The 63,570-nt window shown below is 45.3% G+C and overlaps 1 protein-coding gene across 1 annotated transcript; it reads left to right on the top strand.

The window, feature by feature from the left end:
* Positions 1-2,848: 2,848 nt before the first annotated feature.
* Positions 2,849-27,572, top strand: LOC311248503 (uncharacterized protein; the record flags this gene model as incomplete). Its single annotated transcript, XM_084339374.1, has 6 exons — positions 2,849-3,014; positions 6,370-6,554; positions 19,422-19,678; positions 22,543-22,663; positions 24,703-24,838; positions 27,385-27,572. 6 exons carry the CDS (start codon positions 2,849-2,851, stop codon positions 27,570-27,572), a joined length of 1,053 nt encoding a protein of 350 aa, XP_084195500.1.
* Between the last annotated feature and the right edge of the window lie 35,998 nt (positions 27,573-63,570).

Below are 63,570 nucleotides of genomic sequence, written 5' to 3'. Positions count from 1 at the left end.
GGGGGGATTATAATATTTCTGGATGATTTGACTAAGGTTACTCAACTGGTAACGGACGGTTTAGTCATACATGGTACTTTTGTATCTGTGTTGCCGCTCACAACTCCGGCAAAAAAGGTGTCATTGGCAAACGTTCCTCCGTTGGTGAGCGATGATCTGATATTGAGGGAACTCGCAAGGTTTGGAAAGGTGGTGGCCCCGTTGAAAAAAATTTCTTCAGGTTTCAGAGCACCGGAACTGAAGCATGTGGTTTCTCACCGGAGGCAGACGTTCATTGTAATGAACAGATGTGATGATGAGTTAGATCTTAATTTTAAAGTAGTAATAGACGGGTTTGAGTACATTATCTTTGCGACAACACAAAACATGCGCTGTTTTGGGTGTGGAAAAGAGGGGCATCAGAGACAAGCGTGCCCTGGGGAGGGGCCGAGCAGGGGGGGAAATGATGGGGAAAGTGCGAGGCCGAAAGGAGGAGCAGCTTGGGGTGGGAATCGAGGGGTTGAGGGGGGGAGGGGGCAGGGGATGAGGGGTGGTGGGGAGGTTTCTGAGAAGGTTTTGGTACCAGATGGAGGTGATAAGGGAATGGAGGGGGTGTTTTCGGCGGGGATTGTAACACGGGGAAAGACTGGTGGAGATGGTACGGTGGGGGGGGGGGGGGGGTGGTAGTAGTAGGAGCTTGTGTAAACCAGGATGTGTTGGATAGCCAGGTGAGGGGTGGAATTGTTGACGTTAGTGGGACTGATGGACCGGTTGAAGAACAGAGGCCAGATGCTGGGGATAAAAATGAGGGGGGGGGGGGGGGGGGGTCGTGGAAGGAGGGATTGCAGAGGTGGCAAGGGGACCTGTTGTAATATATGGGCAAGTGGTCCTGTTGATGTACTGCGGAAAGTTGCTGGGGATGGAAATGAGGGGGGGGGGGGTCGTGGCAGGAAGGATTGCGGAGGTGGAGGGTGGTTCTGTGAGACGCAAGGGACAGGAAAAGGGGATGAAGATGAGGGGGGGGGGTGGTGGCAGGGAGTTTTTCGGATGAGGGGAGTGTGCCTGGGGGGGCTGTAGCTATTGAGGGAGCAGGGTCAGAGGACTCAGTTGTGGGGGTCAGGGTGGAGGGAGTGGAGGATATTGATATGGAAGAGGGGGACGGGGGGTAGAGCTGTTTAGGCAGAAGAGAAAGGGTGGAGTAATTGGGTTGTCAAGATCACGAGCTAAGAAGCCAGGTGTGTCGGAAGAAATCGGCAGCACACAGGGTACACAAGGGATGTATTTTGATGACAGTGAGGAATATGGGAGCGATGATTCTTCAGAGGGTGCTGCCTATTCTTTGGGTGCGATGAAACTGTTTTTACAGGTGACAAAGAACAGGAAGGGGGTGGAGGTGGAAATTTTTTTTTAGATATGGATTTGTTTGTTTTGAATGCAAAGAAACATATGAGGTTTAAAGGAGAAGGTCGTTTTGTTGACACAGATTTATACAGGTTGAGGAAGGTTGTGCAAAAAGTACTGAAGGGCCCCGGTATGGTGGGGGACGGAGTGGAATCAGTGTAGTGTTTTTTTTTTGTGTTTGTTTGGTTTTCTTGTTTCACTTTTTGTTTTCTTCCATATGAGAGTTTTTGTATTGACGGGACTGGTGTGTTGTCACTTAGGACTGGACGTTTCATGGTGTCCTGATGCTGAGGCCTGGAGGCTGAGACTTTGGTTGATCATCTCATGTACTCGTATGCATTTGTGGAACTGTGTGAAAACTGGGTGTATGGTGGATTCAGAAACAGGAGCGGAGCGTATCGTTTTCATGCCCAATGGGACGGCCACGTCAGACTCCTTCGGCAAGCCGTTCTTCAGAGTTGTCATGGGGGATGTTGTCTCTGCCGTCCTTTTATGTTACCGGCACCGTTACCTTGTTCAAGGGTTGGAAGGTATGACTGTGGGGCTCGACACGTTCTACGGCGGTATAGACATTTTACTGGCTCGGTCTCGGAGGGTGATGGAAAAGCGGACTTTGCTGGCTTTTTTCTACCTTATGGTTGGAATGGGCTTCATCAGGGTTGTGAGCTCGCGACTCGGACTGCTCGGTTGGAAGTCACTGGGGGCTGCCAGTCTCCGCACGGGGGTGTGGGAGGTGAGGTTGGAGCGGCTTCTGGACCGGGACGGAAAAGGCGGCCTCGGACGGGGAGGCGAGGGTTACAAGCTGTCTACTGAGGATGTCGGTCCAGAGTGCATCTCGGTCCCCCTGCTCTGGTTTCGGCCCCTGACATCATCAAGGCCATATGATATACGACGGGTGGACGGTAGGAGCTTACGTGATAAGGATGGAGGAGGAGGGTCGGCTGTCGAAGCGGCCCGTTTTATCCACGAGATGGGTGTTGACTGGAGTCTGTCAGACACGCACAAAGGCCTGTTGTGTTGTACCAAAAGGGGAAAGGTGAAGACAGAGACGCTCTTCTCAGGACTAATGTTTCTGCAGTGCCTCTCCGGTGTGTCTCTCGTTGATACACCCAGACTTTTGGATCGATTAGAGTTTTTTTTTCCCCCTCCATATGGGGGAAAAGTTCTAAGTGACAATTTGGTTCAGTTTAAGCAGTGTTGTCCCTAATTGATTTGTTTGTTGTGATTTTTTTTTTTTTTTTTTTGTTGTTTCTTTGTTTTGTTTGTTTGTTTGTTTTTTGTGTTTTGAGTTGTCGAGTATTTTAATGTTGAAAGTTTATGTTGCATCTTGAGTGTTTTTAGTAAAGAATAAAGTTTTTTTTATAAAATCAAAAAAAAATCTCTCTCTCTCTCTCTCTCTCTCTCTCTCTCTCTCTCCCTCTCTCTCTCTCCAGTTGACATGCAGTGTGTAGTGTGGTTGGTGCTAGTCATGCTGTGGCAGGTGGAGGGGGTGGTGGTGGTGGTAGAGGGGTGTCCCGATGTCTGCAAATGCACCCAGAACAGCAGCCCGGAGAGGTCAGAGGTCAACTGCCATAAGAGGGGCATCAGCGCCTTCCCCTCCAAACTGCCCCCTAACTCCTGGATCATCAAGCTGGGTGAGTTCAATGGTAGATCAGACTATGGTCCTTCACTATGATCACCATGTCAGATCACAGCATCACAAGATCTCGCTGTGTCGTGGCTGGGAGACTAAGTGCACTATGTGTTCGTCTTGGCAGGAAGTTCTCCAGGGACTGGAGAGGAAGGGGTTTGGTTTGGACTTTACATTTAGATGATAAATGATAGACATTTGGTTGTGGAGTCATGATATACATTTGGTTGTGGAGTCATGATATACATTTGGTTGTGGAGTCATGATATACATTTGGTTATGGAGTCATGATATACATTTGGTTGTGGGGTCATGATATACATTTGGTTGTAGAGTCATGATATACATTTGGTTGTGGGGTCATGATATACATTTGGTTGTGGAGTCATGATATACATTTGGTTGTGGGGTCATGATATACATTTGGTTGTGGGGTCATGATATACATTTGGTTGTAGAGTCATGATAGACATTTGGTTGTGGGGTCATGATATACATTTGGTTGTGGGGTCATGATATACATTTGGTTGTGGGGTCATGATATACATTTGGTTGGGGGGTCATGATAGACATTTGGTTGGAAAGTCATGATAGACATTTGGTTGTGGAGTCATGATATACATTTGGTTGGGGGGTCATGATATACATTTGGTTGGGGGGTCATGATATACATTTGGTTGTGGAGTCATGATATACATTTGGTTGTGGAGTCATGATATACATTTGGTTGTGGAGTCATGATATACATTTGGTTATGGAGTCATGATATACATTTGGTTGGGGGGTCATGATAGACATTTGGTTGGAAAGTCATGATAGACATTTGGTTGTGGAGTCATGATATACATTTGGTTGGGGGGTCATGATATACATTTGGTTGGGGGGTCATGATATACATTTGGTTGTGGAGTCATGATATACATTTGGTTGTGGGGTCATGATATACATTTGGTTGTGGGGTCATGATATACATTTGGTTGTAGAGTCATGATATACATTTGGTTGTGGGGTCATGATATACATTTGGTTGTGGGGTCATGATATACATTTGGTTGTGGAGTCATGATATACATTTGGTTGTAGAGTCATGATAGACATTTGGTTGTGGGGTCATGATATACATTTGGTTGTGGAGTCATGATATACATTTGGTTGGAAAGTCATGATAGACATTTGGTTGTGGAGTCATGATATACATTTGGTTGGAAAGTCATGATAGACATTTGGTTGTGGAGTCATGATATACATTTGGTTGGGGGGTCATGATATACATTTGGTTGGGGGGTCATGATATACATTTGGTTGGGGGGTCATGATAGACATTTGGTTGTAGAGTCATGATATACATTTGGTTGTGGAGTCATGATATACATTTGGTTGTGGAGTCATGATATACATTTGGTTGTGGAGTCATGATATACATTTGGTTGTGGAGTCATGATAGACATTTGGTTGTGGAGTCATGATATACATTTGGTTGGGGGGTCATGATATACATTTGGTTGTGGAGTCATGATATACATTTGGTTGTGGGGTCATGATAGACATTTGGTTGTGGAGTCATGATATACATTTGGTTGGGGGGTCATGATATACATTTGGTTGTGGAGTCATGATATACATTTGGTTGTGGAGTCATGATATACATTTGGTTGTGGGGTCATGATATACATTTGGTTGTGGAGTCATGATATACATTTGGTTGTGGAGTCATGATATACATTTGGTTGTGGGGTCATGATATACATTTGGTTGTGGAGTCATGATATACATTTGGTTGTGGGGTCATGATATACATTTGGTTGGGGGGTCATGATATACATTTGGTTGGGGGGTCATGATATACATTTGGTTGTGGGGTCATGATATACATTTGGTTGTGGAGTCATGATATACATTTGGTTGTGGAGTCATGATATACATTTGGTTGTGGAGTCATGATATACATTTGGTTGTGGAGTCATGATATACATTTGGTTGTGGAGTCATGATATACATTTGGTTGTGGAGTCATGATATACATTTGGTTGTGGAGTCATGATATACATTTGGTTGTGGAGTCATGATATACATTTGGTTGTGGAGTCATGATATACATTTGGTTGTGGAGTCATGATATACATTTGGTTGTGGAGTCATGATATACATTTGGTTGTGGGGTCATGATATACATTTGGTTGTGGAGTCATGATATACATTTGGTTGTGGGGTCATGATATACATTTGGTTGGAAAGTCATGATAGACATTTGGTTGTGGGGTCATGGTAGACATTTGGTTGGAAAGTCATGATAGACATTTGGTTGTGGGGTCATGGTAGACATTTGGTTGGGGGGTCATGATAGACATTTGGTTGTGGAGTCATGGTAGACATTTGGTTGGAAAGTCATGATAGACATTTGGTTGTGGGGTCATGGTAGACATTTGGTTGGAAAGTCATGATAGACATTTGGTTGTGGGGTCATGGTAGACATTTGGTTGGGGGGTCATGGGGTTGGGGGGTCAGATGCCACATGGCTGTTCTTTGATCATGTCACACTATAAGGGGTAAAGATGTCCATTCATTGTTTTTGTCGCAGGCAATGTCATAGACAAAATCATGTCAAGATCTGGCTGAATTTGTGTAGTCTGATCCTGATAACAATTGAAGAGTTCAGGTTTTTAAGATGAATTTGAAAATATGTTATCATCCTAGTAATTTCAGTAAAAAATCCCCCATTGACTTGCATTGCTAAAAATACAAACACTTCGGCTTTCAACAATGGTGCTTTTTGGATGGCTTGAAATGACTCCCAACCCACATACAGTAGGCTGAAAAATCACTTTCATTTTGGATTTAAACATCATCATCATCATCATCATCAACCTTTATTTATTCTCAAAATTACAATTGAGGGCACCCTCATTTTCAATGTAGTCGAGACTTTACAGACATTTCAATGCACACATTTCTACAACATAACAATAATAAATATTAATAACTATCTACATAGTACTCTCAGTCCAGAGTGCACCACAGCAACTAGTATAAAAAAAGAAGAATAGGTATACAAGACAATAAAAGTAGTGCAATGTAGACGTGCAGATTTAAGAATAGGCATAACATAAGTACAATAGTACAATGTCGCTCGAAGGCATGTGAACCCCCCCCGGAGCAGTCAGTCCCCCGAACACCCCACACATCAATCCCTACCACATCCCCATCCAAGACACACACCCTGATGAAGCACACCATGACCGAAGGAAAACACAAAACATCATTGGCATATAAATCGTTTGTACAATAAAGTACACAAATGTGGATTATTGCCATCTTCTTTTGCCTGTACAGTGCTCTTATGTCTTTCCTGCTGCGTACAGGTGAAAATGGCATCACAGACCTGAATGCCAACACTCTGAAGCCGGTCCCCAAGATCGAGAGCCTCAACCTGGAGCGGAACGCCATCAGGTCCATCCACCCCCAGGCCTTCTCTGGCGCCAGGCGTCTGATGCTGCTAAATCTCTATGGCAACCACATCACCAAGCTTCCACCCAAAGGGTTTAAGGTATAGAATCTTATGGCATCATAACTTATCAGACATCAACTTTACATTTGTACATTGCAGAATTACATTGTAATTATAATTCTGTAATACAAATTACAATGTTTTTACATTGTAATTCTGTCAAAACACACTCTAGTCTAGTGGTATCATCATTCTAGAATATGCCTCAAATATGCATACTGTTTTAACCTGATACATGGCTGGATGAGAAGAACACTGTTTTAACCTGAGACGTTACTGGATGAGAAGAACACTGTTTTAACCTGAGGCGTCCCTGGATGAGCAGAATGCATCTCTGAGTTGTATTGAAATTACCTTTGTAAGTATATATTTCAGCTGTAGTAAGGGTGTTACGCCCCCCTGTGGTCACTCAGTGGAAGGGCGCAACATAAGGCAACATACATGGTGGGACACAATGCAGTGACACAAACGGATTATAAAAACATGTTTATTTATATAAAAAGGCAACACAGGGATCAAGGAGGACTATCAGTGGCACCAAATTAAATACAAAAATAAATGATAACCCACCCCCCTTGACCATACAGTGGGTGGTGCTCACTCTAACCTGGGGTTGTAACAGGTAAACCTACGTGATGCTAGATGTAGACCCCAGGGTATATTCCTGTCCTGCAAAAACACATGTGAATACACATACATATAACTACAGTAGGCTAGGTAAAATGAAGGACAAACAAATATACAAATGTTACCTTCAAACAATAATTGGTAAATGGATAATAAAAAGACACAAGCTTCACCTAAATAACACAGTACAAATAATAACAACCAGGAAAAACCAGAGCTCTGCCACGAGGGCCCTATTCCCCGTACCTGGTTCAACTAAGTCGATCAAAAGTCCCATTATCCAGATTCAATTAACCTGATGTTTGTATCCAGGCTTTCCCTGTTCCTCGAACGCTGATTCAGTCTTGTTAATTCGAACCAGACTTGATACTCAGGATAATTGCGCACGGCCGCCTCACCTGAAAAGACAGCAGGTGTCGATCGCAGAAATCAGGCAGGAAAAATCTGCCGCTGAAGTGCCCTTGAGCAAGGCACTTAACCCCCAACTGCTCCAGTGGAGTTGCTCAGTGGCCAATGGTGTCAGACTGTGGTTGTACTGGACAGCTCCCAGGTATGAATGGAACTGTGTGAATGTGAAGCAGGGCGTAGCTGAAAAAGAGCATCTGTGCTCAGCGAACCTACCCTGGGTAAATAAAGGTTAAAATTAACAGATTGCACAATGGGTACAATACAGTACGGCTCAATAGCCTCACCGACAAGTTAAATGCATATCTATAGGCTAATTTTAAGTCCCTCATTACCCCAATCAATCAGATGATATTTATTTAAATGTGCCTGCTGGCAGTAGGCTTAATGGAATGAATAATCGAATGAGATCTTGCTAGCGAAAATAATTAGTTAAACTCTTTCAGAATAAGTAGATACAAACAAGCCCAAAGAGTATCTAATTGATACGAAATAATAGATACTTATGAGGATCACAGTCGAGAATGCAGCTGTGACCGTGTCCCTGACCGCCAAGAACCTTTATGTTGTCCTCGACGACCAGTTGAACTTCTCTGCTCACATTGCAGCGACAACCAGAACCTGCAGATTCCTCCTGAGCAACGTCAGAAGGATCCGCCCCTTCCTGACAAAAGAAGCCACCCAACTCCTCGTCCAATCAACAGTCATCTCCCGCCTCGACTACTGCAACGCACTGCTCGCTGGCCTCCCGGCCACTGCCACCAAGCCTCTTCAACTCATTCAGAACGCAGCGGCCCGCCTGATCTCAAACCTACCGAAGTCGGCCCATGTCACCCCACTTCTTAGGGACCTGCACTGGCTCCCCATTGCTGCATGAATCCGCTTCAAGGCCCTCGACCTGGCATACTGTGCGGCAAAGGGAACCGCTCCCGCCTACCTCCGGTCAATGGTCTCTAACTACACACCCTCAAGACCCCTACGCTCTGCATCTTCTGGCCGCCTCAGACCTACTCCTATCCGAGCCCCGGGAGGGTCATCAAAGAGAAGCCGCCTATTCTCAGTCCTTGCCCCACAATGGTGGAATTAACTACCCACCCCAGTTAGGACAGCCGAAACCCGTCCAATCTTCCGCCATCGACTAAAGAAGCACTTCTTCAACCATTATCTGAAATAATAATATATATAAATAAAAAATAAAAATAAATGCATTTTCTCAAATGAATTCATCAAAACGTCAAAGGCTCATTCAATTTCTCAAATCCGTCAAACAGCGCATCTCATCAGACATTTGAATCCCAGTTACAATATCACAATAACGTGTGAGTGACAGTGATACAATTCAACAATCCACAGATTCAGATTCCTCGTAATTAATATCCACAGTCCACGCATAAAGACGCTTCAATTTATGCTTGAATGAAACACAATCCGGGCGCTCCGTTAAGCAAATGTGTCTGGGGAAGCATGCAGATGACTTCAGGGTTCCCTTGTACCGACCAGTAGGAGGAACATCCGCACAACAACCAGGTAGGGGAGGGGGGGAATTGGCATAATGACTAAAATTGTGATGGGGAGAAAGAGGATAAAAAAAAAGAAAAATAAATATATATCCCAGCGGGAATCACATTTGCAATGTTCCGTTATTAACAGGGATGTCCTGATCCGATCACGTGATCGGGATAAGAAAAAAAATCTAATAAAAACTGCATCAATTTTATTTATAATTTTTTATTATTCAACAAACATGACCATGTTCACATCTTAAACTCATACTGAGGCCTTAGTTTTGGTTTTAAATGACATATAATATCATCATTAATTTATTTATTGTCACACAGAGCAGAAGAATTTGCCCGAACAGATGCATTTCCTTTCATTTACACCATTGCACGACAGTGACGTATGCCGAATCCCTCAAGAGGCCAGTCACCTGATTTTTACAGACAATGGCGCCATTGCTCTATGTATGTTATTACCATCTCATGAAGCAGCAGGCTGGAGGTGTCATTGTGCTTGGGGAGGTAAGGAGGCAGAGTTTTTAGATTAGGTTGCAATGCCTCGCTTGAATGAAATTAACTTTTCACCTGGATAACGTCGTCAATATTTGCTTTGTGACTAACTGGGATTATTGTCGGCGTTTCAGACCAAAATGGAGCAAATCATAGTCAAGTCAAGTCAAGTCAAGTTTTAATTGTCACGGCATACAGGTATACAATGAAATGCGGCTGGTCTTGCCCGCGACGATGTGCAATACAGTGGTACAACATATAATAGAATCCAAAAAAAATACAGTGGTACAACATATTAATAGAATCCAATAAAACAGTGCAATAAACAGGTACATGGTGTGCCATCTCGGTATCTGTACATTAGTATTTACAGAGCATATAGGACATGCTAGGTAGCTTTAGTAGTGCAATACACTGTTCCTGATGTTATACTACTTTAAAGTGGCCTTTCCTCTGGCCATAAGTGTGCGTGTGTGCGGCATGAGTGTTAAAGTGGCTGCTAGTGTGTGAGCGTGCTCAGCGTGCGTGTCGTGTATGTGCTTGTGTGTGCTTGTGTGTGGATAGTTCAGTTTCTGTGTCTCTCAATGTTCATTGTTCAAGGCTCTGATGGCCTGGGGGAAGAAGCTTAGCCTAAGCCTCTCCGTCCTAGTAGCTGGGGTTCGCAGGCGTCTGCCTGACCTCAGCAGCTGGAACAGGCTGTTATTGGGGTGGTGGGGGTCTTTCATTATCCTGCAGGCTCTGGATTTGCACCTCTTGTTGTATAGAGCCTGCAGGGGAGGTAGCGCAATACCCGTGGTACGCTCGGCTGAGCGCACCACTCTCTGTAGGGCCTTCTTGTCCTGTGCCGTGCTGTTCCCATACCAGGCAGTGATGTTTCCGGTCAAGATGCTCTCTACAGCTCCTGAGTAGAAGGACTGGAGTATCTTCCCCGATACTCTGAACTTCCTTAACTGTCTCAGGTGGTAGAGGCGCTGCTTCGCTTTCTTTACTACTGTGTCTATGTGTGTTGACCATGTCAGGTCCTCTGAGATGTGGACCCCCAGGTACTTGAAGCTGCTCACCCTGTCCACGGTAGCCCCGTTAATCCTCAGTGGTGTGTGTGTCTCCTGCTGTCCTCTCCTATAATCCACGATCAGCTCCTTGGTTTTACCAATGTTCAGGAGCAGGCTGTTGTCCTGGCACCAACGTTCCAGTACCTCAACCTCCTCTCGGTAGGCCTTCTCGTCGTTGTCCGAGATCAGCCCCACCACCACCGTGTCGTCGGCGAACTTCACTATGGAGTTGGAGCTGAACTTGGCCACACAATCGTGTGTGTAGAGTGAGTACAGCAGGGGGCTTAGAACACAGCCCTGGGGGGACCCGATGCTCAGGGTGATGGTGTTGGAGGTCTGACCCCCCACCCTGACCGCCTGGGGTCTTTCACTCAGAAAGTCCAGTACCCAGGCGCTCAGGGCGGAGCTCAGGCCTAGCTCGATCAGCTTGTCCACCAGTCTGGTGGGGACTATGGTGTTGAACGCTGAGCTGTAGTCAATGAACAACAGTCTCACATAGCCCCCCTTCTGCCAGTCAAGGTGGGAGAGAGTGCTGTGCAGTACCTGGGAGACCGCGTCATCAGTGGACCTGTTTGTCCTGTATGCAAATTGCATAGGGTCCATATCACTGGGAGGCACAAATGTGGTCCTTGACCAGCCTCTCGAAACATTTCATGACCACAGAGGTGAGTGCCACCGGTCTGTAATCATTTGGACATGTTGGGGAGGGTTTCTTCGGTACAGGGATGATGGTAGACATCTTGAAGCAGGCAGGGACTACTGACTCCGCCAGGGATTGATTAAATATGGCGGTGAACACCGGGGCAAGCTGGTTTGCACAGGACTTAAGTATGCGTCCTGTTATACCATCTGGGCCTGCAGCCTTCCTGGTGTTCACCTGCATAAATGCTCTTCTCACACTGTGTTCCGACAACGAGAGAGCGCCCCCGCCCCCCCGCGGTTGCCCTCCCCCCTCCACAACAGCCGGTGCGCCAGTGACGTCACTAGCCAGAGGGCTAGCGGCGACACTGTCTACACCGAACCGAGCGTAGAAGGAGTTGAGTTTGTCCGCGAGAGAGGCGTCGTCGCTCCCCATTGAGGGGGCGCTGACTTTGTAGTCAGTTATTGTCTTCAGTCCCCTCCACAAGCCTCTTGTGTCGTTTTGTGCCATTTGTGTCTCCAGTTTCTCAGCATATGTCCTCTTAGCAAGTTTAACAGCCTTGCGCAGAGTGTAGACTGAAGCCTTGTACTCTTCCATATTTCCTGACTCTCTGCCCAGGTTATAAGCCGTGGTGCGTGAGTTTAGGGCTGTTCTTATAGTGCTGTCCACCCAAGGTTTCTGGTTTGGGAAAACCCGCGCCTTCTTTGTGAGGACAATGCCGTCTACCACTGTTGTTATGTAACAAACAACGGTATCAGCGTACTCGCTGACGTCACTGGCGCTTCCTTTAAACATGTCCCAGTCTGTATCCTCGAACGCGTCATGGAGCGCGGCCTCTGATTCGTCAGACCACTTTTTTGTCTCATGTGACACGACGACGTCACGCAATCTTTGTTTGTATGCTGAGATTAAAAAAATGGAGTCGTGATCGCTCGCGCTTGCAGAGCCCATCAGTGGCGGAGCCGCTACAGCCTTGTAGGCAGCTCTGAACGGGGTGTAACAGTGGTCGAGTGTGTTCCCCCCTCTTGTGGAGCAGGCGATGTGCTGAAAAAAGGTCGGCATCACTTTTTTCAGATTTGCCTGGTTGAAGTCACCAGTCACTATCGTCGCGGCTTCCGGGTGCTTGATCTGCTGCTTGTTGATGTGGTCGTGTAATTCCACCAGTGCTTTGCCAGTATTTGCCTGTGGGTGGATATACACGACGGATATAATGACCGCGGTAAACTCACAGGGTAGGTGGTAAGGACGGCACAGTAAGTCGAACACTGTGAATGTATACTAATGTGCAAACAGATTGAAACTTTGAATATTTCTCGTATGAAGCACATTTCTCAGGGTGAATGTAATGAGAGACACCGTGCCCGAGCCCCTCGAGTGACTATTAGGCAACAGAGGGGCTTGTCTTGCTTCGCCGGGTTCTGACAAAAATGCGTCAAATTCAGGGACGTGCACAGGACTTTAGAGGGGCAGGTGCTCAAAGGCTGAAAAGGGCACTATACCTGTGTGTAGAAACCGAGCGTGCGTAGCGCTAGCCTGATTTTTAAGGGCCCTTTTCGGGCGGGGGGGGGGGCCCCCTTTTTATGTTTTTTGGGGGGTTTTGGTGATCAAATATTGAACTATAATAATCAGTGCAGGAGCTCACTTATCCTTGAAAGACACTTTTATCACTGACTTAAAAGGCCCATACATCTCCATAAATGTTCAGGGGGGAGGGAATAAGTGCTTACCCTACAGACCCCAAGAAGTGCTGTATATTCTGTATTGTTTAATATAAATGCGTTTTTTATTCCAATCCCGATTTGTATTTGAGATTCCCAAATCCCATCGGACTTGACTTCTTCGTGTCCCTCAATGAGTGTAATACCAGCATTCAACTGTATGCGCCACAGCGGTTTCTATCATCATCATCATTACCACCCACGCTATGCATAAAATATAGGTCCGCGGAGAGGCCGTGCAAACTGCAATGGAATATGGGGCATCTCTCTCTCTTTACCTAATATTTTAATTCTATCCTGACATTTTTCAGTTGGAAGGGCAGTCTATATGCGTAACGACAACATTTTTAATTTTTTTTGAATGGCACTTTTTTTATGAGGCTCAAAAAGGCAGGTGCTCAAGCACCCCTTGGGCTCTATGTGTGCACGTACCTGGTCAAATTGGTTACTAATGTGAAAGATCGGCTCGGGAAAGATCGGTATCGGTAGATACTCAAAATCACATGATCAGGATGGGATCGGGAGCAAAAAAAGGCGATCGGAACATCCCCAGTTATTAAAATAACCACATAGTGTGTCGCGATGCGCGAGCGCCGTATCCATATAACTATGATGTGCATTATTTAGGAAAAAGCAAATCTATAGGCTGAATATGATTTATTATCAGCATTTTAGGTATATTATTTTACATTTCAAAAGCCCCCTCTAGAAAAACGAAGCACAAAAACATAATTCAGAATGGTATAATGGGATCTTGACTGTGAGAAATATTTCAGGAAGGGAGCTGGCATTTCTTTGCGAGGGCGTGGCCATGCAGTTTATCCAGCTAACTGAACTTAACCCTGCGCTGGAGCAGGTTCAAACTTTCTGAACGGCTGCCATAGCGAGTCAAGTTAGTCAAGTTATCCTGAAAATTATCCGGCTAACTCAGGTATGAGGAACAGGGCCCAGCTCTTCACACAACATACCCAAAAGGAAGAGACAGAACTGAACACAAAGGGGACTATATATATATAAGGTGTGGGAATGCTTGATTGCTGATTGGGAACAGGTGGTGGTGGATGATGATGACTGAAACCAGGGGTGCATCTGAGAAAAGGACATGTAGAAACAGAAGAGGGAGACAAAAACTTCACAAAACAGAACCAAACAAGATATGCCTACATACACACAGCATACAATAACCCCATACGTAACAAAGGGATACACTGATACCAGTTTCACACTGATACCACTTCACCAAAATTATAACTACTACAAAGTACAGAGCCATTGCTTTTACTGAGCAGTGTAGACATAGACTTAGATCATCAGTTTGAAGTAATTTGACAAAAATGATTGATATATGTGACCAGGCACAGACAATAGGGTCTTGTAAGCCTTAAGGTCCCCCTATAGAGGGACCCTGCTTTTCTTTATCATAAATCGATCAATAGAGACCGTATTAAATCCCCAATTATCATATCATGGGAACGCCACAATCATTGGCTACAACCCTGTGCAAAGATTTTCGAGATCGCCAAATGATTGACGGAGCTAGAGCCCCGGGAGTCGGGGGTGGTAATGTGTACTTTTGCGTACTTTGGGGCACGCCTCAAATATCGGCATGTAACTCGAGAACCGCTGAACAGATTTTGTCACCTGAAAGGGCAATCGACTAACCCTAACCCAAATAGGGCTTTAATTCAATCTATATATTGTATTCAAATAAATGCACACCCGAGCCACTAGAGGTCGGCAAATAATCGTCCACATGTGGGCCCTTGGATGTTAAGAGGTCAATGTTTAAATATGTAATCTTTTTGGCGGTCAGGTGGCGTAGCAGAGATTGTGCTCGTCACCAATGCAAGAGGCTGCGGTCTCGACTCCCAGAGAGTCAGCATTGCCTTGGCTCGGGCTGATCGCTATACTAACTCGTTTGGCTGAGTTAGGGGGAGGGGAGCCGTGGGTGAGTCCTGGGTGTTGTGGACAGCGACCCCTACAGTTCGGTCGGGGCGCCGGCTGGCTGCACATGCGTCGGAGGAAAGCATGTGACAGTCTCCAGCCTCTTGGACCAACAGTAGGGGAAAGTGCGCAACAACCAGGAAGGGGGTTGGGAATTGGCATAACGACTAACAGTGGGATGGGAGAAAAATCGGAAAAAGAAGGAGGGGGAAAAAGATAATCAAAAGAAAAAAGAAAAAAAATTAAAGAGTAAAGATCATAACCCTATTAAAAATAGTAGTCAAAGTGTATATTTTAATTTTTACCAATGTTTTATACGATTTATCGGAAATACAAATTTATCAGAAAATGCTAATTATCGTAAAAACGCAAGAAATGACTAAATCCAGATTCAACCCTGCCATTGGAAAGAGGAGCATTTGTTATGGTTTGTAAACAAGCCCAACAGCACGACACAGACAGGTAGTTCAGAGTTAGCCAAACACGATGGGCGTATTTATTTCACAAAAGAAATGGGCAACAATAAAGTAAATCCATCGGAGGAGAATCCTTTAGCCGAGTAGGGCTCTGCGGCTCTGCAGCTTGATAATTATTTTAGCCGAGTAGGGCTCTGCGGCTCTGCAGCTGGATAATAATCCAATCGTGGAGAGAAAAGAAAACGGAGAATGTCAGTAATAGAAACGTAGAAATCTACGAGGCAGAGTCCAGTAATAAGACAGAGTCTGGTAACAAACAAAAAAAGTGTTAAGGAACACACAAAAACAGATGGAGGTATTGTCTTCAGTGTTAAGGAACACACAAAAACAGATGGAGGTATTGTCTTCAGTGTTAAGGAACACACAAAAACAGATGGAGGTATTGTCTTCAGTGTTAAGGAACACACAAAAACAGATGGAGGTATTGTCTTCAGTGTTAAGGAACACACAAAAACAGATGGAGGTATTGAGTCCAGGATAAAACGAGGATATTAGTTCATCAAAAATAGATATCCAAACACTCACCAAGGGCAAAGTGTAAATACGAGGCACGGGTCCACGGAGGCAGAGAGAGGAAACAACAGCAATGTCCAAGGGCGTACTGGAGAAACACACAAGAGGCACAAGCAGCAGCTGGTGGTGACCAAAACAACCCGACACTGAATGTTCAGCAAACCGTGTATAAGAGGGCTCCCGTCGAGCTGATTGGTAACTCCTCTCAGGTGCGTGATGGTAATTGGCACCTGGAAGCGTGCAGTACTGGGCCAGCCCTCACAGAATTTTCCCTATCCATAGATGTATGATTTGGCCATAATAAGGTCAAGGTCAAGTTCAAGGTCAAATATGAATTTATAATTAAAGTCGATTATCATTAATTACTGTATCTACAAATCCTTCTGTTTAATCATCTTCCCGCGGTTCATTTGCTTAGATTTTTTGTACACATGATCTCAATAAGGTGGTGAATGAGCTCAGTGAACATTTTGCAGATTTTTTTTCAATTTTTGATTATCATCATCAAAATCATAAATCATAATTAATCATAATGAATGTATTCATTACAATTTAATCAGCCTAGTAACAGACACAATATTTCGGACACTGGGAATACATACCCCCAGGTCCCTAGATGTTCCTAGATACCAAGAACATGCAAATTGACCTTGCAGAAGTGGAGCAATCTTCCATTTACTTAGGCATGTACCTTAATTCGAAAACGGTCTACAGATTAACAAGCTTACATTTTTTTGTATCGCTGTTGATAGATGTAGCGTTATGTGAGATGTCCAGATCAGGGATCACAGCTAGTGACGTCACCGCCATCGATACTGCGCCCCGCCCTAAACGTACTCAGCCCCTCCTCTCGACATTGTAGTTCTTTGAATAGAGTGTGGGGAAAAACAGCTGTATAATCTAACAATAATTTACATATTTACAAGTCGTATTATGTTTTGCAAATAAGGAGACATATGGAGAAAATTTCAAAGCACTCAAAATGGCCAATATCTCCATTTCAAACTATTTCTGAATTGCGCAACATTTTGGGGTTTTCTGGAGAATCGTGAGGTCCTTAACAAGACGGGTTGGACCGTGCCGGGTCACAGATATAATCAACATTTCTGCATTACAGAGATCTCACATTCCATGTGTGAAAAATGCAGTAGATCAAGTCACTTTGCTTTGATTTCTAGCATGTTATACATTTCCTGGTATTGGAGTTTAGTAGTGGGGGAAATCCTCAGATATTGATACCCTACTGGCCTACTGTACCGAACTCATCTCTCCATTTAAGCCTCATCTCTTCAGTTGCAGAACAGCCATTGCGGGAGCTAGAAATTCCCCCATACATTTTGACTAGCTTACTTACTGTTTACAAGGCTGCTTCATGGTGAAACAGGACAATCCGACTGACAGTTTGGGGAAATGGCCCAAATCCAATAGTGAGCAGCAGTCACTCCACAGCTGTGTGCAGCAGCTACACAAGCAAAGTAGTTCAGACTAAACACGGAAATCAATTAAAGAATCATGCAAAGCACACTGTGAGATAACAGATGTCAACTTTATCCCAATTTTCTACTTTGTAGTGCAAAATAATTGTGTCCCAGTGCAGACTGCGGGAAGCTTTTATTATGCAAAACAAAAAGTGGCTCCTTGTGCAAGACTCTTAACCCCTGAACGCTCCTGATGAGCAGGTTGGCACCTTAGTTGGCACCATGGTCGTCTCTGCCGTCGGTGTGTGAGTGTGTGAGGAACATGGTGTGAAATGTGAGGAACAAATTGTAAAGCACTTTGGATAAAAGTGCTATATAAATGCACCATTTACCATTTACCATTTACCATACCATTCATGGGATATACATTGCTGTTTATGGCCAGTGAGATTCACATTCACATATCATCCCAAAACCATCTTCCCCTGCCAGTCTTCCAAAACAGTGTAGAAGGGGGGAGGAAATTCAATATAGCCCAGAGTAAATAATGGAAATCTCAAACACTCAACTGACTCTGTTGCAAATACACATCACACTAGAAGCATGTCCATCAACTTAAAGAAGCGTACCGACTGTGCTCCAATATCAAGATGTACCTCAGGTTTTCACACCAGTCTCCTTGTCTGTCGTTTGAATGAACACCGAGGACGGGAGACACAGCACTAGACTATACTGTTTCAAGTGAAGTTCTGAAACACTGTACCGTTCCACTGGGGCTGTCAGCTGTCCATATGAATATCTCTTTACCAATAAATATAAAGTGTGTTAAAGTGTCTAAAGTGGGTAAAGTGGGTGCTGCAGTGAGTGGTTTATTTAAAGTGAGTGTGTGCATGTGGATGTGTGTGCTGTGAGTGTATTTGATGGTTTGTTACATAGTGTAATTGTCATTCCACTGGGGCAGCTGTCCATAGGAATACTGTACCGTTCCACTATGAATAGGTTGAAATGAGGCACATTCCAAATTAAATTTGAATGTTAATAATACAATTTACCACATCCGAGCAGGCATACAATTGTTACAATTGACAAGTTCATTGTGTGTTGCATTTGCTATTATGGGTGGTACCAATAGGAAACAAGCAGGGCTGTGCTTTGTACCAATAGGACACAAGCAGGGCTGTGCTTTGTACCAATAGGAAACAAGGAGGCTGTGCTTTGTACCAATAGGAAACAAGGAGGCTGTGCTTTGTACCAATAGGAAACAAGGAGGCTGTGCTTTGTACCAATAGGAAACAAGGAGGGCTGTGCTTTGTACCAATAGGAAACAAGGAGGCTGTGCTTTGTACCAATAGGAAACAAGGAGGCTGTGCTTTGTACCAATAGGAAACAAGCAGGGCTGTGCTTTGTACCAATAGGAAACAAGCAGGGCTGTGCTTTGTACCAATAGGAAACAAGGAGGGCTGTGCTTTGTACCAATAGGAAACAAGGAGGGCTGTGCTTTGTACCAATAGGAAACAAGGAGGGCTGTGCTTTGTACCAATAGGAAACAAGCAGGGCTGTGCTTTGGAACATGTATTGGTTTGCATTGCAGGCAATTTTTTCCCAAATTCCAAAAATGCATTAATTGTTATTATTATTATTATTATTATTATTATTATTATTATTATTATTATTATTATTATTATTATTATTATTATTATTATTATTATTATTATTATTATTATTATTATTATTATTATTATTATTATTATTATTATTATTATTATTATTATTATTATTATTATTATTATTATTATTATTATTATTATTATTATTATTATTATTATTATTATTATTATTATTATTATTATTATTATTATTATTATTATTATTATTATTATTATTATTATTATTATTATTATTATTATTATTATTATTATTATTATTATTATTATTATTATTATTATTGTTATTATTATTGTTATTGTTATTGTTATTGTTATTGTTATTGTTATTATTATTATTATTTAAATAAAATGAATATACAGTATATATACATTTCTTTGAATGAGTGTTGGTTCTGACAGCCCTAATATCAACACTAAACACAGACTCTGCCTCCCAGGACCTGCTCAGCCTCCGCTTCCTCATGCTGGGCCAGAACCAGCTCAGCGGCCTGAAGGCCGACATGTTCTTCGGCATGAGGAACCTCTCGGACCTGGACCTCCCGCTGAACGCCCTGACGGCCCTCTCCACCAACACCTTCAAGCCCCTGGTGGCCCTCAAGGTGCTGGACCTGTCCCTCAACCGCCTGCAGAAGATCTCTGCCAAGGCCTTCAACGGCCTGAGGGAGCTGATCTTCCTCAACATGGACAACAACAGGTGAGAGTGGATCTCATCTTCCTCAACATGGACAACAACAGGTGAGAGTGGATCTCATCTTGCTCAACATGGACAACAACAGGTGAGAGTGGATCTCATCTTCCTCAACATGGACAACAACAGGTGAGAGTGGATCTCATCTTCCTCAACATGGACAACAACAGGTGAGAGTGGATCTCATCTTCCTCAACATGGACAACAACAGGTGAGAGTGGATCTCATCTTGCTCAACATGGACAACAACAGGTGAGAGTGGATCTCATCTTCCTCAACATGGACAACAACAGGTGAGAGTGGATCTCATCTTGCTCAACATGGACAACAACAGGTGAGAGTGGATCTCATCTTCCTCAACATGGACAACAACAGGTGAGAGTGGATCTCATCTTGCTCAACATGGACAACAACAGGTGAGAGTGGATCTCATCTTCCTCAACATGGACAACAACAGGTGAGAGTGGATCTCATCTTCCTCAACATGGACAACAACAGGTGAGAGTGGATCTCATCTTCCTCAACATGGACAACAACAGGTGAGAGTGGATCTCATCTTCCTCAACATGGACAACAACAGGTGAGAGTGGATCTCATCTTCCTCAACATGGACAACAACAGGTGAGAGTGGATCTCATCTTCCTCAACATGGACAACAACAGGTGAGAGTGGATCTCATCTTCCTCAACATGGACAACAACAGGTGAGAGTGGATCTCATCTTCCTCAACATGGACAACAACAGGTGAGAGTGGATCCATCACATGAAGGACTGTCAGGAGGTGTCCTTGACCCTCTGAGGTCTGAGCCCCCGTGAGCGGGAGAACAAAAGGTTTGAAAAGGTGTGAAAACGGCCTCATCTCGGCAGAGAGGATTCTTCATAAATGCAGAAAATGTTGGGATTCAGACTTAGGTCAAAAAATTTGATATTCGCAATTTCTAGTGCTTTGCAATGTTCTCTATCTGTTTCCGTATTTGCTAAATGTAAGATGACTTGTAAATGGGTTAATTCTTGGTAGATTGTATGGCTGTACTTCTCTGCAGTCTTCTCAGAGAACTACAATGTCGAAGGGACACACACTCGCCCAACTTACGCAATAATATTCACGGGGGTATGTCTCCTCGTGGGAGACAAGTTCCCAATGCATTGTCCCGTGGGATAATGCCCCCCGCGGTGATATTAATTGAGGTGATGGAGAAATTAATCAGAATCAGATTCAGAAAGGTCTTTATTGCCATACCTTGGCTTTTACTCAAGCGTGACCCCCACTGTTATAGGAGGTGGTTGAAACATGCAAACGTTCACACGCAAACTCACTAATAAGCATTGGAGGCTTCTAACACGCACTCTAACTTCAAAAAATAAGATGATTCTGATACATTTCTCCATCACCGCAAGTCCGCCACTCAATTAATAACGGTAATAATATAATAATCCCACAGAACTTGTGTCCCATGAGGAGACCTACCCCCGTGAATAATATTGCGCAAATCGGATCGATCACCCATATCTTTCCACGTCTCATGCAGCACTTTGCTCTCGTCTGCCACCTAACACCAGATTACAACCGCCTCTGGGAATAGCAAAAAAAATAGCACTCCCTCATTGATGGAACACAGCGTGAGGAGAGCGTTTATGGGGTTGAACACTAGGAAAGCTGCAGGCCCAGATGGGATAACAGGACGAATACTTAAGTCCTGTGCCAATCAGCTAGCCCCTGTGTTCACCACTATATTCAACCTATCCCTGTCCGAGTCCGTGGTCCCTGCCTGCTTCAAGGTGTCCACTATAATCCCTGTACCAAAAAACTCCTCCCCAGCAGGCCTGAATGACTACAGACTGGTGGCACTCACCTCTGTGGTCATGAAATGCTTTGAGAGGCTGGTCAAGGATTACTGTGCCTTCCTCCCTAGCAGGGGTGTAGCTCCAGATTCTGGGCCCCATGAAAGAATGTATTTGTAGGCCCCCAGTGAATGCGAGCGCGCGTAAGCGAATTTTTTTTGCCATTTTTTTATTGATGAAAACGCATAATATGGTTTTTACCTATACATTTGGATCAGCAGTTCAGCACTGTTGGTGGGTGAGCCTAGTAAAGGATGTCGCATTGCGTTCATCTTCAATGAATGGACCAATGCAATAGTCTACCAAAGCCCCCCCTCTCTCTCTATATATCACACACACACACACACACACACACACACACACACACACACACACACACACACACACACACACACACACACACACACACACACACACACACACACACACACACACACACACACACACACACACACACACACACACACACACACACACACACACTTCAGAAACAAACATAGTATCAATGAGAGCATCAATAATACACCTGAGTGAAGTCTAGTAAAAATAAAAAAATGTGGGCCCCCCCCCCCCCCCCCCCCCCCCAGTGCTGGGCCCTTGGAATCATCCTAAGCTACCCCCCCCAGCTACGCCCCTGCACTATGGCGCTCCCTAGTACCATGGACCCACCGTATGGTAAACAGCACTGTATGGTAAGCAGCACTGTATGGTAAACAGCACTGTATGGTAAACAGCGAGAGAGAGAGAGAGAGAGAGAGAGAGAGAGAGAGAGAGAGAGAGAGAGAAGAGAGGGAGAGAGGGAGAGGGAGAGGGGAGAGAGAGAGAGAGAGAGAGAGAGAGAGAGAGAGAGAGAGAGAGAGAGAGAGAGAGAGAGAGAGAGAGAGGGTAATCTTTTCCATATGGGAGTGCTCATGCGTCTACAATACATTTGCGGTATTGAATCAATAGATGAATATTTAAAACTCCTTGTGTTGGGATAAAGGTGATACACTGCTGCTGAACTCTGACCCTTCGTCTCGTCCCTCCAGCCTGAAGAAGGTCCCAGCCGGCGTCTTCAGACCGCTGTCCTCTCTGGAGATGCTGGTTCTGGACAACAACTTCCTGTCCACGCTGACCGCCTCCTCCCTCGACGGCCTGACCAGCCTTCAGGTCAGCACGTTGATCCGTCTGTATGGCTGGCTCTGCTCAGGAACAGAACATCAGATGTTTAAAGGGTCACTTGGACGGTCGACATAACCTGAAGAATCAACATTCACTTAACATTTAACCTGACTGACCAACATTCACTTAACATAACCTGATGAATCAACATTCACTTAACATTTAACCTGACAGACCAACATTCACTTGACATAACCTGAAGAATCAACATTCACTTAACATTTAACCTGACAGACCAACATTCACTTGACATAACCTGACAGACCAACATTCACTTGACATAACCTGACTGACCAACATTCACTTGACATAACCTGACAGACCAACATTCACTTGACATAACCTGACAGACCAACATTCACTTGACATAACCTGACAGACCAACATTCACTTGACATAACCTGACAGACCAACATTCACTTGACATAACCTGACTGACCAACATTCACTTAACATTTAACCTGACTGACCAACATTCACTTAACCTCTTAAGCCTGATGGGTCCGGTACGCGTGTATGCTTTCTACAACGCAGTTGCTTTTCCAGGTTGCTCTGATTGGCCGCTGACCCCACGTGACCCTACGCTATTACGCCCCCTTATCTGACGCTCTACAGCTCTCCGTAACTTCTTCGCAGAACAGCTGCTTCCGTATTTATAATATTGGAAACGCCGCGCTGTGATAACAACATTAACGAGCACATTAACGAGCACTGTGATAACAACATTAACGAGACTCTCGTTGTGTCTATTCTGCTAACGCATTAGGTAATAACCGGTTTAAAATGGATGGTGATTACCTCACGTTGTGTCTATTCTGCTAGCATTAACGTTACTAGTACAAACAATCAAACCAAAACATTGACATCTAACTTATATTTAGATATTTACTCAACCTCTAATGTCTAACTATGAATGAACACAACACTAACTTACCATCTTTAGATAATAAAGTACTCAACCTCCACTGTCTTTAACTATGAATGAACACAACACTCTAACTCACCATCTTTAGATAATAAAGTACTCAACCTCTACTGTCTTTAACTATGAATGAACACAACACTCTAACTTACCATCTTTAGATAATAAAGTACTCAACCTCTACTGTCTTTAACTATGAATGAACACAACACTCTAACTCACCATCTTTAGATAATAAAGTACTCAACCTCTACTGTCTTTAACTATGAATGAACACAACACTCTAACTTACCATCTTTAGATAATAAAGTACTCAACCTCTACTGTCTTTAACTATGAATGAACACAACACTCTAACTCACCATCTTTAGATAATAAAGTACTCAACCTCTACTGTCTTTAACTATGAATGAACACAACACTCTAACTCACCATCTTTAGATAATAAAGTACTCAACCTCTACTGTCTTTAACTATGAATGAACACAACACTCTAACTTACCATCTTTAGATAATAAAGTACTCAACCTCTACTGTCTTTAACTATGAATGAACACAACACTCTAACTCACCATCTTTAGATAATAAAGTACTCAACCTCTACTGTCTTTAACTATGAATGAACACAACACTAACTTACCATCTTTAGATAATAAAGTACTCAACCTCTACTGTCTTTAACTATGAATGAACACAACACTCTAACTCACCATCTTTAGATAATAAAGTACTCAACCTCTACTGTCTTTAACTATGAATGAACACAACACTCTAACTTACCATCTTTAGATAATAAAGTACTCAACCTCTACTGTCTTTAACTATGTATGAACACAACACTCTAACTCACCATCTTTAGATAATAAATAACACATTGAATCTTTCACCAGGAACTTGAGGAACAATGAAATGACACATTGCATCTTTCACCAGGAACTTGAGGATAAATGAAATAACACATTGAATCTTTCACCAGGAACTTGAGGAACAATGAAATAACACATTGAATCTTTCACCAGGAACTTGAGGAACAATGAAATAACACATTGCATCTTTCACCAGGAATTTGAGGAACAATGAAATAACACATTGCATCTTTCACCAGGAACTGTACCTGAGGAACAACGAGATCGAGCGCCTGCCACTGGACCTGTTCAGGAACATGCCTAAACTCACTCAGCTGGCTCTCAGCGGGAACCGCCTCAAGACTGTAGACGGGAACCTCTTCGCCCAAATCTCTGGTGAGTCCAGCATTTAGAATGGAAGACGTTATCAAGAACCACTTAACTGTCGCCGCCATAGAGAGGAAGCTGCCTATAGGCATGAGAGAGAAGTGGATCTCCTATGAGCGTGACCCCGCAAATGGCGTCACGCCCAGAAGCTACTTCGACAGGCTCTTGGCATTCCTGAAAGGACAGGAAAGGATCCTCGAGAGGCTAGCACAGCTGGAGATCGAAACCACCCACGCTGGCGATAGACCAACCCAGCGTGAGAGGCTGAGCGACAGAGGTAGTGAAAGACAGTAATTTACCAGAACAACAGTGAGTGATGTCAGGAGGGAGTCCCAGAGGGACCCGTGCACCATGTGTGGAGACAAAGCACATGGAGGGAGACTTTATTTCTGCCCGGCCTTCAAGAAGGCTTCATTGACGGAGAAGAGAGCCCAGGTGAAAAAGGCAGGGATGTGTGCCAAATGTCTTGATTATCACGGGGTTGACGGCGGGTGCATGGAGAGATTCTTCTGCCATGAGGAAGAGTGTGTGGAAGAGGACGGCACTGTCGAGCATAATTTCCTCCTCTGCCCCAAGACGCAAGTTGCATCTATAGGTTGTTTTTATTATAGAATAACAGTCACAGTATGAACTTGTTTTGTACCTGTCCTTGGAGCACTTTAGGCGTCCTTGCTCCTTGCAGCAGTATTGGGCACTATGGCTCTGTCTCCCCCTCTGCCCTGAAGCACTGTGCTGACCAGCTCGCACCGGTGTTTACCACCATTTGTAATGCATCGCTGGAGCTGTGTCACGTCCCAGCATGCTTCAAGGCCTCAACCATCATCCCCGTCCCCAAAAAGGCCAAGGTCACGGGCCTTAATGACTACAGACCTGTCGCCCTGACCTCTGTGGTCATGAAGGTCCTGGAGCGCTTTGTCCTGGCCCACCTGAAGCTCATTACTGATCCTGTGCTGTACCCGCTGCAGTTCATGTACAGAGCCAACAGATCCACAGAGGATGCTGTGAACATGGCTCTGCACTACACGCTGGAACATCTGGACTACGCGGGCAACTATGTCAGGATATTGTATGTGGACTTCAGCTCGGCCTTTAACACCATCCTTCCACCCATCCTGGAGCACCAGCTATCCCTGCTGCAGGTGCCGGCCTCCACTCGCAGGTGGATTACGGACTTCCTGTCCAACAGGTCTCAGCGGGTGAGGCTGGGGAAGAGCATTTCCAGCTCTAGGTCCACCAGCACCGGTTCCCCGCAGGGCTGCGTCCTGTCCCCACTACTGTTCTCCCTGTACACCAACAGCTGTGCCTCTCTACACCCCTCGGTCAAACTCCTGAAATTCGCTGACGACACCACCCTGGTGGGTCTCATCTCCAGGGGGGACGAGTCGGCCTATAGGAGGGAGATCGAAAGGCTGCAGAGCTGGTGCAGCTGCAACAACCTGGAGCTCAATGCTCTAAATACAGTGGAGATGGTAGTGGTACTTCAGGAAGAAAGCAGCCCCCTCCCATCATACTGGCAGGCACTCAGGTGGCCTCCGTGGAGTCATGCCGATTCCTCGGCATGACCATCTCCCGGGATTTGAAGTGGGAGCTCAACATCACAGGCCTGCTCAAGAAGGCCCAGGGGAGGATGTTCTTCCTCCGGCAGTTAAACAAATATAAACTGCCAAGGACCATGATGGCCCAATTCTACACGGCCATCATTGAGTCCATCCTTACCCACTCCATCATCTCCTGGTTCCCCGCTGCAGCGGCAAAATATCTCGCCAAGCTGCAGCGGGTGATTCGCTACGCTGAGAGGGTGATCGGCTGTCCCCTGCCCTCCCTCAGGTCCCTGCACGACTCCAGGGCGCTGAAGAGGGCGAGGAAGATCATGGCCGACCCATCCCACCCCGGTCACAGCCTCTTCACCCTGCTCCCCTCTGGGAGAAGGCTGAGGATCCCAAAGGCTGTGAAAGCTCATCACAGACTGAGCTTCTTCCCCTCAGCCGCCAGGCTGATCAATGCCTCAGGTCCCCCCCCCCCTCTGCCCCTAAGTGACACTGGCACAATGACACTGACTGCACTGCACTAGTCCGTACGGGAACTCTGCACTCTTCACTTTATATATATATATGTATTTTATTGATTAATCCTCCACTGCACTGTTTCGTTTCTTGTCATGTGTCTGTGTTGGTGTTGTTTACTGTGAAAAAAGAAAAGAAAATGCATACACTGTATTGCTGCAACAATTACCAATGTGTTTTTACACAAATGGCTCAATAAAGGAATCTGAATCTGAATCTGAATCTCATTCTGCCCTGAGAATACTATTCCACTATGAATAGTCTGAAACAAGGCAGATTCAGATTTAGATTCAGATTATTTTATTGTCACAGCTTTTTTAAATGAGATGCTTGTTTTTCCCGGCTCCTCCAAAATTGTGAAACATTTACTGGTGATGCATTTTCAGTTCAGGTCATATGAATAACGTTTGATGTATTTCCTGTACCAGGGATCAACATTTCAACCATGATGATATTAAATGATGATCTCTCTTCCCCTCGTCTTGATCTCAGACCTGAAGAAGCTCTACCTCCATGACAACCCCTGGTCCTGTGACTGCAGCATCGGCTCCTTGGTGCGCTGGATGGGCCAGACCACGGCCAACCTGTCCCCCCTGGAGGCTCTGCGGTGTGTGAGCCCGGCCCAGCTCCGGGACAAGGCCCTCAACAGCCTCCCCGCAGAGACCCTGCACTGCGCCTAAAGCCAGCACCTCCTTGGAAGTGGATTCAGATTTTGAACTTTAATTTTGTATTATCATTATTATTATTATTATTATTGTTGTTGTTGTTGTTGTTGTTGTTGTTGTTGTTGTTGTTGTTGTTGTTGCTGTTGTTGTTGTTGTTGTTGTTGCTGTTGTTGTTGTTGTTGTTGTTGTTGTTATTAATATTATTATTTTATTTTATTTTCACTATAAAAAGTGGGGTATATTAACAGATAAGAGTTTGTAGACAAAAAATATGCTTTCTGAAACCTTAACCCTGTAAATCAAAGAATTTAGATTTTACTCCAGTATTTGCTTGACCAATATTACCAGCATAAAGAAACCTTTTACAGCCACACAATACAACAAATACAATTAAAAACTCATCTTTACACATTGTCTGGTGTCAGTCATTGTCAAGAGAATCAGTCAATATCAATCTCCCAACTAGAGAGTGAAAACATTCCTCCATTCCTTCTTGGCGGTGCAGGCCATTTGTTAACATTTGGATTATAGATTGAGAGCCCCTCTTGTTATTGCACTTTGAATACATCTTTTGTTTTGGATGTGTGGGTTGGAGTTTAGTACAGATGCATCTCTCAGGACTCTGAGCTCTGCTCTGCTACTGCTACTGCGGTAATCATGCACCATTAACCTGGCAGTGCTGTTAGCGAGGCGTTAACGATACTGCACCATTAACCTGGCAGTGCTGTTAACGAGGTGTTAACGATACTGCACCATTAACATGGCAGTGCTGCTAACGAGGTGTTAATGATACTGCACCCTTAACCTGGCAGTGCTGTTAACGAGGTGTTAACGATATTGCACCATTAACATGGCAGTGCTGCTAACGAGGTGTTAATGATACTGCACCCTTAACCTGGCAGTGCTGTTAACGAGGTGTTAATGATACTGCACCATTAACCATTGGAGAGATATGGGATCAGGGGGTAGTATTGGACTGGGTGAGAAGCTATCTAAATAAAAGACAACAATTTGTGACAATGAGAGATTATAAATCTGAATGTTTGGACATTGCTTGTGGTGTCCCCCAGGGGTCAGTGTTGGGTCCAAAACTGTTCATCTTGTACATTAACGAGATTTGTAAAGTATCCAATATATTTAAATGTATTTTATTTGCGGATGACACTAATCTTTTTTTTCTGGTGAGAATGTCCAGCAGCTTTTAGAGGTCATCACATCTGAAATGAAGAAATTGAAGGAATGGTTTGATAGAAACAAATTATCATTGAACTTGAGCAAAACTAAAATTATGTTGTTTGGAAACTGTAGATTGGATACTCAGGTACAAGTTAAAATAAATTATGTGATTATTGAAAGAGTTTATGAAAATAAATTCCTAGGTGTAATAATAGACCATAAAATCTGTTGGAAACCTCACATAAAACATGTCCAATCTAAACTCTCATGAAGCATTTCAGTCATGAGTAAAGTAAAGCACATTCTGGATAGAAAATCACTCTACATTCTCTACTGTTCACTAGTTTTACCATATTTAAATTACTGTGCTGAAGTCTGGGGAAACAATTATAAGTCTACACTACAACCACTTTTTATACTCCAAAAAAGGGCCATAAGGATAGTTCACATTGCAGGTTATCGTGATCACACTAACATATTGTTTTTGGAGTCAAAGACATTGAAGTTAAATGATCTTGTGGAATTTAAAACGGCACAATTAATGTATAAAGCAAAAAGTCATGCACTTCCAAGAAACATTCAAGAATTGTTCTTTGATAGGGAGGGGGGTTATAATCTGAGGGGAGAACACAATTTAAAGGTGCTAAACGTACGCACTACCATGAGAAAACACTGCATCTCGATATGTGGAGTGAAACTGTGGAACAGTCTAAATGTGGTGCTAAAGCAATGTCCAAACATGAGACAATTCAAACTGATGTATAAGGAAATTATGTTCACAAGGTACAGGGATGAGGAAGGGACTTGATATTCACGGGTGTTTACATTTTTATTTTGTTTTCTATTTTATTTCTTTTATACATATATAGTTTTTGTTTTGCATATATATATATTTTTTTTCTTTTCTTTCTTTTCTTTTTTATGTTTAAAATAGTACACTCATTTGAGTAATGGAAAAGGGGTAGGATTAAATAAGTGTATACTTCTTCCTACTCCTTTTCGAACATGCAGATTGAGTTGTTTTGCTTTTTGTTATTGTTTGTTTGTATTCATTGCATGTTCGAAATAAAGATTCAAATCAAATCAAATCAAACCTGGCAGTGCTGTTAACGAGGCGTTAACGATACTGCACCATTAACCTGGCAGTGCTGCTAACGAGGTGTTAATGATACTGCACCATTAACCTGGCAGTGCTGTTAACGAGGCCTGGTGGATGATCGGCGAGTTACAACCAGAAATGGATCTCTGGTGATCTCCGTGTATCTGGAAAATGCGTCCGGCACTCACATATTGTTGCGGGACTCTAGACACACATCCAGTATATGGATCGCTGTCATAACTCAATAATCGATATGATTTGGGTGTTTATTATTATTATACAAACCGGAAATGGATCTAGTAGATCGCCGTCAAATAAGTGGGATCTTTTTCCTCCAGTCTCATCGGCGAACGGTAAGAGGACAGTAACGATACTTTCAGCGTGTTTTTTTATTATTATTAATGCAAACTGCTCTGATCAATATATCACCCATACTACATAAAGCATTTACTAATGATCACGGAATTATAAACGACCCCCGCGCATGATCAGTCATAACGTTTAGGATCATGTACAGTTTACATTTTTAATATAGAGTGTATCGGCAACAAACGGCAGTTGATAATTGTTGGAGCCATATTGACCCAATTTGAGTTTAATGGGAAACATGTAACATAACATATATTTTGATTTATGGATTATATTAATAATTGATATGAAATTGTATTTACCTGTATGATTTGAATTAATCTTGAAATAGATATTACCTGGACACTTATCTGTTGATGACTGTGGGGGCGCGGCATAGATCCACTCATAGATGCACCCCCCCCCCACCCTTGGGGAGGCTTCAAATCAGTGAATGAACTGTCTGACAGCTGATAGTTTTTCGACCGCATCAAGCCAGACCAATTATATCATTTACTTTGTCAAGATCCTGTTCGATATTATTTTATTTAGTTTAGCAAAGTCAACCGGAGTTTATGTTTAATAAATGTCAATCTACTTACATCATCTCTGAGTGCTTTATGATGAATGCGCGTCGGCCAAATCTGCAACTAACTCCAGTGGCTAAATGGAAATTTATGAAGGATTAGCCACTTCAATAATCTATATATGCGTTTATGCCTATAACTCACGTTCTAGGAATTACTGCAGAAAACGTTAAAAACATATTTATATTCTAGACGGTATTTTCGTATGAATCTATGAATGAAAAAGTATAACGTTCCTACATCCTGAACGATAGATAATCGATGTTTAATGGGCCATAGTAATGTCAATTTAGCAATACAATTTAAAAAGTTATAGCCCTGCAAAGAAGGTAAACATCTCCATAGGCTTAGAGTGGTGGCAGAGAGTGGTATGAGACGGGCAAACTCCGTGGCAGTTACTTTTTCTGTATTTTTCTCCCATCCCAATTGAGTCGTTATGCCAATTACCTTCCTGGTCGTTGCACGCATTGCCCCACTGTCGGCCTTGGGAGGGTGTAGAACTACCACATGCCTCCTCCGATACATGTGGAGACAGCCAGACGCTTCTTTTCACCTGACAGCGAGGACTCTCACTGGGGGAGCGTAACGCGTGGGAGGCTCACACTATCTCCACCAGATCCCCTCCCTGCTGAACAGGCGCCCCGACCGACCTGTAGGAGTCTCTGTTTACAACGACCAGGACACATACCCAACCGGCTTCCCACCCGCTAACACTGCCAATTGAGTTAGTAGGGACGACTGACCAAGCCGGAGGTACCGCTGACAACTGGATTCGATCCCAGAGTCTCTGCGGTGGTAGGCGAGTGCATTCTCCACTGCGCTACCCAGCCACACCCCTAAGAGCTGGATCTGTATAGGTCCAGAGGACAGAGCGCCCCCTGCTGGACAACAACACCACCAGGTCCAGAGGACAGAGAGCTCCCTGCTGGACAACAACACCACCAGGTCCAGAGGACAGAGAGCTCCCTGCTGGACAACAACACCACCAGGTCCAGAGGATAGAGTGCTCCCTGCTGGACAACAACACCACCAGGTCCAGAGGACAGAGAGCTCCCTGCTGGACAACAACACCACCAGGTCCAGAGGACAGAGAGCTCCCTGCTGGACAACAACACCACCAGGTCCAGAGGACAGAGTGTCTCCCTGCTGGACAACAACACCACCAGGTCCAGAGGATAGAGTGCTCCCTGCTGGACAACAACACCACCAGGTCCAGAGGACATAGCTCCCTGCTTGACAACAACACCACCAGGTCCAGAGGACAGAGAGCTCCCTGCTGGACAACAACACCACCAGGTCCAGAGGACAGAGTGTCTCCCTGCAGGACAACAACACCACCAGGTCCAGAGGACAGAGTGTCTCCCTGACAACGACACCACTTTCCGACAACGGCCTTGACCGAGGCTATCCTATTGCAGAACAAAGAGGATAACGTACGCATTGATCTGCCAATGTCACAGACGGAAATAGAAAAGATGCAAGGATGTGCAATACATTACATTACATTGGGAGTTCAACAGTAGTGGGGAAGCATATCGGATGCCAGGTCGGGGATTCCAGCTTGGTGAGGCACAGTCCCACTGCGATGGCATAACCCTGGTCAAACATGGAATCTCTCTGTTTGTATTGGGCTTTACTGTACTGTACTGTACTGTACTGACCCTGTTTACCAAGGTAACCCTAACCCCACATACTGGGGTCTAACTGCTGCACTGGGGTCTAACTGCTGCAGAACATACTGGGGTCTAACTGCTGCAGAACATACTGGGGTCTAACTAGCCTGGCTCTCTGTCCCCTAGCCTGGCTCTCTGTCCCCTAGCCTGGCTCTGTGTCCCCTAGCCTGGCTCTCTGTCCCCTAGCCTGGCTCTGTGTCCCCTGGCCTGGCTCTGTGTCCCCTGGCCTGGCTCTCTGTCCCCTAGCCCGGCTCTGTGTCCCCTAGCCTGGCTCTGTGTCCCCTGGCCTGGCTCTCTGTCCCCTAGCCTGGCTCTGTGTCCCCTAGCCTGGCTCTCTGTCCCCTAGCCTGGCTCTGTGTCCCCTAGCCTGGCTCTCTGTCCCCTAGCCTGGCTCTGTGTCCCCTAGCCTGGCTCTGTGTCCCCTAGCCTGGCTCTGTGTCCTCTAGCCTGGCTCTGTGTCCCCTAGCCTGGCTCTGTGTCCCCTGGCCTGGCTCTCTGTCTCCTAGCCTGGCTCTGTGTCCCCTGGCCTGGCTCTGTGTCCCCTAGCCTGGCTCTGTGTCCCCTAGCCTGGCTCTCTGTCCCCTAGCCTGGCTCTCTGTCCCCTAGCCTGGCTCTGTGTCCCCTAGCCTGGCTCTGTGTCCCCTAGCCTGGCTCTGTGTCCCCTAGCCTGGCTCTGTGTCCCCTAGCCTGGCTCTCTGTCCCCTAGCCTGGCTCTGTGTCCCCTAGCCTGGCTCTGTCCCCTAGCCTGGCTCTGTGTCCCCTAGCCTGGCTCTCTGTCCCCTAGCCTGGCTCTGTGTCCCCTAGCCTGGCTCTGTGTCCCCTAGCCTGGCTCTCTGTCTCCTAGCCTGGCTCTGTGTCCCCTGGCCTGGCTCTGTGTCCCCTAGCCTGGCTCTGTGTCCCCTAGCCTGGCTCTCTGTCCCCTAGCCTGGCTCTGTGTCCCCTAGCCTGGCTCTGTGTCCCCTAGCCTGGCTCTGTGTCCCCTAGCCTGGCTCTGTGTCCCCTAGCCTGGCTCTGTGTCCCCTAGCCTGGCTCTGTGTCCCCTAGCCTGGCTCTGTGTCCCCTGGCCTGGCTCTGTGTCCCCTAGCCTGGCTCTCTGTCCCCTAGCCTGGCTCTCTGTCCCCTAGCCTGGCTCTGTGTCCCCTGGCCTGGCTCTCTGTCCCCTAGCCTGGCTCTGTGTCCCCTTGCCTGGCTCTGTGTCCCCTAGCCTGGCTCTGTGTCCCCTGGCCTGGCTCTCTGTCTCCTAGCCTGGCTCTGTGTCCCCTGGCCTGGCTCTGTGTCCCCTAGCCTGGCTCTGTGTCCCCTAGCCTGGCTCTCTGTCCCCTAGCCTGGCTCTCTGTCCCCTAGCCTGGCTCTGTGTCCCCTAGCCTGGCTCTGTGTCCCCTAGCCTGGCTCTGTGTCCCCTAGCCTGGCTCTGTGTCCCCTAGCCTGGCTCTCTGTCCCCTAGCCTGGCTCTGTGTACCCTAGCCTGGCTCTGTGTCCCCTAGCCTGGCTCTGTGTCCCCTAGCCTGGCTCTCTGTCCCCTAGCCTGGCTCTGTGTCCCCTAGCCTGGCTCTGTGTCCCCTAGCCTGGCTCTCTGTCCCCTAGCCTGGCTCTGTGTCCCCTAGCCTGGCTCTGTGTCCCCTAGCCTGGCTCTCTGTCCCCTAGCCTGGCTCTGTGTCCCCTAGCCTGGCTCTCTGTCCCCTAGCCTGCCTCTCTGTCCCCTAGCCTGGCTCTGTGTCCCCTAGCCTGGCTCTCTGTCCCCTAGCCTGGCTCTGTGTCCCCTAGCCTGGCTCTGTGTCCCCTAGCCTGGCTCTGTGTCCCCTAGCCTGGCTCTGTGTCCCCTAGCCTGGCTCTGTGTCCCCTAGCCTGGCTCTCTGTCCCCTAGCCTGGCTCTGTGTCCCCTAGCCTGGCTCTCTGTCCCCTAGCCTGGCTCTGTGTCCCCTGGCCTGGCTCTGTGTCCCCTAGCCTGGCTCTCTGTCCCCTAGCCTGGCTCTCTGTCCCCTAGCCTGGCTCTCTCTCCCCTAGCCTGGCTCTCTGTCCCCTAGCCTGGCTCTGTGTCCCCTGGCCTGGCTCTCTGTCCCCTAGCCTGGCTCTGTGTCCCCTAGCCTGGCTCTGTGTCCCCTAGCCTGGCTCTCTGTCCCCTAGCCTGGCTCTGTGTCCCCTAGCCTGGCTCTGTGTCCCCTAGCCTGGCTCTGTGTCCCCTAGCCTGGCTCTGTGTCCCCTAGCCTGGCTCTGTGTCCCCTAGCCTGGCTCTGTGTCCCCTAGCCTGGCTCTGTGTCCCCTGGCCTGGCTCTCTGTCCCCTAGCCTGGCTCTCTGTCCCCTAGCCTGGCTCTGTGTCCCCTAGCCTGGCTCTGTGACCCCTGGCCTGGCTCTCTGTCCCCTAGCCTGGCTCTGTGTCCCCTAGCCTGGCTCTGTGTCCCCTAGCCTGGCTCTGTGTCCCCTAGCCTGGCTCTGTGTCCCCTAGCCTGGCTCTGTGTCCCCTAGCCTGGCTCTGTGTCCCCTAGCCTGGCTCTGTGTCCCCTAGCCTGGCTCTCTGTCCCCTAGCCTGGCTCTGTGTCCCCTGGCCTGGCTCTGTGTCCCCTAGCCTGGCTCTGTGTCCCCTAGCCTGGCTCTCTGTCCCCTGGCCTGGCTCTGTGTCCCCTAGCCTGGCTCTCTGTCCCCTAGCCTGGCTCTGTGTCCCCTAGCCTGGCTCTGTGTCCCCTAGCCTGGCTCTATGTCCCCTAGCCTGGCTATCTGTCCCCTATCCTGGCTCTGTGTCCCCTGGCCTGGCTCTGTGTCCCCTAGCCTGGCTCTGTGTCCCCTAGCCTGGCTCTCTGTCCCCTGGCCTGGCTCTGTGTCCCCTAGCCTGGCTCTCTGTCCCCTAGCCTGGCTCTGTGTCCCCTAGCCTGGCTCTCTGTCCCCTAGCCTGGCTCTCTGTCCCCTGGCCTGGCTCTGTGTCCCCTAGCCTGGCTCTCTGTCCCCTAGCCTGGCTCTGTGTCCCCTAGCCTGGCTCTGTGTCCCCTGGCCTGGCTCTGTGTCCCCTGGCCTGGCACTGTGTCCCCTAGCCTGGCTCTGTGTCCCCTGGCCTGGCTCTCTGTCCCCTAGCCTGGCTCTGTGTCCCCTGGCCTGGCTCTCTGTCCCCTGGCCTGGCTCTGTGTCCCCTAGCCTGGCTCTCTGTCCCCTAGCCTGGCTCTCTGTCCCCTAGCCTGGCTCTCTGTCCCCTGGCCTGGCTCTGTGTCCCCTAGCCTGGCTCTCTGTCCCCTAGCCTGGCTCTGTGTCCCCTAGCCTGGCTCTGTGTCCCCTGGCCTGGCTCTGTGTCCCCTGGCCTGGCACTGTGTCCCCTAGCCTGGCTCTGTGTCCCCTGGCCTGGCTCTCTGTCCCCTAGCCTGGCTCTGTGTCCCCTGGCCTGGCTCTCTGTCCCCTAGCCTGGCTCTCTGTCCTGAGGGCCAGTTACAAGTTAGTTATCACACAGTAAGGACTGGGTGTGCTGGTTATGAGGTTATACTACTGTGAATGAATGAGAGTGAGAGTGAATATAAAGGTAGACATTTGTTTGTCATGGATCCTTGCAGCAATATTAAGTAATATATAAGTAAAATAAAATAGATAATTTTGAATGAAATAGGACCATGACAAAAATACGACATCATATCACATTGTACTGGGAAGCTGTCAGAACTCGTGAGATATGGTGACAGGATATGTTGGGTATAACGCTCAGCCGAAGGACTGAAGACGCAACTGAGGGTTAGGGTTAGTAATATTATACGGTGAGATCCTCTTACATGTTTCTCATCTTGCCCTTCTGCAAAGTCAAAGTAGATCTCATATCTGCTGCACGCACACACACACACACACACACACACACACACACACACACACACACACACACACACACACACACACACACACACACACACACACACACACACACACACACACACACACACACACGCACACACACACACCATCGTTCCCAAGGGAACACACACACACACACACACACACCACCATTCCCAAGGTAACACGCACACACACACACACCATTCCCAAGGGAACACACACACACACACACACACACACACACACACACACACACACACACACACACACACACACACACACACACACACACACACACACACACACCATTCCCAAGGGAACACACACACACACACACACACACACACACACCATTCCCAAGGGAACACACACACACACACACACACACACACACACACACACACTCACACACACACACACACACACACACCATTGTTCTCATGGCAACTCTTACTTCTAGCTGTGACTCCTGTGGTTCTGTATTGGCTGCCTGTCTCACCCTCCTGACCTCTGACCTGTCTCACCCTCCTGACCTCTGACATATCTCACCCTCCTGACCTCTGACCTGTCTCACCCTCCTGACCTGTCTCACCCTCCTGACCTCTGACATGTCTCACCATCCTGACCTCTGACCTTTCTCACCCTCCTGACCTCTGACCTGTCTCACCCTCCTGACCTGTCTCACCATCCTGACCTCTGACATGTCTGACCCTCCTGACCTCTGACCTGTCTCACCCTCCTGACCGCTGACCTGTATCACCTCCTGACCTCTGACATGTCTCACCCTCCTGACCTGTCTCACCCTCCTGACCTCTGACCTGTCTCACCCTCCTGACCTATGACCTGTCTCACCATCCTGACCTCTGACCTGTCTCACCCTCCTGACCTCTGACCTGCCTCACCCTCCTGACCTCTGACCTGTCTCACCCTCCTGACCTCTGACCTGTATCACCATCCTGACCTCTGACCTGTCTCACCCTCCTGACCTCTGACCTGTCTCACCCTCCTGACATCTGACATGTCTCACCTCCTGACCTCTGACCTGTCTCACCCTCCTGACCTCTGACCTGTCTCACCCTCCTGACCTCTGACCTGTCTCACCCTCCTGACCTCTGACCTGTCTCACCTCCTGACATCTGACCTGTCTCACCATCCTGACCTGTCTCACCCTCCTGACCTCTGACCTGTCTCACCCTCCTGACCTCTGACCTGTCTCACCTCCTGACCTCTGACCTGTCTCACCCTCCTGACCTCTGACCTGTCTCACCCTCCTGACATCTGACCTGTCTCACCCTCCTGACCTGTCTCACCCTCCTGACATCTGACCTGTCTCACCATCCTGACCTCTGACCTGTCTCACCCTCCTGACCTCTGACCTGTCTCACCCTCCTGACATCTGACCTGTCTCACCCTCCTGACCTCTCACCTGTCTCACCCTCCTGACCTCTGACCTGTCTCACCCTCCTGACATCTGACCTGTCTCACCCTCCTGACCTCTGACCTGTCTCACCCTCCTGACCTCTGACCTGTCTCACCCTCCTGACCTCTGACCTGTCTCACCCTCCTGACCGTCCAGTGTGTCTGACTCCTAACCAGCAAAACCTGCATCTACAACATATGACATATATCACTGTACCTAGTGTGTACTGCACCTAGTGTGTACCGTACCTAGTGTATACTGCACCTAGTGTATACTGCACCTAGTGTGTACCGTACCTAGTGTATACTGCACCTAGTGTATACTGCACCTAGTGTATACTGCACCTTGTGTATACTGCACCTAGTGTATACTGCACCTTGTGTATACTGCACCTAGTGTATACTGCACCTTGTGTATACTGCACCTTGTGTATACTGCACCTAGTGTATACTGCACCTTGTGTATACTGTACCTAGTGTGTACTGCACCTAGTGTATACCGCACCTTGTGTATACTGCACCTAGTGTATACTGCACCTAGTGTATACTGCACCTAGTGTATACTGCACCTAGTGTATGCTGTACCTAGTGTGTACTGCACCTAGTGTATACTGCACCTTGTGTATACTGCACCTTGTGTATACTGCACCTAGTGTATACTCCACCTTGTGTATACTGCACCTTGTGTATACTGCACCTTCTGTATACTGTACCTTGTGTATACTGCACCTTGTGTATACTGCACCTAGTGTATAATGCACCTTGTGTATACTGCACCTAGTGTATACTGTACCTAGTGTGTACTGCACCTTGTGTATACTGCACCTTGTGTATACTGCACCTAGTGTATACTGCACCTAGTGTATACTGCACCTAGTGTATACTGTACCTAGTGTGTACTGCACCTAGTGTATACTGCACCTTGTGTATACTGCACCTAGTGTATACTGCACCTAGTGTGTACTGCACCTAGTGTAAACTCCACCTTGTGTATACTGCACCTTGTGTATACTGCACCTTGTGTATACTGTACCTTGTGTATACTGCACCTTGTGTATACTGCACCTTGTGTATACTGTACCTTGTGTATACTGCACCTTGTGTATACTGCACCTTGTGTATACTGCACCTAGTGTATACTGCACCTTGTGTATACTGCACCTAGTGTATACTGCACCTTGTGTATACTGCACCTAGTGTATACTGCACCTTGTGTATACTGCACCTAGTGTATACTGCACCTAGTGTATACTGCACCTTGTGTATACTGCACCTAGTGTATACTGCACCTTGTGTATACTGCACCTTGTGTATACTGCACCTTGTGTATACTGCACCTAGTGTGTAGTGCACCTAGTGTGTACTGCACCTAGTGTGTACTGTACCTAGTGTGTAGTGCACCTAGTGTGTACTGCACCTAGTGTAGACTGCACCTAGTGTATACTGTACCTAGTGTATACTGTACCTTGTGTATACTGCACCTTGTGTATACTGCACCTTGTGTATACTGCACCTAGTGTATACTGCACCTTGTGTATACTGCACCTAGTGTATACTGCACCTTGTGTATACTGCACCTAGTGTATACTGCACCTTGTGTATACTGCACCTTGTGTATACTGCACCTAGTGTATACTGCACCTTGTGTATACTGCACCTAGTGTATACTGCACCTAGTGTATACTGTACCTTGTGTATACTGTACCTAGTGTGTACTGCACCTTGTGTATACTGCACCTAGTGTATACTGCACCTAGTATGTACTGCACCTAGTGTATACTGCACCTTGTGTATACTGTACCTTGTGTATACTGCACCTAGTGTATACTGTACCTAGTGTGTACTGCACCTAGTGTATACTGCACCTAGTGTATACTGTACCTTGTGTATACTGTACCTAGTGTATACTGCACCTAGTGTATACTGTACCTTTTGTATACTGCACCTAGTGTATACTGCACCTAGTGTATACTGCACCTTGTGTATACTGCACCTAGTGTATACTGTACCTAGTGTGTACTGCACCTAGTGTATACTGCACCTAGTGTGTACTGCACCTAGTGTGTACTGCACCTAATGTATACTGCACCTTGTCTATACTGCACCTTGTGTATACTGCACCTTGTGTATACTGCACCTAGTGTATACTGCACCTAGTGTATACTGCACCTTGTGTATACTGCACCTTGTGTATACTGCACCTAGTGTATACTGCACCTTGTGTATACTGCACCTTGTGTATACTGCACCTAGTGTATACTGCACATTGTGTATACTGCACCTAGTGTATACTGTACCTAGTGTGTACTGCACCTAGTGTATACTGCACCTTGTGTATACTGCACCTTGTGTATACTGCACCTAGTGTATACTGCACCTTGTGTATACTGCACCTTGTGTATACTGCACCTAGTGTATACTGCACCTAGTGTATACTGCACCTTGTGTATACTGCACCTTGTGTATACTGCACCTTGTGTATACTGCACCTAGTGTGTACCGTACCTAGTGTATACTGCACCTAGTGTATACTGCACCTAGTGTGTACCGTACCTAGTGTATACTGCACCTAGTGTATACTGCACCTTGTGTATACTGCACCTTGTGTATACTGCACCTTGTGTATACTGTACCTTGTGTATACTGCACCTTGTGTATACTGCACCTAGTGTGTACTGCACCTTGTGTATACTGCACCTAGTGTATACTGCACCTAGTGTATACTGCACCTTGTGTATACTGCACCTAGTGTATACTGCACCTAGTGTATACTGCACCTTGTGTATACTGCACCTAGTGTATACTGCACCTTGTGTATACTGCACCTTGTGTATACTGCACCTAGTGTGTAGTGCACCTAGTGTGTACTGCACCTAGTGTGTACTGTACCTAGTGTGTAGTGCACCTAGTGTGTACTGCACCTAGTGTATACTGCACCTAGTGTATACTGCACCTTGTGTATACTGCACCTAGTGTATACTGCACCTTGTGTATACTGCACCTAGTGTATACTGCACCTAGTGTATACTGCACCTTGTGTATACTGCACCTTGTGTATACTGCACCTAGTGTATACTGCACCTTGTGTATACTGCACCTTGTGTATACTGCACCTAGTGTATACTGCACCTAGTGTATACTGCACCTTGTGTATACTGCACCTAGTGTATACTGCACATTGTGTATACTGCACCTAGTGTGTAGTGCACCTAGTGTGTACTGCACCTAGTGTGTACTGTACCTAGTGTGTAGTGCACCTAGTGTGTACTGCACCTAGTGTATACTGTACCTAGTGTGTAGTGCACCTAGTGTGTACTGTACCTAGTGTAGACTGCACTTAGTGTATACTGTACCTAGTGTATACTGTACCTTGTGTATACTGTACCTTGTGTATACTGCACCTTGTGTATACTGCACCTTGTGTATACTGCACCTAGTGTATACTGTACCTAGTGTGTACCGTACCTAGTGTATACCGCACCTTGTGTATACTGCACCTAGTGTATACTGTACCTAGTGTATACTGTACCTAGTGTATACTGCACCTTGTGTATACTGCACCTTGTGTATACTGCACCTAGTGTATACTGCACCTAGTGTATACTGCACCTAGTGTATACTGCACCTTGTGTATACTGCACCTAGTGTATACTGCACCTTGTGTATACTGCACCTAGTGTATACTGCACCTTGTGTATACTGCACCTTGTGTATACTGCACCTTGTGTATACTGCACCTAGTGTATACTGCACCTTGTGTATACTGCACCTAGTGTATACTGCACCTAGTGTGTACTGCACCTAGTGTATACTGCACCTTGTGTATACTGCACCTTGTGTATACTGCACCTAGTGTATACTGCACCTTGTGTATACTGTACCTAGTGTATACTGCACCTTGTGTATACTGCACCTTGTGTATACTGCACCTAGTGTATACTGCACCTTGTGTATACTGCACCGTGTGTATACTGCACCTTGTGTATACTGCACCTAGTGTATACTGCACCTAGTGTGTACTGCACCTAGTGTATACTGTACCTTGTGTATACTGTACCTAGTGTATACTGTACCTAGTGTATACTGCACCTAGTGTATACTGTACCTTGTGTATACTGTACCTAGTGTGTACTGCACCTTGTGTATACTGCACCTAGTGTATACTGCACCTAGTGTGTACTGCACCTAGTGTATACTGTACCTAGTGTATACTGCACCTTGTGTATACTGCACCTTGTGTATACTGCACCTAGTGTATACTGCACCTTGTGTATACTGCACCTTGTGTATACTGCACCTAGTGTATACTGTACCTAGTGTGTACTGCACCTAGTGTATACTGCACCTTGTGTATACTGCACCTAGTGTATACTGCACCTTGTGTATACTGCACCTAGTGTATACTGCACCTAGTGTATACTGCACCTAGTGTATACTGCACCTAGTGTATACTGTACCTAGTGTGTACTGCACCTAGTGTATACTGCACCTTGTGTATACTGCACCTTGTGTATACTGCACCTAGTGTATACTGCACCTAGTGTATACTCCACCTTGTGTATACTGCACCTTGTGTATACTGCACCTTGTGTATACTGTACCTTGTGTATACTGCACATTGTGTATACTGCACCTAGTGTGTACTGCACCTTGTGTATACTGCACCTAGTGTATACTGCACCTAGTGTATACTGCACCTTGTGTATACTGCACCTAGTGTATACTGCACCTTGTGTATATTGCACCTAGTGTATACTGCACCTTGTGTATACTGCACCTTGTGTATACTGCACCTAGTGTGTAGTGCACCTAGTGTGTACTGCACCTAGTGTGTACTGTACCTAGTGTGTAGTGCACCTAGTGTGTACTGCACCTAGTGTATACTGTACCTAGTGTGTAGTGCACCTAGTGTGTACTGTACCTAGTGTAGACTGCACCTAGTGTATACTGTACCTAGTGTATACTGTACCTTGTGTATACTGCACCTTGTGTATACTGCACCTTGTGTATACTGCACCTAGTGTATACTGCACCTAGTGTATACTGCACCTTGTGTATACTGCACCTAGTGTATACTGCACCTTGTGTATACTGCACCTAGTGTATACTGCACCTTGTGTATACTGCACCTTGTGTATACTGCACCTTGTGTATACTGCACCTAGTGTATACTGCACCTTGTGTATACTGCACCTAGTGTATACTGCACCTAGTGTGTACTGCACCTAGTGTATACTGCACCTTGTGTATACTGCACCTTGTGTATACTGCACCTAGTGTATACTGCACCTTGTGTATACTGTACCTAGTGTATACTGCACCTTGTGTATACTGCACCTTGTGTATACTGCACCTAGTGTATACTGCACCTTGTGTATACTGCACCTTGTGTATACTGCACCTTGTGTATACTGCACCTAGTGTATACTGCACCTAGTGTGTACTGCACCTAGTGTATACTGTACCTTGTGTATACTGTACCTAGTGTATACTGTACCTAGTGTATACTGCACCTAGTGTATACTGTACCTTGTGTATACTGTACCTAGTGTGTACTGCACCTTGTGTATACTGCACCTAGTGTATACTGCACCTAGTGTGTACTGCACCTAGTGTATACTGTACCTAGTGTATACTGCACCTTGTGTATACTGCACCTTGTGTATACTGCACCTAGTGTATACTGCACCTAGTGTATACTGCACCTTGTGTATACTGCACCTTGTGTATACTGCACCTAGTGTATACTGCACCTTGTGTATACTGCACCTTGTGTATACTGCACCAAGTGTATACTGCACATTGTGTATACTGCACCTAGTGTATACTGTACCTAGTGTGTACTGCACCTAGTGTATACTGCACCTTGTGTATACTGCACCTTGTGTATACTGCACCTAGTGTATACTGCACCTTGTGTATACTGCACCTAGTGTATACTGCACCTTGTGTATACTGCACCTTGTGTATACTGCACCTAGTGTATACTGCACCTTGTGTATACTGCACCTTGTGTATACTGCACCTTGTGTATACTGCACCTAGTGTATACTGCACCTTGTGCATACTGCACCTTGTGTATACTACACCTAGTGTATACTGCACCTTGTGTATACTGCACCTTGTGTATACTGCACCTAGTGTGTACCGTACCTAGTATATACTGCACCTAGTGTATACTGCACCTAGTGTATACTGTACCTTGTGTATACTGCACCTTGTGTATACTGCACCTAGTGTGTACTGCACCTAGTGTATACTGTACCTAGTGTGTACTGCACCTAGTGTGTACCGTACCTAGTGTATACTGCACCTAGTGTATACTGCACCTTGTGTATACTGCACCTTGTGTATACTGCACCTAGTGTATACTGCACCTTGTGTATACTGCACCTTGTGTATACTGCACCTAGTGTATACTGCACCTTGTGTATACTGCACCTTGTGTATACTGCACCTAGTGTGTACCGTACCTAGTGTATACTGCACCTAGTGTATACTGCACCTAGTGTGTACCGTACCTAGTGTATACTGCACCTAGTGTATACTGCACCTTGTGTATACTGCACCTAGTGTATACTGCACCTAGTGTATACTGCACCTTGTGTATACTGCACCTTGTGTATACTGCACCTAGTGTATACTGCACCTTGTGTATACTGCACCTTGTGTATACTGCACCTAGTGTATACTGCACCTTGTGTATACTGCACCTTGTGTATACTGCACCAAGTGTATACTGCACATTGTGTATACTGCACCTAGTGTATACTGTACCTAGTGTGTACTGCACCTAGTGTATACTGCACCTTGTGTATACTGCACCTTGTGTATACTGCACCTAGTGTATACTGCACCTTGTGTATACTGCACCTAGTGTATACTGCACCTTGTGTATACTGCACCTTGTGTATACTGCACCTAGTGTATACTGCACCTTGTGTATACTGCACCTTGTGTATACTGCACCTTGTGTATACTGCACCTAGTGTATACTGCACCTTGTGCATACTGCACCTTGTGTATACTGCACCTAGTGTATACTGCACCTTGTGTATACTGCACCTTGTGTATACTGCACCTAGTGTGTACCGTACCTAGTATATACTGCACCTAGTGTATACTGCACCTAGTGTATACTGTACCTTGTGTATACTGCACCTTGTGTATACTGCACCTAGTGTGTACTGCACCTAGTGTATACTGTACCTAGTGTGTACTGCACCTAGTGTGTACCGTACCTAGTGTATACTGCACCTAGTGTATACTGCACCTTGTGTATACTGCACCTTGTGTATACTGCACCTAGTGTATACTGCACCTTGTGTATACTGCACCTTGTGTATACTGCACCTAGTGTATACTGCACCTTGTGTATACTGCACCTTGTGTATACTGCACCTAGTGTGTACCGTACCTAGTGTATACTGCACCTAGTGTATACTGCACCTAGTGTGTACCGTACCTAGTGTATACTGCACCTAGTGTATACTGCACCTTGTGTATACTGCACCTTGTGTATACTGCACCTTGTGTATACTGTACCTTGTGTATACTGCACCTTGTGTATACTGCACCTAGTGTGTACTGCACCTTGTGTATACTGCACCTAGTGTATACTGCACCTAGTGTATACTGCACCTTGTGTATACTGCACCTAGTGTATACTGCACCTAGTGTATACTGCACCTTGTGTATACTGCACCTAGTGTATACTGCACCTTGTGTATACTGCACCTTGTGTATACTGCACCTAGTGTGTAGTGCACCTAGTGTGTACTGCACCTAGTGTGTACTGTACCTAGTGTGTAGTGCACCTAGTGTGTACTGCACCTAGTGTATACTGTACCTAGTGTGTAGTGCACCTAGTGTGTACTGTACCTAGTGTAGACTGCACCTAGTGTATACTGTACCTAGTGTATACTGTACCTTGTGTATACTGTACCTTGTGTATACTGCACCTTGTGTATACTGCACCTTGTGTATACTGCACCTAGTGTATACTGTACCTAGTGTGTACCGTACCTAGTGTATACTGCACCTTGTGTATACTGCACCTAGTGTATACTGTACCTAGTGTATACAGTACCTAGTGTATACTGCACCTTGTGTATACTGTACCTTGTGTATACTGCACCTTGTGTATACTGCACCTAGTGTGTACTGCACCTTATGTATACTGCACCTAGTGTATACTGCACCTTGTGTATACTGCACCTTGTGTATACTGCACCGAGTGTATACTGCACCTTGTGTATACTGCACCTAGTGTATACTGCACCTAGTGTATACTGTATCTTGTGTATACTGTACCTAGTGTGTACTGCACCTTGTGTATACTGCACCTAGTGTATACTGCACCTAGTATGTACTGCACCTAGTGTATACTGCACCTTGTGTATACTGTACCTTGTGTATACTGCACCTAGTGTATACTGTACCTAGTGTGTACTGCACCTAGTGTATACTGCACCTAGTGTATACTGTACCTTGTGTATACTGTACCTAGTGTATACTGCACCTAGTGTATACTGTACCTTGTGTATACTGTACCTAGTGTATACTGCACCTAGTGTATACTGCACCTTGTGTATACTGCACCTAGTGTATACTGTACCTAGTGTGTACTGCACCTAGTATATACTGCACCTAGTGTGTACTGCACCTAATGTATACTGCACCTTGTGTATACTGCACCTTGTGTATACTGCACCTTGTGTATACTGTACCTTGTGTATACTGCACCTTATGTATACTGCACCTAGTGTGTACTGCACCTTGTGTATACTGCACCTAGTGTATACTGCACCTAGTGTATACTGCACCTTGTGTATACTGCACCTAGTGTATACTGCACCTAGTGTATACTGCACCTAGTGTATACTGCACCTTGTGTATACTGCACCTAGTGTATACTGCACCTTGTGTATACTGCACCTTGTGTTTACTGCACCTAGTGTGTAGTGCACCTAGTGTGTACTGCACCTAGTGTGTACTGTACCTAGTGTGTAGTGCACCTAGTGTGTACTGCACCTAGTGTATAATGTACCTAGTGTGTAGTGCACCTAGTGTGTACTGTACCTAGTGTAGACTGCACCTAGTGTATACTGTACCTAGTGTATACTGTACCTTGTGTATACTGTACCTTGTGTATACTGCACCTTGTGTATACTGCACCTTGTGTATACTGCACCTTGTGTATAGTGCACCTAGTGTATACTGTACCTAGTGTGTACTGTACCTAGTGTATACTGCACCTTGTGTATACTGCACCTAGTGTATACTGTACCTAGTGTATACTGTACCTATTGTATACTGCACCTTGTGTATACTGCACCTTGTGTATACTGCACCTTGTGTATACTGTACCTTGTGTATACTGCAACTTGTGTATACTGCACCTAGTGTGTACTGCACCTTGTGTATACTGCACCTAGTGTATACTGCACCTAGTGTATACTGCACCTTGTGTATACTGCACCTTGTGTATACTGCACCTAGTGTATACTGCACCTAGTGTATACTGCACCTTGTGTATACTGCACCTAGTGTATACTGCACCTAGTGTATACTGCACCTTGTGTATACTGCACCTTGTGTATACTGCACCTAGTGTATACTGCACCTAGTGTATACTGCACCTTGTGTATACTGCACCTAGTGTATACTGCACCTTGTGTATACTGCACCTAGTGTGTAGTGCACCTAGTGTGTACTGCACCTAGTGTGTACTGTACCTAGTGTGTAGTGCACCTAGTGTGTACTGCACCTAGTGTATACTGTACCTAGTGTGTAGTGCACCTAGTGTGTACTGTACCTAGTGTAGACTGCACCTAGTGTATACTGTACCTAGTGTATACTGTACCTTGTGTATACTGTACCTTGTGTATACTGCACCTTGTGTATACTGCACCTTGTGTATACTGCACCTTGTGTATACTGCACCTAGTGTATACTCTACCTAGTGTGTACCGTACCTAGTGTATACTGCACCTTGTGTATACTGCACCTAGTGTATACTGTACCTAGTGTATACTGTACCTAGTGTATACTGCACCTTGTGTATACTGCACCTTGTGTATACTGCACCTAGTGTATACTGCACCTTGTGTATACTGCACCTAGTGTATACTGCACCTTGTGTATACTGCACCTTGTGTATACTGCACCTAGTGTATACTGCACCTAGTGTGTACCGCACCTAGTGTATACTGCACCTTGTGTATACTGCACCTAGTGTATACTGTACCTACAGTAGTGTATACTGTACCTAGTGTATACTGTACCTAGTGTATACTGCACCTAGTGTATACTGTACCTAGTGTATACTGCACCTTGTGTATACTGCACCTAGTGTATACTGCACCTAGTGTATACTGCACCTTGTGTATACTGCACCTTGTGTATACTGCACCTAGTGTATACTGCACCTAGTGTGTACCGTACCTAGTGTATACTGCACCTTGTGTATACTGCACCTAGTGTATACTGCACCTTGTGTATACTGCACCTTGTGTATACTGCACCTAGTGTGTAGTGCACCTAGTGTATACTGCACCTTGTGTATACTGCACCTAGTGTATACTGTACCTACAGTAGTGTATACTGTACCTAGTGTATACTGTACCTAGTGTATACTGCACCTAGTGTATACTGTACCTAGTGTATACTGCACCTTGTGTATACTGCACCTAGTGTATACTGCACCTAGTGTGTACTGCACCTTGTGTATACTGCACCTTGTGTATACTGCACCTAGTGTATACTGCACCTAGTGTGTACCGTACCTAGTGTATACTGCACCTTGTGTATACTGCACCTAGTGTATACTGCACCTTGTGTATACTGCACCTAGTGTGTAGTGCACCTAGTGTGTACTGCACCTAGTGTGTACTGTACCTAGTGTGTAGTGCACCTAGTGTGTACTGCACCTAGTGTATACTGTACCTAGTGTGTAGTGCACCTAGTGTGTACTGTACCTAGTGTAGACTGCACCTAGTGTATACTGTACCTAGTGTATACTGTACCTTGTGTATACTGTACCTTGTGTATACTGCACGTTGTGTATACTGCACCTTGTGTATACTGCACCTAGTGTATACTGTACCTAGTGTATACTGCACCTTGTGTATACTGCACCTAGTGTATACTGTACCTAGTGTGTACTGCACCTAGTGTATACTGCACCTTGTGTATACTGCACCTAGTGTATACTGCACCTTGTGTATACTGCACCTAGTGTATACTGCACCTTGTGTATACTGCACCTAGTGTATACTACACCTTGTGTATACTGCACCTAGTGTATACTGCACCTTGTGTTTACTGCACCTTGTGTATACTGCACCTAGTGTATACTGCACCTTGTGTATACTGCACCTAGTGTATACTGCACCTAGTGTGTACTGCACCTAGTGTATACTGTACCTTGTGTATACTGTACCTAGTGTATACTGTACCTAGTGTATACTGCACCTAGTGTATACTGTACCTTGTGTATACTGTACCTAGTGTGTACTGCACCTTGTGTATACTGCACCTAGTGTATACTGCACCTAGTGTGTACTGCACCTAGTGTATACTGTACCTAGTGTATACTGCACCTTGTGTATACTGCACCTTGTGTATACTGCACCTAGTGTATACTGCACCTTGTGTATACTGCACCTAGTGTATACTGTACCTAGTGTGTACTGCACCTAGTGTATACTGCACCTTGTGTATACTGCACCTAGTGTATACTGCACCTTGTGTATACTGCACCTAGTGTATACTGCACCTAGTGTATACTGCACCTAGTGTATACTGCGCCTAGTGTATACTGTACCTAGTGTGTACTGCACCTAGTGTATACTGCACCTTGTGTATACTGCACCTTGTGTATACTGCACCTAGTGTATACTGCACCTAGTGTGTACTGCACCTAGTGTATACTCCACCTTGTGTATACTGCACCTTGTGTATACTGCACCTTGTGTATACTGTACCTTGTGTATACTGCACATTGTGTATACTGCACCTAGTGTATACTGCACCTTGTGTATACTGCACCTTGTGTATACTGCACCTAGTGTATACTGTACCTAGTGTGTACTGCACCTAGTGTATACTGCACCTTGTGTATACTGCACCTAGTGTATACTGCACCTTGTGTATACTGCACCTAGTGTATACTGCACCTAGTGTATACTGCACCTAGTGTATACTGCACCTAGTGTATACTGTACCTAGTGTGTACTGCACCTAGTGTATACTGCACCTTGTGTATACTGCACCTTGTGTATACTGCACCTAGTGTATACTGCACCTAGTGTATACTCCACCTTGTGTATACTGCACCTTGTGTATACTGCACCTTGTGTATACTGTACCTTGTGTATACTGCACCTTGTGTATACTGCACCTAGTGTGTACTGCACCTTGTGTATACTGCACCTAGTGTATACTGCACCTAGTGTATACTGCACCTTGTGTATACTGCACCTTGTGTATACTGCACCTAGTGTGTACCGTACCTAGTGTATACTGCACCTAGTGTATACTGCACCTAGTGTGTACCGTACCTAGTGTATACTGCACCTAGTGTATACTGCACCTTGTGTATACTGCACCTTGTGTATACTGTACCTTGTGTATACTGCACCTTGTGTATACTGCACCTTGTGTATACTGCACCTTGTGTATACTGCACCTAGTGTATACTGTACCTAGTGTGTACCGTACCTAGTGTATACTGCACCTTGTGTATACTGCACCTAGTGTATACTGTACCTAGTGTATACTGTACCTAGTGTATACTGCACCTTGTGTATACTGCACCTTGTGTATACTGCACCTAGTGTATACTGCACCTTGTGTATACTGCACCTAGTGTATACTGCACCTTGTGTATACTGCACCTTGTGTATACTGCACCTAGTGTATACTGCACCTAGTGTGTACCGCACCTAGTGTATACTGCACCTTGTGTATACTGCACCTAGTGTATACTGTACCTACAGTAGTGTATACTGTACCTAGTGTATACTGTACCTAGTGTATACTGCACCTAGTGTATACTGTACCTAGTGTATACTGCACCTTGTGTATACTGCACCTAGTGTATACTGCACCTAGTGTATACTGCACCTTGTGTATACTGCACCTTGTGTATACTGCACCTAGTGTATACTGCACCTAGTGTGTACCGTACCTAGTGTATACTGCACCTTGTGTATACTGCACCTAGTGTATACTGCACCTTGTGTATACTGCACCTTGTGTATACTGCACCTAGTGTGTAGTGCACCTAGTGTATACTGCACCTTGTGTATACTGCACCTAGTGTATACTGTACCTACAGTAGTGTATACTGTACCTAGTGTATACTGTACCTAGTGTATACTGCACCTAGTGTATACTGTACCTAGTGTATACTGCACCTTGTGTATACTGCACCTAGTGTATACTGCACCTAGTGTGTACTGCACCTTGTGTATACTGCACCTAGTGTATACTGCACCTAGTGTGTACCGTACCTAGTGTATACTGCACCTTGTGTATACTGCACCTAGTGTATACTGCACCTTGTGTATACTGCACCTAGTGTGTAGTGCACCTAGTGTGTACTGCACCTAGTGTGTACTGTACCTAGTGTGTAGTGCACCTAGTGTGTACTGCACCTAGTGTATACTGTACCTAGTGTGTAGTGCACCTAGTGTGTACTGTACCTAGTGTAGACTGCACCTAGTGTATACTGTACCTAGTGTATACTGTACCTTGTGTATACTGTACCTTGTGTATACTGCACCTTGTGTATACTGCACCTTGTGTATACTGTACCTAGTGTATACTGCACCTAGTGTATACTGTACCTAGTGTATACTGCACCTTGTGTATACTGCACCTAGTGTATACTGTACCTAGTGTGTACTGCACCTAGTGTATACTGCACCTTGTGTATACTGCACCTAGTGTATACTGCACCTTGTGTATACTGCACCTAGTGTATACTGCACCTTGTGTATACTGCACCTAGTGTATACTGCACCTTGTGTATACTGCACCTAGTGTATACTGCACCTTGTGTTTACTGCACCTTGTGTATACTGCACCTAGTGTATACTGCACCTTGTGTATACTGCACCTAGTGTATACTGCACCTAGTGTGTACTGCACCTAGTGTATACTGTACCTTGTGTATACTGTACCTAGTGTATACTGTACCTAGTGTATACTGCACCTAGTGTATACTGTACCTTGTGTATACTGTACCTAGTGTGTACTGCACCTTGTGTATACTGCACCTAGTGTATACTGCACCTAGTGTGTACTGCACCTAGTGTATACTGTACCTAGTGTATACTGCACCTTGTGTATACTGCACCTTGTGTATACTGCACCTAGTGTATACTGCACCTTGTGTATACTGCACCTAGTGTATACTGTACCTAGTGTGTACTGCACCTAGTGTATACTGCACCTTGTGTATACTGCACCTAGTGTATACTGCACCTTGTGTATACTGCACCTAGTGTATACTGCACCTAGTGTATACTGCACCTAGTGTATACTGTACCTAGTGTGTACTGCACCTAGTGTATACTGCACCTTGTGTATACTGCACCTAGTGTATACTGCACCTTGTGTATACTGCACCTAGTGTATACTGCACCTAGTGTATACTGCACCTAGTGTATACTGCACCTAGTGTATACTGTACCTAGTGTGTACTGCACCTAGTGTATACTGCACCTTGTGTATACTGCACCTTGTGTATACTGCACCTAGTGTATACTGCACCTAGTGTATACTCCACCTTGTGTATACTGCACCTTGTGTATACTGCACCTTGTGTATACTGTACCTTGTGTATACTGCACCTTGTGTATACTGCACCTAGTGTGTACTGCACCTTGTGTATACTGCACCTAGTGTATACTGCACCTAGTGTATACTGCACCTTGTGTATACTGCACCTAGTGTATACTGCACCTTGTGTATATTGCACCTAGTGTATACTGCACCTTGTGTATACTGCACCTTGTGTATACTGCACCTAGTGTGTAGTGCACCTAGTGTGTACTGCACCTAGTGTGTACTGTACCTAGTGTGTAGTGCACCTAGTGTGTACTGCACCTAGTGTATACTGTACCTAGTGTGTAGTGCACCTAGTGTGTACTGTACCTAGTGTAGACTGCACCTAGTGTATACTGTACCTAGTGTATACTGTACCTTGTGTATACTGCACCTTGTGTATACTGCACCTTGTGTATACTGCACCTAGTGTATACTGCACCTAGTGTATACTGCACCTTGTGTATACTGCACCTAGTGTATACTGCACCTTGTGTATACTGCACCTAGTGTATACTGGACCTTGTGTATACTGTACCTTGTGTATACTGCACCTTGTGTATACTGCACCTAGTGTATACTGTACCTAGTGTGTACTGTACCTAGTGTAGACTGCACCTAGTGTATACTGTACCTAGTGTATACTGTATACACTAGGTGCAGTCTACACTAGGTACAGTACACACTAGGTGCACTACACACTAGGTACAGTATACACTAGGTGCAGTACACACTAGGTGCACTACACACTAGGTACAGTACACACTAGGTGCAGTACACACTAGGTGCACTACACACTAGGTGCAGTATACACAAGGTGCAGTATACACAAGGTGCAGTATACACTAGGTGCAGTATACACAAGGTGCAGTATACACTAGGTGCAGTATACACTAGGTGCAGTATACACAAGGTGCAGTATACACTAGGTGCAGTATACACTAGGTGCAGTATACACAAGGTGCAGTACACACTAGGTGCAGTATACACAAGGTGCAGTATACACAAGGTACAGTATACACAAGGTGCAGTATACACAAGGTGCAGTATACACAAGGTGCAGTATACACTAGGTGCAGTATACACTAGGTACGGTACACTCTAGGTGCAGTATACACTAGGTGCAGTATACACTAGGTACGGTACACACTAGGTGCAGTATACACAAGGTGCAGTATACACAAGGTGCAGTATACACTAGGTGCAGTAAACACAAGGTGCAGTATACACAAGGTGCAGTATACACTAGGTGCAGTATACACAAGGTGCAGTATACACAAGGTGCAGTATACACTAGGTGCAGTATACACTAGGTATACTGCACCTAGTGTATACTGCACCTTGTGTATACTGCACCTAGTGTATACTGCACCTAGTGTATACTGTACCTTGTGTATACTGTACCTAGTGTGTACTGCACCTTGTGTATACTGCACCTAGTGTATACTTCACCTAGTATGTACTGCACCTAGTGTATACTGCACCTTGTGTATACTGTACCTTGTGTATACTGCACCTAGTGTATACTGTACCTAGTGTGTACTGCACCTAGTGTATACTGCACCTAGTGTATACTGTACCTTGTGTATACTGTACCTAGTGTATACTGCACCTAGTGTATACTGTACCTTGTGTATACTGTACCTAGTGTATACTGCACCTAGTGTATACTGCACCTTGTGTATACTGCACCTAGTGTATACTGTACCTAGTGTGTACTGCACCTAGTATATACTGCACCTAGTGTGTACTGCACCTAATGTATACTGCACCTTGTGTATACTGCACCTTGTGTATACTGCACCTTGTGTATACTGTACCTTGTGTATACTGCACCTTGTGTATACTGCACCTAGTGTGTACTGCACCTTGTGTATACTGCACCTAGTGTATACTGCACCTAGTGTATACTGCACCTTGTGTATACTGCACCTAGTGTATACTGCACCTAGTGTATACTGCACCTTGTGTATACTGCACCTAGTGTATACTGCACCTTGTGTATACTGCACCTTGTGTATACTGCACCTAGTGTGTAGTGCACCTAGTGTGTACTGCACCTAGTGTGTACTGCACCTAGTGTGTAGTGCACCTAGTGTGTACTGCACCTAGTGTATACTGTACCTAGTGTGTAGTGCACCTAGTGTGTACTGTACCTAGTGTAGACTGCACCTAGTGTATACTGTACCTAGTGTATACTGTACCTTGTGTATACTGTACCTTGTGTATACTGCACCTTGTGTATACTGCACCTTGTGTATACTGCACCTAGTGTATACTGTACCTAGTGTGTACTGTACCTAGTGTATACTGCACCTTGTGTATACTGCACCTAGTGTATACTGTACCTATTGTATACTGCACCTTGTGTATACTGCACCTTGTGTATACTGCACCTTGTGTATACTGTACCTTGTGTATACTGCACCTTGTGTATACTGCACCTAGTGTGTACTGCACCTTGTGTATACTGCACCTAGTGTATACTGGACCTAGTGTATACTGCACCTTGTGTATACTGCACCTAGTGTATACTGCACCTTGTGTATACTGCACCTAGTGTATACTGCACCTTGTGTATACTGCACCTAGTGTATACTGCACCTTGTGTATACTGCACCTTGTGTATACTGCACCTAGTGTATACTGCACCTTGTGTATACTGCACCTAGTGTATACTGCACCTTGTGTATACTGCACCTTGTGTATACTGCACCTAGTGTGTAGTGCACCTAGTGTGTACTGCACCTAGTGTGTACTGTACCTAGTGTGTAGTGCACCTAGTGTGTACTGCACCTAGTGTATACTGTACCTAGTGTGTAGTGCACCTAGTGTGTACTGTACCTAGTGTAGACTGCACCTAGTGTATACTGTACCTAGTGTATACTGTACCTTGTGTATACTGTACCTTGTGTATACTGCACCTTGTGTATACTGCACCTTGTGTATACTGCACCTTGTGTATACTGCACCTAGTGTATACTGTACCTAGTGTGTACCGTACCTAGTGTATACTGCACCTTGTGTATACTGCACCTAGTGTATACTGTACCTAGTGTATACTGTACCTAGTGTATACTGCACCTTGTGTATACTGTACCTTGTGTATACTGCACCTTGTGTATACTGCACCTAGTGTGTACTGGACCTTGTGTATACTGCACCTAGTGTATACTGCACCTTGTGTATACTGCACATTGTGTATACTGTTCCTAGTGTATACTGCACCTTGTGTATACTGCACCTAGTGTATACTGCACCTAGTGTATACTGTACCTTGTGTATACTGCACCTAGTGTATACTGCACCTTGTGCATACTGCACCTTGTGTATACTGCACCTAGTGTGTACCGTACCTAGTATATACTGCACCTAGTGTATACTGCACCTAGTGTATACTGTACCTTGTGTATACTGCACCTTGTGTATACTGCACCTAGTGTGTACTGCACCTAGTGTATACTGTACCTAGTGTGTACTGCACCTAGTGTGTACCGTACCTAGTGTATACTGCACCTAGTGTATACTGCACCTTGTGTATACTGCACCTTGTGTATACTGCACCTAGTGTATACTGCACCTTGTGTATACTGCACCTTGTGTATACTGCACCTAGTGTATACTGCACCTTGTGTATACTGCACCTTGTGTATACTGCACCTAGTGTATACTGCACCTTGTGTATACTGCACCTAGTGTATACTGCACCTTGTGTATACTGCACCTTGTGTATACTGCACCTAGTGTATACTGCACCTTGTGTATACTGCACCTTGTGTATACTGCACCTTGTGTATACTGCACCTAGTGTATACTGCACCTTGTGCATACTGCACCTTGTGTATACTGCACCTAGTGTATACTGCACCTTGTGTATACTGCACCTTGTGTATACTGCACCTAGTGTGTACCGTACCTAGTATATACTGCACCTAGTGTATACTGCACCTAGTGTATACTGTACCTTGTGTATACTGCACATTGTGTATACTGCACCTAGTGTGTACTGCACCTAGTGTATACTGTACCTAGTGTGTACTGCACCTAGTGTGTACCGTACCTAGTGTATACTGCACCTAGTGTATACTGCACCTTGTGTATACTGCACCTTGTGTATACTGCACCTAGTGTATACTGCACCTTGTGTATACTGCACCTTGTGTATACTGCACCTAGTGTATACTGCACCTTGTGTATACTGCACCTTGTGTATACTGCACCTAGTGTGTACCGTACCTAGTGTATACTGCACCTAGTGTATACTGCACCTAGTGTGTACCGTACCTAGTGTATACTGCACCTAGTGTATACTGCACCTTGTGTATACTGCACCTTGTGTATACTGCACCTTGTGTATACTGTACCTTGTGTATACTGCACCTTGTGTATACTGCACCTAGTGTGTACTGCACCTTGTGTATACTGCACCTAGTGTATACTGCACCTAGTGTATACTGCACCTTGTGTATACTGCACCTAGTGTATACTGCACCTAGTGTATACTGCACCTTGTGTATACTGCACCTAGTGTATACTGCACCTTGTGTATACTGCACCTTGTGTATACTGCACCTAGTGTGTAGTGCACCTAGTGTGTACTGCACCTAGTGTGTACTGTACCTAGTGTGTAGTGCACCTAGTGTGTACTGCACCTAGTGTATACTGTACCTAGTGTGTAGTGCACCTAGTGTGTACTGTACCTAGTGTAGACTGCACCTAGTGTATACTGTACCTAGTGTATACTGTACCTTGTGTATACTGTACCTTGTGTATACTGCACCTTGTGTATACTGCACCTTGTGTATACTGCACCTAGTGTATACTGTACCTAGTGTGTACCGTACCTAGTGTATACTGCACCTTGTGTATACTGCACCTAGTGTATACTGTACCTAGTGTATACAGTACCTAGTGTATACTGCACCTTGTGTATACTGTACCTTGTGTATACTGCACCTTGTGTATACTGCACCTAGTGTGTACTGCACCTTATGTATACTGCACCTAGTGTATACTGCACCTTGTGTATACTGCACCTTGTGTATACTGCACCGAGTGTATACTGCACCTTGTGTATACTGCACCTAGTGTATACTGCACCTAGTGTATACTGTATCTTGTGTATACTGTACCTAGTGTGTACTGCACCTTGTGTATACTGCACCTAGTGTATACTGCACCTAGTATGTACTGCACCTAGTGTATACTGCACCTTGTGTATACTGTACCTTGTGTATACTGCACCTAGTGTATACTGTACCTAGTGTGTACTGCACCTAGTGTATACTGCACCTAGTGTATACTGTACCTTGTGTATACTGTACCTAGTGTATACTGCACCTAGTGTATACTGTACCTTGTGTATACTGTACCTAGTGTATACTGCACCTAGTGTATACTGCACCTTGTGTATACTGCACCTAGTGTATACTGTACCTAGTGTGTACTGCACCTAGTATATACTGCACCTAGTGTGTACTGCACCTAATGTATACTGCACCTTGTGTATACTGCACCTTGTGTATACTGCACCTTGTGTATACTGTACCTTGTGTATACTGCACCTTATGTATACTGCACCTAGTGTGTACTGCACCTTGTGTATACTGCACCTAGTGTATACTGCACCTAGTGTATACTGCACCTTGTGTATACTGCACCTAGTGTATACTGCACCTAGTGTATACTGCACCTAGTGTATACTGCACCTTGTGTATACTGCACCTAGTGTATACTGCACCTTGTGTATACTGCACCTTGTGTTTACTGCACCTAGTGTGTAGTGCACCTAGTGTGTACTGCACCTAGTGTGTACTGTACCTAGTGTGTAGTGCACCTAGTGTGTACTGCACCTAGTGTATAATGTACCTAGTGTGTACTGCACCTTGTGTATACTGCACCTAGTGTATACTGCACCTAGTGTATACTGCACCTTGTGTATACTGTACCTAGTGTAGACTGCACCTAGTGTATACTGTACCTAGTGTATACTGTACCTTGTGTATACTGTACCTTGTGTATACTGCACCTTGTGTATACTGCACCTTGTGTATACTGCACCTTGTGTATAGTGCACCTAGTGTATACTGTACCTAGTGTGTACTGTACCTAGTGTATACTGCACCTTGTGTATACTGCACCTAGTGTATACTGTACCTAGTGTATACTGTACCTATTGTATACTGCACCTTGTGTATACTGCACCTTGTGTATACTGCACCTTGTGTATACTGTACCTTGTGTATACTGCAACTTGTGTATACTGCACCTAGTGTGTACTGCACCTTGTGTATACTGCACCTAGTGTATACTGCACCTAGTGTATACTGCACCTTGTGTATACTGCACCTTGTGTATACTGCACCTAGTGTATACTGCACCTAGTGTATACTGCACCTTGTGTATACTGCACCTAGTGTATACTGCACCTAGTGTATACTGCACCTTGTGTATACTGCACCTTGTGTATACTGCACCTAGTGTATACTGCACCTAGTGTATACTGCACCTTGTGTATACTGCACCTAGTGTATACTGCACCTTGTGTATACTGCACCTAGTGTGTAGTGCACCTAGTGTGTACTGCACCTAGTGTGTACTGTACCTAGTGTGTAGTGCACCTAGTGTGTACTGCACCTAGTGTATACTGTACCTAGTGTGTAGTGCACCTAGTGTGTACTGTACCTAGTGTAGACTGCACCTAGTGTATACTGTACCTAGTGTATACTGTACCTTGTGTATACTGTACCTTGTGTATACTGCACCTTGTGTATACTGCACCTTGTGTATACTGCACCTTGTGTATACTGCACCTAGTGTATACTCTACCTAGTGTGTACCGTACCTAGTGTATACTGCACCTTGTGTATACTGCACCTAGTGTATACTGTACCTAGTGTATACTGTACCTAGTGTATACTGCACCTTGTGTATACTGCACCTTGTGTATACTGCACCTAGTGTATACTGCACCTTGTGTATACTGCACCTAGTGTATACTGCACCTTGTGTATACTGCACCTTGTGTATACTGCACCTAGTGTATACTGCACCTAGTGTGTACCGCACCTAGTGTATACTGCACCTTGTGTATACTGCACCTAGTGTATACTGTACCTACAGTAGTGTATACTGTACCTAGTGTATACTGTACCTAGTGTATACTGCACCTAGTGTATACTGTACCTAGTGTATACTGCACCTTGTGTATACTGCACCTAGTGTATACTGCACCTAGTGTATACTGCACCTTGTGTATACTGCACCTTGTGTATACTGCACCTAGTGTATACTGCACCTAGTGTGTACCGTACCTAGTGTATACTGCACCTTGTGTATACTGCACCTAGTGTATACTGCACCTTGTGTATACTGCACCTTGTGTATACTGCACCTAGTGTGTAGTGCACCTAGTGTATACTGCACCTTGTGTATACTGCACCTAGTGTATACTGTACCTACAGTAGTGTATACTGTACCTAGTGTATACTGTACCTAGTGTATACTGCACCTAGTGTATACTGTACCTAGTGTATACTGCACCTTGTGTATACTGCACCTAGTGTATACTGCACCTAGTGTGTACTGCACCTTGTGTATACTGCACCTTGTGTATACTGCACCTAGTGTATACTGCACCTAGTGTGTACCGTACCTAGTGTATACTGCACCTTGTGTATACTGCACCTAGTGTATACTGCACCTTGTGTATACTGCACCTAGTGTGTAGTGCACCTAGTGTGTACTGCACCTAGTGTGTACTGTACCTAGTGTGTAGTGCACCTAGTGTGTACTGCACCTAGTGTATACTGTACCTAGTGTGTAGTGCACCTAGTGTGTACTGTACCTAGTGTAGACTGCACCTAGTGTATACTGTACCTAGTGTATACTGTACCTTGTGTATACTGTACCTTGTGTATACTGCACGTTGTGTATACTGCACCTTGTGTATACTGCACCTAGTGTATACTGTACCTAGTGTATACTGCACCTTGTGTATACTGCACCTAGTGTATACTGTACCTAGTGTGTACTGCACCTAGTGTATACTGCACCTTGTGTATACTGCACCTAGTGTATACTGCACCTTGTGTATACTGCACCTAGTGTATACTGCACCTTGTGTATACTGCACCTAGTGTATACTACACCTTGTGTATACTGCACCTAGTGTATACTGCACCTTGTGTTTACTGCACCTTGTGTATACTGCACCTAGTGTATACTGCACCTTGTGTATACTGCACCTAGTGTATACTGCACCTAGTGTGTACTGCACCTAGTGTATACTGTACCTTGTGTATACTGTACCTAGTGTATACTGTACCTAGTGTATACTGCACCTAGTGTATACTGTACCTTGTGTATACTGTACCTAGTGTGTACTGCACCTTGTGTATACTGCACCTAGTGTATACTGCACCTAGTGTGTACTGCACCTAGTGTATACTGTACCTAGTGTATACTGCACCTTGTGTATACTGCACCTTGTGTATACTGCACCTAGTGTATACTGCACCTTGTGTATACTGCACCTAGTGTATACTGTACCTAGTGTGTACTGCACCTAGTGTATACTGCACCTTGTGTATACTGCACCTAGTGTATACTGCACCTTGTGTATACTGCACCTAGTGTATACTGCACCTAGTGTATACTGCACCTAGTGTATACTGCGCCTAGTGTATACTGTACCTAGTGTGTACTGCACCTAGTGTATACTGCACCTTGTGTATACTGCACCTTGTGTATACTGCACCTAGTGTATACTGCACCTAGTGTGTACTGCACCTAGTGTATACTCCACCTTGTGTATACTGCACCTTGTGTATACTGCACCTTGTGTATACTGTACCTTGTGTATACTGCACATTGTGTATACTGCACCTAGTGTATACTGCACCTTGTGTATACTGCACCTTGTGTATACTGCACCTAGTGTATACTGTACCTAGTGTGTACTGCACCTAGTGTATACTGCACCTTGTGTATACTGCACCTAGTGTATACTGCACCTTGTGTATACTGCACCTAGTGTATACTGCACCTAGTGTATACTGCACCTAGTGTATACTGCACCTAGTGTATACTGTACCTAGTGTGTACTGCACCTAGTGTATACTGCACCTTGTGTATACTGCACCTTGTGTATACTGCACCTAGTGTATACTGCACCTAGTGTATACTCCACCTTGTGTATACTGCACCTTGTGTATACTGCACCTTGTGTATACTGTACCTTGTGTATACTGCACCTTGTGTATACTGCACCTAGTGTGTACTGCACCTTGTGTATACTGCACCTAGTGTATACTGCACCTAGTGTATACTGCACCTTGTGTATACTGCACCTTGTGTATACTGCACCTAGTGTGTACCGTACCTAGTGTATACTGCACCTAGTGTATACTGCACCTAGTGTGTACCGTACCTAGTGTATACTGCACCTAGTGTATACTGCACCTTGTGTATACTGCACCTTGTGTATACTGTACCTTGTGTATACTGCACCTTGTGTATACTGCACCTTGTGTATACTGCACCTTGTGTATACTGCACCTAGTGTATACTGTACCTAGTGTGTACCGTACCTAGTGTATACTGCACCTTGTGTATACTGCACCTAGTGTATACTGTACCTAGTGTATACTGTACCTAGTGTATACTGCACCTTGTGTATACTGCACCTTGTGTATACTGCACCTAGTGTATACTGCACCTTGTGTATACTGCACCTAGTGTATACTGCACCTTGTGTATACTGCACCTTGTGTATACTGCACCTAGTGTATACTGCACCTAGTGTGTACCGCACCTAGTGTATACTGCACCTTGTGTATACTGCACCTAGTGTATACTGTACCTACAGTAGTGTATACTGTACCTAGTGTATACTGTACCTAGTGTATACTGCACCTAGTGTATACTGTACCTAGTGTATACTGCACCTTGTGTATACTGCACCTAGTGTATACTGCACCTAGTGTATACTGCACCTTGTGTATACTGCACCTTGTGTATACTGCACCTAGTGTATACTGCACCTAGTGTGTACCGTACCTAGTGTATACTGCACCTTGTGTATACTGCACCTAGTGTATACTGCACCTTGTGTATACTGCACCTTGTGTATACTGCACCTAGTGTGTAGTGCACCTAGTGTATACTGCACCTTGTGTATACTGCACCTAGTGTATACTGTACCTACAGTAGTGTATACTGTACCTAGTGTATACTGTACCTAGTGTATACTGCACCTAGTGTATACTGTACCTAGTGTATACTGCACCTTGTGTATACTGCACCTAGTGTATACTGCACCTAGTGTGTACTGCACCTTGTGTATACTGCACCTAGTGTATACTGCACCTAGTGTGTACCGTACCTAGTGTATACTGCACCTTGTGTATACTGCACCTAGTGTATACTGCACCTTGTGTATACTGCACCTAGTGTGTAGTGCACCTAGTGTGTACTGCACCTAGTGTGTACTGTACCTAGTGTGTAGTGCACCTAGTGTGTACTGCACCTAGTGTATACTGTACCTAGTGTGTAGTGCACCTAGTGTGTACTGTACCTAGTGTAGACTGCACCTAGTGTATACTGTACCTAGTGTATACTGTACCTTGTGTATACTGTACCTTGTGTATACTGCACCTTGTGTATACTGCACCTTGTGTATACTGTACCTAGTGTATACTGCACCTAGTGTATACTGTACCTAGTGTATACTGCACCTTGTGTATACTGCACCTAGTGTATACTGTACCTAGTGTGTACTGCACCTAGTGTATACTGCACCTTGTGTATACTGCACCTAGTGTATACTGCACCTTGTGTATACTGCACCTAGTGTATACTGCACCTTGTGTATACTGCACCTAGTGTATACTGCACCTTGTGTATACTGCACCTAGTGTATACTGCACCTTGTGTTTACTGCACCTTGTGTATACTGCACCTAGTGTATACTGCACCTTGTGTATACTGCACCTAGTGTATACTGCACCTAGTGTGTACTGCACCTAGTGTATACTGTACCTTGTGTATACTGTACCTAGTGTATACTGTACCT

The sequence above is a fragment of the Notolepis coatsorum genome (assembly GCF_963971535.1).
Source record: "Notolepis coatsorum genome assembly, contig: SCAFFOLD_189, whole genome shotgun sequence".
Taxonomy (NCBI): Eukaryota; Metazoa; Chordata; class Actinopteri; order Aulopiformes; family Paralepididae; genus Notolepis; species Notolepis coatsorum.
This window is presented reverse-complemented; position numbering and strand designations above follow the sequence as displayed.